This window comes from Mytilus californianus, unplaced genomic scaffold (assembly GCF_021869535.1).
Source record: "Mytilus californianus isolate M0D057914Y unplaced genomic scaffold, xbMytCali1.0.p SCAF_12, whole genome shotgun sequence".
Taxonomy (NCBI): Eukaryota; Metazoa; Mollusca; class Bivalvia; order Mytilida; family Mytilidae; genus Mytilus; species Mytilus californianus.
The window spans coordinates 34,685,426-34,757,514 of record NW_026262604.1 but is presented as its reverse complement, the minus strand read 5'-3'; the positions used below and the strand labels follow the sequence as shown (position 1 = coordinate 34,757,514).

At 34.6% G+C, this 72,089-nt stretch overlaps 1 protein-coding gene and 1 long non-coding RNA gene across 2 annotated transcripts; one reads left to right on the top strand and one right to left on the bottom strand.

Moving 5' to 3' along the window:
- Positions 1 to 15,383: 15,383 nt before the first annotated feature.
- LOC127721742 (uncharacterized) lies at positions 15,384 to 23,281 on the bottom strand. Its single transcript, XR_007991420.1, has 3 exons — positions 22,874 to 23,281; positions 18,582 to 18,673; positions 15,384 to 16,292 (listed from the first exon to the last, which is right to left on the bottom strand). It is a non-coding gene; the product is annotated as an uncharacterized LOC127721742 (long non-coding RNA).
- Positions 23,282 to 28,843: 5,562 nt separating this feature from the next.
- Positions 28,844 to 64,184, top strand: LOC127722412 (G2/M phase-specific E3 ubiquitin-protein ligase-like). Its single transcript, XM_052229283.1, has 4 exons — positions 28,844 to 28,956; positions 60,842 to 60,925; positions 62,092 to 62,396; positions 63,958 to 64,184. The coding sequence occupies exons 1-4, from the start codon at positions 28,844 to 28,846 to the stop codon at positions 64,182 to 64,184; spliced, it is 729 nt and encodes a 242-aa protein (XP_052085243.1).
- The last annotated feature ends 7,905 nt before the right edge of the window (positions 64,185 to 72,089 follow it).

Genomic DNA, 72,089 nt, shown 5'->3' with positions numbered 1-72,089 from the left:
GGGACGGAAATTTTGCCTTGCAACAGGCCACTTACGAACCCCTCAAAGAGTTGTTGCAAGGGTTCTTATGCAATGCATGATTCTTTGCCTTTACTTCACTAACCTATCTTTGACTTTGTTATGAATGCTTCTTGACTGAGATAGATATGTTACGCGGCCATTTACCCTTTTGATTGATTGATTGTTGGTTGCCTAACGTCCAATGGTAAATATTTCATGCATGTTCAATACAATAGGTAGGTTTTGTAATAATATCGGGATGATGGTTGGAGAAATTTTGACTGCCAAAGGAAATTGAGGGCATATTGAATAGGGACAGAAACTTTGCCTTGCAACAGGCCACATACGGACCCCTCAAAGAGTTGTTGCAAGGGTTCTTAACGTGCAAAGAGCGTGGCACTCTCTTTAAAGGAGGCATCGAAATTTAACGTCCCCATTCTGACCGGAAAATCTAGTAAAGGTAAGATGTTCAAATAATTGTAACCGAGATTTAAAAAATGTCAAAGACAGTAACTGTAGTTTTCAATAAGAAGTTAATTGTTGTATTTTAAGCTTGGACAGCAACAATTGGTTATTTGATGGTCGCAAATTTAGTTTACTGGCAAACATGTAAGATGAGCCAATTAAAAGGTATTTTCAGCTGTATCATTGGCTATGACAGTTCTTCCAGAGTAAAGAGTTTGTTACAATTATCACGATTTTTCGAAATAAAGTTAGACTTTTTTTCTTTTCTTTTTTACTTCCTTGTAGTTGTTATAAAAAGATTTCACAGAAGTTACACCAAGCTTGTTGGCAATATCTTTTTTTAGATTTTAATAAATAATTGCCATCTTTTAAATGTTTTACCGTGGCTATAGAATATTTATCGTTTGTATCATGTTCAATACGTTTGTCATCGGAGTGCGAGATGTTATGAGAAAATTACTCATTTCCGTCGTACCCCTGGGAAAAAGTATACAGCTATTTGACAGATTATGCTGCAAAAATGTTAAAAAAATATCAAAAAGAGTTAAAAAAAAAAAAACGCGATTTGGTCAAGAGGAAGACAGGGATTCTGTATTATGAGGATTCTTATGGAAGAATTGCATTGAATGACAAAAAATGTTACTGTATAGTAAACAGATCAATTTCACTTCCGTATGAATATATCCTTGTGATGTTTGGGGCTAGATATGTTGGATTCATCACTTTACAGCATGAGATAGACACTTTCTTATTATCGACAACAAATGAGATTGCTGAAAACAGACAAAAAGTGTGGAAGGACAAGTTATCTGTTTTACTGTGAACGTAAAAAAATGGGCCATTGTCAGAACATCAGAAGTACAGATAAACATCAGTCATAACGAATCAGCTTGCATCCCTGTGTGTTGAAGTATCTATTGTAGAATACAAGAGAATAGAGCAGTTGAATCAACTACTGACAAGCTAAAGATCACAAGGCAATAGTATAATATTAGGTAAATGTTTATATGTATTTTAAGTAGTAAAGCCTTTTTTTTACATGACTATCTATCTAATAATATTTTGACATTTTGTTTATTTTTCGGTGCAAAATACACTTTTATATCTTGTTTCAAAATTGTATTAAATTGTCTTCAATTGTTTAATAAATACTGTTTACTTCTTACAGATTCAACCAGGAGCCAAGATGGGGTCCTTAGAGAGCCTAAAAAGGCAAAATGTGAGGAAGTTTATACTGTAAATAGTGAAGATAATGTAAATAGTGGGACAGAATTTAAAAGTGACCAATGTAGTAATGGTAGCGGTGAGGAAGGATGGGCAAACCCGGTGCAAAAAGTAAAATTAAAACTAAAGCAGATGGTGTTAAGAGTAAAAAAAAGCAATCCCTAAGGATGCAAAAAAGCCGAGCAATTAAAAAATTTCAAAACCTTAAGGACAAGCTAATAAAAGATCAAGTGTACGAACCGGTAGATGTGCTATATGTGATATATGAGAGAAAAAACGAAGAAGACGGCTCCGGTTTCTTACTGAGACAGTTTAAACGTGGAAAGCCCCTCTTAAAGGGAGTTCCTATGAAAAACCTAAAAGACAGGAAATCAATTGTTGACATGGATATGAGTTAAAGCAATGAAAAAGGGGTTAGGTTTTTAACCCCCCAAAAGTATAAATATTCTTTCGCTCAGGGGACATGGGGGAGTCGGGCTGAAAACCAAGAAGATGAAAAAAATGGAGATATTACAGATGTAGATGTAACAGATATAGATAAGGATGACGAAAAAGAATGAAAGTCTGTCACTAGCGGCTGACCAAAACAGCAGAATTAGAAAACCTAAGAATATCAGAAGGGGAACAACGAACTTAAATGAATATTCCGGCAAAGATCAGGTAGGGCTCCATATGAGCTTATGCCATCACCTGGCGTCCTTCGTCGGTCGTCCTCGTCTACGTCGTCGTACACTATTTAAAAAATCTCCTCCTCTGAAACTACTGGGCCAAAAGTACCTTCAAACTTTATTTAAATGTTCTTTAGGGTATCTAGTTTATAAATTGTATCCGAGGTTTTGATCCATCGACAAAAATCGCCGCCATGGCTAAAAATAGAAAGTGAGGTCAAATGCAGTTTTGGCTTATATCTCCAAAACATAAGCTTTTAGAACAAACATCCAAAAAATAAGCTTTTAAAACAAACTGCTCAATTGGTCAAGATCTGTCAGCCCTGAAATTTTCAGACGAATCTAACAACCCATTGTTGGTTTGCTGCCACTTAATTGGTAGTTTTAAGGAAATTTGCATATCCAATACTCTGAAAGATCTCACCTTTCAATGTTTACTGTTTCTGTTTCTATAATCAACATTTCATTTAGTCTCTTTTTCTGCAAAATCATGTTGTTTTCAAAGGATGTTGATGGTACATTTTTAGGGCCAATAAACCCAAATGTATATTTATTTGTCGTTAGTTTTTCGATTTGCTTGTCAACTTGTGTGTCTCTATGTGGAAAATAAGTTTGTTCCGGATAAGTATACTTTCTTATCTTTGAAACCTGATCGTCCAGGATTTTGGTTTCTTGTAAGCCATAGCTTTCGGTTTCTCCCCTTACCAGCTTTTAATCCATAAATATTTGTGTTATTGTCCTCGTTCCAAATATTTCATGCATGATGTGTTCGAGTTCTTTGTTTTGCCATTCGAATAAGGACTTTCTTTTTTTCTAATTTTCCCTGCAGTTCGGTTCTCTATGTTAGGCGGAGCAGATTTTTACAATCTTTGTTTATTTAAACAAATATTTAGTTCAATATAATACTTGCCAATGTATAAATAGTACACTAAATTTTTTTGAATGGGTAGAATATTTTTATACACCATTCTATTTGTCTTTCAGTCCTGTTCTTTTAAGCACCATTCATCTGACCCGTACAACCAACTTCCATAGATGATAGGTACAAACTATAGAAAATTATGATTCGATGTATTTATTAGGAGTTAAGGTCCTTTGAACTTGGTTTTTGGCCATAATACACTACTGCAATAGTCCTCTGAAAAGACACAACATAATTTGATGTAAATTTTTAGATAAATACATATGATATGCATATTGATAGAAAATCAATCTAATTAAAATTTAATCTCTGATTTCGTTATACTACGTTATCCTGAGAATATCGAAGGATAAAAACCACTTGTAAATGACGACAACTTGCAACTCGGTTCAGAAACAAAGTAGATTAATACGCATTTTGTGTACACGGTTATCGAACTTACATTACAAAATAACATTCAATTGCGATGTTTCTTTAAGTAGGTAGATTAAACAGGTATGAATAATTTTAATTCGTTCCTTATAATCACCCGTTTTGATATGTACGACCTTGTACGTCATGATTAATCAAAGTTAATCTAGAAAATGGCAGTCAACGCCTGTAAAGGTATACAGTTTTGCCGAAGATATATGTGAAATATGTGGCTTTTCATTTGTTCAAACAATAGCATTAAAATCGTAAACAAAAAGTAAACACTGAAATTGTAATGTAATAGAACTATCGAAAAGGTAATAGAACTTGAAGAAGAATTATTACATATTAGACGTGATTTATCATTCAAACGTCAGAATGTCTTGAACATACTAATAAATATACCATCATCACGAAGGGCTACAATGACGAAAAGAATGTTGCGTTCACTACTTATTCTCGCTGAAAAACAACAACGAACCCAACTTTTATCTCATACCCATACGATTGGTACAAATGCAACCTTTTAAAGAATTGGCAAAGCAACCACTTCTAAATTGGATCTGCAAAAGCAGTCAGAAAAAAACAAAACATATATCTTATGCCAAAACCAAAACCAAAACAAACGGAGGGACTTTCGCAGTAAAAAAGGCCAAGAGATCACTGCAATTCACCTTCAGTATTGACATCAACACCAGGTTCATCGTAAAAGGTTTCCAGTGTGTGTGCTAGTGAGACAATTGTTTCCACCACATTTTTGTATTTGAGGTTGCTTATCGGTTATCCGATTTAATTTTCTCTTGTTATCAACTAATAAATTGCACGAATTCTCCTTTACAGCAGTATTCTACTAAACAATTACTTTTTTTCAAACAAATATTTATCATCAATCAAATGTTTATAGTTGTAGTTTCTTCTACTTTGTCTCCACAAATATATAAGTCTAGATATCGAATATTGATGAATAGTTCTTTTTTTTTAAATTGACAAAAAAGAGAACTGCAGAAGCTACCTTTGTTAGTGAGGCTACCATACGGAAATTTTCCCTGCTCCGTCCCCCCAAAAAATGCATTCGGAATAAAAGGAGGAAAAAAAGTATATCAAAACGCTATAATATAACGAAATATGCATATTTTTCAACTGCCGTCGTCATAGTCATACTTTCATATCCACAATTTCCAAAATGTGAAAAAAAATTTTAAACTCCGTTTTTTCAAGAAAATCAACGATGTTGCCTCACTATTACTTTGCGAATACACATATAGTGTTTACATATTTTAACCTGATCAATGACCATAACTGGACACTTCATTGATGAGTTTATCCAAAAACACCTGTCTATAGATGGACTGGTCTATGATAAGCGAACCAGTTAAACTCCGCCCAGTGAAGTGAAATAAATCAAGTAATATCGACAAAGAACATATCTTAAAATCCATCATATATTTCGTTTCAGTCAGGGCAATTCCATTTAGTGTGATTGGAGTTAGATATTCAATATCCTCACATCTTGTTGTAACATAAGTACATATATTTCAAAATCAATCGGGTCCAGGACCAATCTAGCATATCTTAATATAATCCTTCGTAAATTTACTCTGCACATAAATAACGGAATTAATTACGAAGAATTATACTGTGGATTCATTTTTATTCGTGGTAAAGCAATTCTCGTGGGAAACAACGAACCACGAATTGAAATTCAACGAAGAATAATACCGAGAAATGTAAATGAATTTGATGTTTACTTCCGGTTATCTTTTGCTATACTAGTATAGTGTTGATTCGGGACAAAAATGGTAACAAAACACGTGTTTTAAATAAAACAGGAAGTATTTTCATATAATAGTATTCCACTTTCATTAAAATATTTAACCCCCAAAGGTGACTGGGGAAACGAAATGTGTTCACTTGTGCTTCTTCCGACCGGCAGTAAAACGCTTGCCAAAGTGGGTCGTCCGTTTGGCTGTGCGGGGTTTATCAAGTTTGCAGCCACGTCCGGTCAGAATGGGGCCGTTAAATCCGATGCCTCGTGTTAAGAGAGTGCCATGCTCTTTGCACGCTAGGAACCCTTGCAACAACTCTTTGATGGGTCCGTAGGTGGCCTGTTGCAAGGCAAAATTTCTTTCTCTATCCACTATACCCTCATTGTCCAGTGTTAGTCCAAATTCCACCGACCATCATCCTGGATGGCCTCTATTATTACAAAACCATTGAACCGTCCTGATCATGCATGAAATATTTGCCACTGGACGTTTATCAACCAACAACCAATCAATTTAACAAATATTACATACAATTACATATAATAAATGATTGATTGAAATTATATAACCGCTCAAATACACACAACAAAACATTTGCACACATACTTTTAACGATCTTTAACAAGACTTAGGTCACACACATATAATGTCAGAAACAAAGCACTAAAATAATGTCAAATTTACAATAAACCTCCTTTAACGGACGCCAGACAAGAATAGGTCGGTGCGGGTGGACATGATCTGGTATGTTGAAACTCTCCACTGGGCATTAACGGGTTTCATGACTTATATCTTCTTGATGGTTTAGCTGTTGCACTACTTGTGCTGAGTACCAGTCATGGAAATTGGATTTTATTTGTTCTTTATATTCTCGGTTAACATAAGTCCAACGGCTGTAGTATGTCAATACAAGCTGCAGGCACAAACAAGAGAATGATATCATTTTTTTTTAAGTGGCTTAGCAGCTTTTCTCCTGTATGGGCTCTGTAAACATCAAAGATAGCTACCTTTCTGGTTTTTCTGAGAAAGAGGAAAATCTTTTAATTTATTACTTTTTTCGTAAGGCAATATGACTTTGTCTACAAAACGGATCATGGTGTCTTCGTTGCTCCAATGTGTCTCGGTACTTGTAACATCAAAGTTGTCTGGAAAATCGTGTCTAGTCAAAATGATCAAATCCTTTGAATAAACAGTGTAATCATTTTTGCGTTAAGGCGTTGACCTTGTGCTAATAATTTGTAATTGTTGATATATTGTTATTTTCTTTATGGGAAGCAGGTATTTTAATCTACAATTGGCATTCTAAGTAAATTAAAAATGTATAAAGGGTGACCCAACTCTAGAGAATAGATCTGATTTGCACATATACAAAAACTAGCATATCAGTGCAAAGTATATGATAAAGATAAAAAATAACATGTAAAATATTTATTATTAACATAATTAAGTAGACATAGAATTATGAAAAAAAAGAAGAAAACGATTTAAAATTCATTTGCATGTTTATTTAAAACAATTAATTCATCAGTCATTTTGGAAAGTCAATGTTTGGGACAATAAAATGCGGCCTTTGACAATTCCTCTTTTTTCTTTTAGTATAAACCTAAAAACTTCTGGTGGACCCAATAGGAACAGTCCTGCCTTTTGGAACGTGTGTTTGTATACCCAAAACAAAGCCATCCCCTGCTGTTTCGGTTTCTCCTGGTGCATCCCCTTCCTCTTCTTCCTTTTTTGATTGATTGATTGTTGGTTGCTTAACGTCCAGTGGCAAATATTTCATGCATATTCAGGACGAGAACAAGTTCACAATAAATACAATAGGTAGGTTCTGTAATAGATTAAGGGATTAAGGTCGGAGAAATTTAGACTGCCACGGGAAATGAGGGTATATTGATTGATTGATTGATTGTTGGTTGCTTAACGTCCAGTGGCAAATATTTCATGCATATTCAGGACGAGAACAAGTTCACAATAAATACAATAGGTAGGTTCTGTAATAGATTAAGGGATTATGGTCGGAGAAATTTAGACTGCCACGGAAAATGAGGGTATATTGGATAGGGACAGAAATTTAGCCTTGCAACAGGTCACCTACGGACCCCTCTAAGAGTTGTTGCAAGGGTTCTTAACGTGCAAAGAGCGTGGCACTCTGTTTACACGAGGCATCGGATTTAACGTCCCCATTCTGACCGGACGTGGCTGCAAATTTGTACATCCCGCACAGCCAAACGGACGCCCCACTTTAGCACGGGTTTTACTGCCGGTCGGAGGAAGATCAATGGTGACCATACTTCTATTCCCCAGTCACCCTTGGGGGGTGAGGGTATATTGGATAGGGACAGAAATTTAGCCTTGCAACAGGTCACCTACGGACCCTTCCATTTTTGATTTATAGGAATGCACACGTCCTGTATGCCATGTCGGTGTTATTTATAGCCTCATAGAACAGTGGGTCTGGATCTCCAACTCCATGGCCTAGAACAGAATAGATACAAATTGTATACTTATTTATTATATGTAAAAGTAATACATATGAATATTTCAAAAATTATTTTTCTTGCATCTGACTGATCTTGCAGTCCGAACAAACACATTTATATTCACCATTGGCCAATTGTGGACCCACATGAAACATAATGGGAATTATACATAGCAAGACATTCAATTATGACTGTATATATATGAAAAAATGCTTACTGTGCGTTTTAGAATGTACTGTACTATATTCATTTACATGAAAACAAGAATATCAAATTAATACTTTACTTCTGTTTATATGGAGTTAGCAACATCATGTCTGTCAGACCATCTTTCTGGTACATCTGACCATTTTATTACATTATATTCTTGGTTCCCCATATTTTCAAAATAAAGCAGGCTGAAAGCCTTTATCTGGGGTTGGATTTATTCATAGAAGTGTGAAATTTAATCATGTGTGCACTTTCTTCATACATATTTATTTCGATTGTCTCAAATTGACATGTCTTTGACTTGCCGGTGCGCTTATTCAGATTTGTTGGTAAACAACACGATGAGTATTCTTCATCTATCTTTGGCATATCTGTCATTTTTTAATGTTTTATCATATTTCGTTGCCGTTGGTCGCCATTTTAAAAAGCGAGATTTACAACGTGTTCAGTCAAGGATTCGTAGTTTTGAGATATACACCTACTGCCCCGTATATTAACTTAAGTTTGTAGATTGCTTGACCAGGTTCATGACAAGATCTCCACAAAAGTCATGGCAGAGTTAAAAGGAAAAGAAGTCGAACTGATTCAAGAAGGTGGGAGTGATATCCACAACAAACCAGTGATAGCCTCTAGTTTGCAGTGTGAGGGAACTGCATATTTCCTATCTGCGGTAAATGCAGGGGCCAACAAGAAGACAGCAGCCTATTGTACTTCCATTGCCAAAGATGCCATTGACAAAGCTACAGAGCAGTAACACAGTGTAGTTACAGACAATGAAAAGAAGAATGGTTGCAATGAAACAGAACCTTGTTGAAAGTGACCCTGATCCGACTGTCTATGGCTGTTCTGGCTAAAACTTCTTGGACATGACACCACACCAGCCCAAGTCATCAATTAAGTTGTTGCGATCAACAAATACTTCAGTAACCATCATATTCAAGTTGCATTGTTATCTGCGACTCCTTAGTCAGTAAAACCACAGTTGCCTGCAGAGACTAGCCAATTAACATGTAAAAGACATCTATTGCAGAAACAGACCATTTATGCTGATGATAATCTAGAGTTGTTTTTTATGACTGAGTTTCATTTTGACTTGATGTCCATCGCCATAACTGACATCTTTTAATATTTGGTCCTTACTGTGACGTTCTAACATAAGTATTGTGACATAGCAAAAAAAAGTGCTCGAATTGAAAAGATGTCTATTACATCGCAGTCATCTTCAATTGCAACTTGCTTTAAAATACTTGAAATTATTTCTTTGAATGTGTATTTTGTATTACAGAGAACTTTGGTAAAGAGGAAGGCTGGTCCACTTGTTGGAATGGGCTTAACCTTGAAGATAAAACGCTCTATCGAAGGCAAAGGAAATGAACAGTGAACCAGCAAAACCGCTGAGTCATTCAAAAACACTTGTTAAAAAAATTTGTAGTTAAGCAGATGACCCCAAAACATGTTCTGAATGCTTATTCCCCCATACCTTAAAGTGTTGTTCCCCAAGATCTCCAATTGTGGTGTGTAGATCTGCTATTTCCTCAGGTTCTCTTGTCATATTTTAGGATTTTTCTTGGATGTTGTATTACTTTATGAAGCCACGTGTCTGTTTCTGTGTAGACAAAGTCATGGTCTTAGTGTCGTTGGAGTGTATTCACCTTGATTGAGGTCTTTACAGCTGTTATATTATGTGTATTTGATATGTTTACTGATTTTTTTTATCAAAATTGCACAATTCCAAATTTGGAAATGTTAAGCATAGATCAGTCATCAGTTACAATAATGCTTGGCCTTTATCAATTCAAACAGAATTCACTAGGTTGTTTCACCGATGGAGACCATCGAAAATTCATCTTTAACATTCCTTCATTTTTCTCAGATATCTCAGTCCCATTTGTTAGTGCCAGATTTCCAAGAATTTTGAATTGCATTTAATCTAAAATATCATTGTGATGATCAGTTTCAACTTGTTTCTGATGCTTGTGTCCACGCATTGTTGCATATCATTGATTGATTGTTGGTTGCTTAACGTCCAGTGGCAAATATTTCATGCATATTCAGGACGAGAACAAATTAACAATAAATACATTAGGTAGGTTCTGTAAGAGGGGCGTCCGGGATTAAGGTCGGACAAATTTAGACTGCCACGGGAAATGAGGGTATATTGGATAGGGACAGAAATTTAGCCTTGCAACAGGTCACCTACGGACCCCTCAAAGAGTTGTTGCAAGGGTTCTTAACGTGCAAAGAGCGTGGCACTCTCTTTACACGAGGCATCGGATTTAACGTCCCCATTCTGCAATCGTACGTCCCGCACAGCCAAACGGACGCCCCACTTTAGCAATGGTTATACTGCCGGTCGGAGGAAGACCAATGGTGACCATACTTCTATTCCCCAGTCACCCTTGGGGGTTCTGTCATTCGAAAGCTCAAGAAACGATAACCAGACGTCTTTGTCAGGCCGACGAATATCTACATAAAAATAGCGGTTACAGACAAGTTACTGCCAGGGTAAGTTGATAAAAAGCTTACACTCCTAAAATACTTTTGCTCACATCCATTAATTATATGTTTTGTATAGTAATTTCTTTTTTTTTTTTGTTGGAAAAGGAAAAACGCTTTAAGATATCCAAAAATGTTATTGTTAATATTGTGTATGATCAAATCGTTATATCTCAAACTAATCGTATTGGTGATAGGTGACACCTTTTTGTGAATTGAAATGGTGTTGCAACTAGAATAGGTAATCCCGAAATCACTTGTTTAAGTTATATCTATGATTTTGGAATTTTTGTCTGATTGTTTGGACTTCTTGGTTTTATCTATTGTGATGATACAGGGGAAATATTTTGTCCCAGAACATCCATTTTTCTTTTTATATAAGAATTTATAAAACATCATTTACCAAAATGTTAGTAGTTTCTAGATTTCTTTTCCTCAAGTAATTATACCAATGCAAATTTAATATAAAAGTCGGAGTCAGCCTTTTCTTGATATTTTTTCCGTAATCAAAACACTTCCGACTTAAAGTATCAATTTTAAATTCTTGATTCATTTACATTCACGTAAGTACATTCTTAATACTAATTTCAAGACATCACCCACCAAGTTTGAATTTATTTGATTTCATTTTCAATATTCTCAAAAATGATAAATTTAAGTGTGTGGCACTTACTCTTGTTGATGAAGGAGGTAATCCATCTTATGTCAAAAAATATGGGTATTCCATTATCAATCCATCAACACAAATTTAAGACAACATACATCTAAGACGTTGGATACCTTATAAAAGAGACAATTAATTAAATCCTTGCCAAACTTATATATAAATGCATGTACTTTAGATCTTTACCCTACATGAAACAAACAAGGCTATACTATTTTAAATATGTGGTCGATTTTTTTTTAGTAAAGTATGGTGAATCTACAATTAACAAAGTCACCGAATTAACGTTACATTAAGGTCAACAAAAAATCGGAGATGTGTTTCCAAAAAGGTTATTCGAATCAATGATTCTTAAATTGAATCGGAAGTAAACAAGCTATAGAATACCTAATAAAAGGAGTTTGTAATGAAACTAATGACAGTAATGTTTACAATTAAGAAAGTTTCTGCACCTATAGCTCTCTCTCGGAGACTGCAACAGCTATTGTCAGTAAAAGTTCTGTTTCAAAAGTGGTCAAAGAAAATGGCTTCATGTGCAAAATTTGCAAGTTATTTGATGTATCACAATCTACAACAATGGCCTTTGTTCACAAAGGGATTATTCTAGGAACCCATCCTTCAAGGCAGCTGTAATCGCATGAAGAAAGCATTGGTAAAAAAACTTCAGTGGAAAGAAATTCTTTTTCAAAATCCAATGTTTATGTTATACGTCAATTGAGAGTTCAAGATGCACAAGCTAAAGAACAAAATCGTCCTGTTGTGAGAAAACGTTTTCAGTGTGTTGATAATCTAATGAAGCAAACGTTGGCAGCAAGTAAAAACACCAAAAAGTTGGTTAGATTTATTGCAAACTTTTGGTGTAAAAGACATGGACCATCATATATATATACATATATATATATGTTCATCTGAGCGTGAAGTACTTGTCACAGACTGTGTAATGCAGATTTTTCAATGCATCTCAGATTTGATTAATCGCATGCTGTCAGCAGGGCCATATTTCAGAAGAATGCTGAAGAATGAGTTAAGATCTACTCTCTGGGATTTAATAGAGAAATCACTACCGAAGAAAATGGGGATAATTACAGCTCAGAGACATGCAGCCTTAGAACTCATCTAGAAATCAATTTATAGTAAGTCAGAGAAAAATTATGAAGCATCCTTGGAAGAAGTTAAACGTAAATGGTCAAGGCAGATTAATTAATCATTATCAATTGGCATGAAATGACATGAATGGGTGTTGGAACTAAAGTTATGTGATGGATCCTTAATGAACATTACAAACAAGCAGGGACGTTAAGGGCGTTTCAAGAAATATCCCATTTTTATACACAGGAAAAATCATATTGAACTCAAAGTTAGTTTTCTTTGCTTAAAGGTTCAAATGCACGTCAAAAGCGTAAACAGAGGGAAAAGGGTCTATTCTGAATCACATTCCAAACTTTTATTTATAGAAAAATATAAATACACTAGCGTCACGTGACTTCAAACTGAAAGTAAGGACATTTCCTAAAAAAGTCAAAAGGGCAGGTGCAAGATGAAATCCGATCGCCCTGGTTTTTGGCTCCCTGTAATCAGGATAACTTATTTTACTGGAAAAGTGCTGTGCCTAGTTTTTAATAGAGGTGTTGTAAATAAAAAACAATAAAACGTGGAGAATTTTTTCGATTTATTGACTTTTTGGCACTTCGGGTTGTGAAATTTCTTTTACACGAACGCTATATAACTAGGCACAGCACTTTTTGAAAAATTTGAAATGTGGCCTTTCTACCAATACCAGAATCAAGTGGGTTGGTATAGCTCTTGCACCTGCCCTTTTCAATTAATTTAGCATGAAGTAGCATTATCGCCTTGAAATGTGAGAGAAAAACGTTTGAATGACCCAGCAGTAGTCGGATCGGCTGACGGAAAAACTCAGTGTATTTTTTGTACTCACCGTGAAGCGTTTCATATAATAACGTCATGTTTGAGCGAAAAAACAAATATTCTCCTATTGCTTGCTTAATTTATTGAAGCTTCCTATTCAGTATTGGGTTTTTTTCAGGGAATTTTCATTGTGACAGGCTGGACTTTCATAAAATAGAATATTTACATCTTCTTGCATTCCACCTCTTGTGTATATCACCGCAAGAGGCGGATTCATGTAGGCTCTGATCCCTTGTGCATCAACCAATTTATGGTTAATGTATACACTTCTTATATGTCCATAACTTCGATTAGTGTTGGGACACGCAGCCCCCCCTTTTTTTGTCAAAATCCGGAATCCGCATCTGGGTCATGGAGCAGTTCTGAACTTCTCATTTTTGCAAATGCAAGTTCATTATATAATTAATAGTATACTATAAAGTCTCTTCTAGTGCTTGTATATTGGGAACCATTAAAATTTTAATGAAAAAAGTAGCATTTTCATACAGAACTTTATACCAAAATTCATGATTTTTGTTTGCTCTTTGTCATTGACAATGTTTAAATCATAAATATAAACTCCTACCTGCATATAAATATTCACATTTTACTAGTTGATTATATCTCCTGTATCTCAAGTGTGACACATATCAATTTGTGAATCATGATTGGATGGTCTTTTTGAATTTTATTCTGGTGGGGTAGGGTAATTTTTTGCCTATGAATATGAATTTTCACCAGTTACCAGGCCAGTATTTTGTATGGCTTGCTTTTTTTTATAAAAATAGCTACGGCATTGAGTACCCCATACTTAAAAAAAAATGTACCTTGAGCTCTCATTATTTATGCTTACACTATATCATAAAGCGATAACCAGTTCGACAAATATCGGATGCATATATATACACGACTAATTTTAATCGCATCTGTGAAAAAAACCCACATCCAATTAGTTTCAGATACATGTACATGTACCTATGATTCAATCAACAACCTTGTCATATATATCATCTCAATTTCTCAACCTAATAGTTTACATTTATACCATGAAGTTGGAAATAGTGACCTATTTTTTTCTGCTGCTCATTTCATATTAAATCCCTGCCTACCAGTGTTCAACAATACAAATGGACAGCCAAGAAATAGCCAAAAGTGCTTACATGACATTCAGCACAATCAATCGTTTTTTCATTATCAAGTGCCATAATATTTTAAGGTTTATCTCAAACATGTCAAAATCAGAAAACTTATTTCCCATCACCTGCTGAGATTGGAGGCAACTGAATGGTATTTCTTTTCTGTCAGAATAAAAGAAATTCTATGTACCATATATAATATAAATACACAGAAATGACTAACTCAATCACAATTAATACATATATACACAATCCAAAAGTTTCAGGCAGTGTCAGGTGAATGAATCATGACATAGCGGACAGGACAAACTAGTCAGCATGGAAATTAAAATGATGTGTTAATGCTTATAAAACTACTGCCTACAAATATCATTGACAAGGGTACAATCAGTGGTTAATCTTTACCTGAACCAATCACACGAGTAAAAAAATGACTTAATTGTAAATCAAAACTTCATTGGCAATTATACCAGATCATCTTTTTTTATATCAAATTCTAGCTGTAATACAAAAATATGTGTGCAATTTCAAACTGAGAACAAAGCAATTTCTGTCTGTTTTGGGGATGCTGTCTCATTGCCAAACATGTATACCCAACATCTTTTGCTAAACATGCTAGATATAAGAATCTCTAAAACAGTAACTGTGAAAATATTCCGTCATAAGTTTCCAAATTTATATATCCTTCAAAAAGACTCAGAATTTTTTGAGTAAATTTATTCCCAAGATAATTTTAATTATTGAACAGTGTAAGGACAATTAAAAATGCGAGATTAATTATTGCAGTTTCAGAAAATCCTGGATACACATAATACCATCATTTAAATAAATTTATATTTCTTTTTTGCCAAACATATAGAATTGTATAACCAATTTTAATTTAGACAAGAAATGAAAAAAAATTCTGATTTCTAAGTATAGACAAATATATAAGTATAGATAATTTTTTTGTTCATTCTGTGGCTTTTACAGAGGTCTTGCTCAGTATTGAAGGCCAACATCAATATGACTAAGTCAATTTAAAATGAACAACAACTGCAATTAAAACACTTTTTTATGCTTCTGAACTTTTTGTATACCTTTATTCTGTGTTAACTGTTATGAAATGAAATGAAATTGAAATATAAATCATGATATAATATGATCTTCTTGTTCTCTGGTCATGCTGGTGGACAATATATAATATGACTATTTGTTCTCTGATGAAGAGTTGTTAATTTATTGGCAATCATATGTCATATTCTTAGTTTTATAATTACATGTAACTCCATTAGTTAAGTGCATCAGTGAATTGTATGCCTACATGTATATGATAGTATATCTCATGTATATCTAGGTAGGATTAATGTTTAAATCAATTACTAACTTTTCCCCGTAATTGCCATAAAAATAACAAAACACTCATATAAGTCTTATAAATGAATAACTCTTTCTTTACAGTTCAACTGAATATCATATGTCTGTTTGTAGATCTCTCACTTGGTCAGATACAAATGTATTGCAGATTTTTCAAATATTTCATGAAAGAAACTACAAATTACATCCATGAAATATAATTTTGCTAAATGAAATCCTTTTTTGAAACACCAATTGTAGGAAAATTCACAAATCTCCAAACTGTCCGTGTTTAGAATTCATTTTAACTGAGGTAAAAGCTCTTTAAGATGGTAAACATCAACTTCAGTGATACATGATGATGAAAAAGAAGCTAAATTGTCTAGTTAACTTTCCTCTGTCTCTCAGCATCAAAACACTTAATTCCAATTCATTTGGTCTTGAAACAGTCAATGCTTATGCTTAGTACATATATGTACATTATATAGAATTGCTGTCTTTTTTCTACTTTTCATGGACATATTTGGTGGCTTTCTAAACAAATTTTAATGAGATCTTCCGTAATGGCCATGATGAGTTATAAGGAACTTTCTACTGCAGGTCATCATCCCTGAAATATGAAAATGCAAATATAATACATATTAAATGAAATTTTCAACATGTGAAAAGTAATCAAAAGTTAGTGCAAACATATTTCTTCAAGAAGTTACAGTTCAAATGCTAACAAAATAATTTCCCTGTCCTTATTTAATAATGTCTTCATTCATCATTTGAACAAGGATTTAATTTTCCACACACATTTTAATCAGGTGCACTACATGTACTTTTATAAAACTTTAAAGTTAAATGAAAAATAAACTGTTATCACAGAGATATGTCTCGCCTTTTTGTAATTTTGATAATGCAAATGTTGAAATTAAAATAGCAATACTTTAACATGTAAGTTATGCAAATATTCAAAGTCGATGAACCATGACTGAAGGTACATGGCTAAAAAATCTCCATGGAATGAGATGTGCCAATGCTAATACAACTGCATACCAAATACCATTGACTTATTATAAGTCGTTCCCTTTAAACAAACCTAAACACAAACATTAACTTGTAAACTATGTAAAAGTTTCAAAGTCAATGAACCATGATCAGGGGTGGGGCTATATAATCTCCATGGAAATTCTTATTCTTATTCTTATTCCATGGAAACGATACTTGCAAATGCCAATAAATTTGCATATCAAATATCATTGACTTAACATTAGCAGTTCATCTTAAACTAATCTAATCACAAACTAATACATGTAAACTTAGCAAAAGTTTCAAAGAAAATAGACCATGACTGAGGGGGCGGGGCCAAATGGAAATGAGATGTGCTAATGCTTATACAACTGAACACCAATTAACATTGGCCTACCACTAATGGTTCCCCTTGAACTGACCTAATCACAAACTAATACATGTTAACTTAGCAAAATTTCCAAAGTCTATACCATGACTAAGGGGGCGGAGCCAAATAATCTCCATGGAAATGAGATATGCCAATGCTTATACAACCGCATACCAAATATCATTGACCTACCACTAGTGGTTCCCCATAAATTGACCTAATCACAAACTAATATATGTAAACTATGAAAAGTTTCAAAGTCAATAGACCTTGACTGAGGGGGCGGGGCCAAATAATCTCCATGGCAATGAGATGTGCCAATGCTAATACAACTGCATACCAAATATCATTGACCTACCACTTGTGTTTCACCATGAACTAGACCTAATCACAAACTAATACATTGTTGACTCCGCCGTCGCCGGAAACAGCATACCTATGTCTCGCTTTTTGACTCCATCAAGGCGAGACAAAAACCCAGATGTGCCTATAAGATGTATTATGTAATAAATATTTAAATTTATGTATAATGTTAATTTACTTTGTTTTGTATCTCCTTTTCCGACAGGAATACTTCAATATCAATATCAGTAATCCACAGCTAAAAAAATTTTGCTAGCAAGTTCAGTATATTATGGTATTTATATCTGTCATGTCTGTGTAAATAAATTTTATTGCTGGTACAGATACTTCATTAACATTGATTAAATTAAGAAATTATCATTATTATTGGGTTCATTTATTTTTGCAATTTTTGAAGAATGGACAAAAATGTGAGATTTATAATTGCGATTTCAGAAAAATCTGCATACTTGTACAGTTATAATGTATAGATTTCAGAATGTGAGTTCCTTTTATTGCGATATTCAAAGTTGCCTCATAAAAACATTGCAATTATTTCTGAGTTTACATCATACAATATTCTTACAATGTACATGATGTAAGAACAGAAATTTATTTGCACAAATTATAAAACAGGAAGAAAAGCCAGGCTCGCTAACATGTTTAACCCATCCACATTCTGTATGTACAATGTATGTTCCTGGAATTCAATGGTTGTTGTTTGTTGCTGTGTTACATATTTCTTTTTCATTCATTTTTGTTTACATAAATTAGACCATTAATTTTCTCCTTTGAAATGTTTTACATTTGTGATTTTGGGGCCTTTTATAGCCAAATATGCAGAATGGGCTTTACTCATTGTAGAAGGCCATTCAAAGACCCATAGTTGAGGGGCCTGATAAGTTATTTTCATTCTTCGTGATCAGCGCATTTTCGCTATCGTGATTTGTTTTTCTACAGATTTTTTTTTTTATATTTTCGTGATCCGTGATCATGGAAATTTATTTTCTGTGAATCGTGATTGACAAAAAAGTCAAATCGTGATGAGACCCCCCCCCCCCCCCCCCCCCCCATCAGGCCCCTCATAGTTGTTAATGTCTGTGTCATTTGGACTCTTGGGGAGAGTTGTCTCATTGTACAATAGTTAGCTGATATCAGGATAAAACAATTTACCTGTCTATAATAATAAAGCTCTCCAAATCAAACCATTACTTTATTTCATCAAAGCTGGAATGGCATACTGTATCTTGTAATTGACAGGGGAGCTAAAAAAAATAAGAGAAAGTAATTATTTAATTACATATAGGTACTTTTTTTAAAATAAGGAGCATAAACATATATGTATAATGATTCATATAATTTTTAAAATAAAGAAATTAGGTCTGCCACACAACCCTAATTTGATATCAGGATTTCCTCCATAGATATATAAATGCCTATTTTTTCTTGGATTTCTAGAATTGCTGCATCCTATGCTAAATAAAGAGCTGTGCTAAAAAAAAGCCAGCCCCCCCCCCCCCCCTTCCCCCCAAAAAAATCTAAAACAAACAAGTGAATCTGTGAGCTACTAATATACCCCCATACCCTTAAAGTAAAAGGTAAACAAAGGTTGCTGAGTGATGAATCTGAAAAAGCATCACACGGTATAGCTGACACATATAAACCCTGAAACCAAATTTCAGAAATCCTTGTAATGTTCCCGAGAAAGATGCAAAGAAAAATATTCATGGGACGGACGGACTGACTGACTTGAGGATGTACAGACAGAAGTAAAACAGTATACCCACCCCCACTTTTTTAAAGACTAAAAGTGGGATATAAAAATTAAAAAATAACAAACTTGCGCACAGTGGCACATTTCACGAATAATTCTTATGAATAAAATCACATAACTGGAATAAGTAAAATACGTTCCTGAGAAAGATGCAACGAAAAATATTCATGGGACGGAAGGACTGACTGGTTTGAGGATGTACAGACAGAAGTAAAACAGTATACCCATCCCCACTTTTTTAAAGACTAGAAGTGGGGGTATAAAAATGTGGCACAATTCATGAATAATTCTTATGAATAAAATCCCATAACTGGAATAAGTAAAATTTAAAATATATTAAAAATCTTAAGGGAGCTTACGTTACATTTCAGCAAGTTTCATGAAAATGTGTTTAAGAGTTTTTGAGACATTGTCCAAAAAACGCGATAATTTCGACCCGTTATTATGAATAAAGTCCCTATACTCCAAAACCAGGTATCAAAAATATCTAATAGAAATGGAAAGGAAACTTATGTCAATAAATTTAAACAATTCACCAAAGTTTCATGAAGATTGGTGAAAGCTGTTTTGAGTTATCATCTGAATGATTCATCAGCAAGGCATTGCTCCAAATAAAAATATATTTCTTTCAAATATGTGTGATAGTTGTTATTTAATTTATGATTATCAATTTTTGTTTAATTTGTGTTCATGGTGTCTGGTTCATTTTATCCGTTATGCTAGTTGGTCCATAACACTTGTACATGTCGTAATTTTTTTTTCTCAGCAGTTGGTGGTAGACTTACTTTCACAGCAATAAGAATATGAGACCCCCCTTAATCTATGGGTTCCTACAGAGCTGTGGCCTTTTCCTTTTATAAATTGATTATGTGATTTGCGTACTTTAGTGATTCCACAAACTGGTCTGTTGTCACAGAATAAACCACTTGATTACAAATGGGGCTTTTTTCTGCCTCTCTGACTAGTGGTCTCCCAAAGAAAATTTTATAAATGGGTCCCTTCTGTTTACCGGTGATATATCTTCGAGTAATGGATTTAATTCCTGCCAACAGGGATACAGTTCAGATATTTTATGTAATACTCTATTTTTAGAAAGATGATGCATGCAGTGTTCTATTCAATTTAAATACTGTATTACTTATATATATATGTAGGACTCTAAAGTGAGATGGGGACGCTAAAATGCGATGGTCACGCTAAAGTGAGATGGTTTGATACGCTAAAGTACGATAGTCTGTGCTATTTAATAGAACACGCTAAAGTCCGATGTGTCGGCGGGGACAAACATGATTCTGTCAGTATACTGGAAAAAAAAATACTTTTCATAAACATAGACTGAAACTGACGTTAGTAAGGGGAAGGTCTATACCATAGAAGAGAGCGAAAATGGCAAAATACACCAAGTGTCAAAGTATTTAATTCGTCCCATGTCATTTACTGGAAAAGCATATAGCTCTTCAACTGTATTGGTACTTATACATCTCGGATTTCAAATGTTTGGCTTTGAGCATTCCTGATGAAGGTAAATCCAGAAAAGCGCTTCAGATGCTTGAAATTATTAAACGTTTTGTTTTCAATTTTTTACTTGCGTGAAATAAAAGCTACTTTTAAACTTTCTAATTGAATAATTTTGTAAAACAATTTTTTAAAATATGGTTCGTCATGTCTGTAAAAGAGATGGATACTCGTCAACAAGACAGTAACATAACGACCAGAGATGTAGTATCATAATATGATTGCCAATGCGACAAGTCCCTATCCAATGCTAAATGTCATTAATGTAATTAACTATAGGTTACCGTATGGCTAACCCAGCAGATAGTATTCTATAACGACCAAAGAGTATCAAAACGACCAGTGTATAACAATTCAAACGAGAAAGATAACGGACTGATTAATATACAAAATAAACAATAAACAAAAAAACAGATAAGAAGATGTGGTGTAATTGTCAACGAACAAATATCCACCAAAGACCAAATATTGTTGATGTATGCACCTAATAACGTTATGACCTTCAATGTGGAGCCTTGGCTTACGTCACATAGACAGCTATACAGGATCACGAAATGACTTGTGTAAAACAGTTCAAAAGAGAATAACAACGACATGATTTAGAAACAATACAATAAACGAAAAACTAATATGAACACAGCAAAAAACAAAAACCATTGCCTGAATCCCATCCTGTTACACCATCGCACTTAAGCGTGTCATCTGATCGCACTTTAGCGTCTGACTCCATCGCACTTTAGCGTAGATCATCACACTTTAGCGTGACCATCATATATATAAAAAAAATATATCAAAGTGGGCAGTCTTGATGAGCAAACTACATATTAATTACTATAATATTATTATGTCATGAAAAGCTTCTTCAATTTTTTGCTGGGATTACTTCCTAATAATGACAGTCATAGGAACATGAGGCAAGCATTAGGCGTCCCAGTTAATCATTAACAAAGCCTTTCAAGAAATTATAATATTATTTTGACTATGTATTAAAAATTGTTCTATTTAGCCAGCAGTTTAAGTACATAAACTTGCAATTGGTTATATATATATTTCTGACTTGGTAATGATTTAAAAAATACTGGTTCACAGATAATAAGATAATTTATTCAAGGTGCACAGGCTTTTTACAGAGAAAGAAGCACTGTCCAGGATATTTCCAAATAATTACCCAGATACTCAGCCTTCTGCAGTAATTTTTAATGGACATAAAGATGTAATCATGTTGCTGTCACCTTTTAACTTCCTTAACAGCTTAAGTTGCATCCGATTTCAAACAAAAAATTATTATTTATAGTACATGTACATTTAAATTTGAAGTTCTTTATCACATACATGAACCATAAATATTCAATAGAATTGCAAAACTTTTTTGACAAGCATGAGAAATAAATTGTACGACAGGAAACATGGAAATAAATAAGGGGAAATATGTAGCACGCACATCGAACCAAACACGAGATACATGTACATGTATCGATAGGTCAAACGTCAAAACACGAAAACAAGTGAAATAAAATATAAACACTGGGTAAACATGGTAAATAGAAAACATAAAATTAACCCTTTACCGCCCTTTTAAATTCAAAGTTGTTTAATACCAACAGCACTAAGCAGAAAATAATATAGTATGGACTTCACACTGATTAAATGGTGGGAGTAGAAGTTAGAAAGAGGGGGGGGGGGGGGGTAGTCCAAATAGTTATGACGTCTTGCAAGGCTTCCTTTTGAGTAAGTTTGTGTGCCCTGTGTTACAAATTAAGAGCTCCATGCTTTGAAAGTAGGGGTCATGGCTCCAGCAATGTGGGTGCCGGTGAAAAGAGAACGGTGGAATCCCCCCCCCCCCCCATTTCCCCGAATGGCAGGTACCTGCTAAACGAAAATTAGAAACGGATTTCACGGTAAATTTTGAGAATGGGCTCTCGGTATAATGGAGGGATCTTGTTTCATTCGATATTCTGTTCATTTATTGACGGGATTCGATAAATTATTCAAATTTCAGATATTTGTTGCAGTCTAGTTTCGTTTTGACCACCATGACCACGTGTATATCATGCTTGCCAACACTGAACTCGTTTTTATCTATAAGTATACAGTTTATTGATTTCTGAAGCGAATGATTAACAAAACAAGCAACGTATGTTTCATAAATAATACATATTTGGAGGCTCACACTTACTTTTCTGGTTAGATTTTCACATAGAAGTGAAAATAATTTTCGCTGCAAGGTTCTTTCCATTCTGCAAACTACAAACATCTTTTTGACGGCGATCGTCTACTGATTGGTTAATCTGCAAAAGGAGGCGGGGTCCACAAGCCGACAATCTCTTCAACAAAAACAGCTATTGCAACTGTTTGCCATAATAATTAAAGCACAAACATACAATATTCGTGTTTCGATAAACAAATTACATCATATGGATACCCGTTTTTAGTTAACAGGCATGTATGTAATTTGATTTCATACAGTTTCATCGATAGACGCAGCTTACGGAATCTTCGCCATTAATGAATATATGAATACATAATGAGGTCCTTACGGGGTTATCTGCCCCTGACAAAATCTTATCGAAATTGCCTTAACATCGCTGCGCAATAGATTGTAGTCATTTTATCAGCCCCCAAGGGTGACTGGGGAATAGAAGTATGGTCACCATTGGTCTTCCTCCGACCGGCAGTAAAACCCTTGCAAAAGTGGGGCGTCCGTTTGGCTGTGCGAGATGTACAAATTTGCAGCCACGTCCGGTCAGAATGGGGACGTTAAATCCGATGCCTCGTGTAAGGAGAGTGCCACGCTCTTTGCACGTTAAGACCCCTTGCAACAACTCTTTAAGGGGTCCGTAGGTGACCTGTTGCAAGACTAAATTTCTGTCCCTATCCAATATACCCTCATTTCCCGTGGCAGTCTAAATTTCTGCGACCTTAATCCCGGACGTCCCTCTTACAGAACCTACTTATTGTTAATTTGTTCTCGTCCTGAATATGCATGAAATATTTACATGTGTTTACCATATTCTTAAAGCTGTTGAATCCAAGGATAGCAGGTAAATACCATCATACATATATAAAATGATAGATGGACAACGTCATCTATGCACGATATGTTCAACAGGAGTATTGTACATAGTTCTATGCTACCAAATCGAAAGTTTATATAAAAGAAAGAAGTCAAAGGTTTCCCATCATACTTAGTAGTTGGATACTAAAAAATTCCAAAGATTTTTAGAGTACATACAATCTAAGACTCTCTCATTTTGCAATTGTATTAAAACATTCGACTTTTCTACACTTTACACAAGTATTCCCCATTCCAAACTAAAAGACATATTGAAAGAGTTGGTATCACTTTGTTTCATTAAAAAGAATGGCGAACGTAGATACAAGTATCTTGTCTTTGGGAGGGATAAATCCTACTTTGTAAAGAATCACTCTGATTCAAACAAAAAATTCTCTGAAACTGACATTATCAAGATGCTTGATTTCTTAAGTGACAACATATTTGTTACGTTTGGAGGACGTGTTTTTCAACAGACTGTCGGAATTCCAATGGGAACCAATTGTGCCCCTCTTCTTGCCGACTTGTTTCCTTATTATTATGAGGCTGACTTCATATAGGAACTTCTTAGGAAGAAAGATAAGACGTTAGCAATATCCTTTAACTTTACGTTCCGCTATATAGATGATGTTCTCTCACTAAATAATACAAAATTTGGTGACTATGTTGAACGAATCTATCCAATCGAACTAGAGATAAAGGATACTACAGATAGAGTTAAGTCTGCCTCATATCTTGACTTACATTTAGAAATTGACAATGAGGGTCGGTTGAAAACAAAACTTTACGACAAAAGAGATGATTTCAGCTTCCCAATTGTGAACTTTCCATTTCTATGTAGCAATATTCCAGCAGCGCCTGCATACGGATTATATATCTCCCAATTAATACGATATTCCAGGGCTTGTATTTCCTATGATGATTTCAGTGATAGAGGATTGCTGCTCACAAGAAAGCTATTAAACCAAGAGTTCCAAATGGTGAAGTTGAAATCATCCCTTCGTAAATTTTACGGACGCCATCACGAGTTGGTTGACCGTTAAGGAATAACCGTTTCACAAATGATATCGGATATGTTCCTTATGTCGTAACTACAATACCCTTCCCTTTTCACGAATGTGACCTACCGAATTAGACTATTTACCTGATTTTCAATAACAAGTAACACGACGGGTGCCACATGTGGATCAGGATCTGCTTACCCTTCCGGAGCACTTGAGATCCCCCCCAGTTTTTGGTGGGGTTCGTGTTGCTTAGTCTTTAGTTTTCAATGTTGTGTCATCTGTACTATTATTTGTCTGTCTTTTTATTATTTTTGGCCATGGCGTTGTCAGTTTGTTTTCGATCTATGAGTTTGACTGTCCCTCTGGTATCTTTCGTCCCTCTTTTAGTTACATACATTTTTTGTACCTGAGGTCGTTGAATATAAATCATTCTACAAATAAGGAGATGTGGTATAATTGCCAATTTAACAACTATCATCCACGCTTACTAGTAACATACCACATTTGCAAAGTTGAATAAAAATACAGTTAATAACTGGTATTTAATCTTAAAAAGAAAATGCCCAACTATTTTAAACAGTATTTGACTATAAACATAGATAAACAAGGTACAAACTGGACATAATGATTGATTGATTGTTGGTTGCTTTACGTCCAGTGGCAAATATTTCATGCATATTCAGGACGAGAATAAATTAACAATAATTACAATCGGTAGGTCCTGTAATAGCGTGGTCCGGCGTTAAGGTCGGCGAAATTAAGACTGCCACGGGAAATGAGGGAATATTGGATAGGGAAAGAAATGTGGCCTTGCAACAGGTCACCTACATACACCTCAAAGACTTGTTGCAAGGGTTCTTAACGTGCAAAGAGCATAGCACTCTCTTTACACGAGGCATCGGATTTAACGCCCCCATTCTGACCGGACGTGGCTGCAAATTTGTACATCCCGCACAGCCAAACTGTCGCCCCACTTTAGTAAGGGTTTTACTGCCGGTCGGAGGTAGACCAATGGTGACCATACTTCTATTCCCCAGTCACCCTTGGGGGCCTGGACATAATGCACTAGTTCATAAACAAGTTAGAACAATCACCTTCATATAATGCTCAGAATATGACATTCATGAAACTTGTTCAATATCATTAGACAACTCTAAATCTTAAATACTGGAAGCCACCTCTGATAAGTACACTGTACTATGCAAGATAATGATATAACTGGATTAAAATACACACAACCTGTAATTAACTGCCTTTACAGCGCTTTCGCGCTTTGATTATACAAAGCAATAAAAGATAAAACAAAAAACCAATATGAAACACAGCTGAATTTCTGTGCTTCTAACTAGGGACAGGTACATATAAAATGCAGTTTGGTTAAACATCTTGCACACCGATCTCGCAAGGGCTGTATAGCCAGTCGGGGTCGCTAAAAACTTCCATCATCTATGCACTGAACAGTACTGGGGGTTATATTAGAAATAATATATTAATCTGCTTTTTGAAACGAAACCTTTGGACAGTGAGTGATGAGACTAGCACTAGGGGAGCTTGAATTTTTTCTCTGGTAGGGGTGTGCAACTGAGACATCAAAGACCCCGGCCTTATAAATGTTTAAAAGAATGATATGATAATTTTCTACCAAGAAATTTGTTTTACATACACACGTATAACAATTGCGGTTTTTATCCAACGCAATCATAGGTTTGAACGTTGTTTTCAATTTAGACTTGTTTATATTTTTTCGTTTGGGCTTGTATTATATTTGCCTTCGGGTTTATATGATCCGTTCATCCTTTTTCGACTCTTTCAAAATTCAAGAGTCTATCCTAAATTGAGGTAAATAATATGGCCTTCCAAATACCGTTTCGATCCCTAACATCACTGAAGAGACATTAATTGTCGAAATCCGGATATGGTGTACAAAATTTATGCACCTCATGTTTGTGGTATACCATCTTATCCGCAAGTTTATTGTTTTCTGTTTGGTATTACATTAATATTAAGATCCATTTTACATCTGATGATCAATTTATTTGGCAATCGCCAATGGCAGTCAGCAGGGTTTAAGAACATCCGTTGTTCGACCTGTTAGTCAAATGCGTTTTGTTAAAATATACTTTTTCACTTTTTTGGTAAATGTTGTTTGTGCTGTATTTAGACCCCTCTACCACGAAATTTGTTTTACATACACACATATAAAAATTGCGGTTTTTATCCAACGCAATCATAGGTTTGAACGTTGTTTTCAATTTAGACTTGTTTATATCTTTTCGTTTGGGTTTGTATTATATTTGCCTTCGGGTTTATATGATCCGTTCATCATTTTTCGACTCTTTCAAAATTCAAGAGTCTATCCTAAATTGAGGTAAATTATATGGCCTTTCAAATACCGTTTCGATCCCTAACATCACTGAAGAGACATTTATTGTCGAAATCCGGGTATGGTGTACAAAATTTATGCACCTCATGTTTTTGGTATACCATCTTATCCGCAAGTTTATTGTTTTCTGTTTGGTATTACATTTAATATTAAGATCCATTTTACATCTGATGATCAATTTATTTGGCAATCGCCAATGGCAATCAGCAGGGTTTAAGAACATCCGTTGTTCGACCTGTTAGTCAAATGCGTTTTGTTAAAATATACTTTTCACTTTTTTGGTCTTTTGGAAAATGTTGTTTGTGCTGTATTTAGACCCCTCTACCAAGAAATTTGTTTTACATGCACACGTATAAAAATTGCGGTTTTTATCCAACGCAATCATAGGTTTGAACGTTGTTTTCAATTTAGACTTGTTTATATATATTTATAGATTATCGTTGGTCAGGACGGATCGGTACTTTTATCGATCGGTAATTTTAACGAGATCGGTAATTTTAACGAGATCGGTAATTTTACCGATGATGTAAAGTTTGGTCATAAACCCTTATGTGTATGTGCCAATTTGTTACATACTTATCCAATGATCATTAAAGAGTGTTTTATGGCGTTTTTGTTGTGTTATTACTAACGATATTAGCGAAAATTGGGGTTTTTCGAGATCGGTAGTATTAACGATCGGAAGTCGGTAAATTCGGCAATGTTTCCCTTCCGGATATCGGTAATTTTGGCAACTTCTGGTAACAAATTCTTTTTAAATGGTTTCAATGACGAAGGTTCAGATTTCAAGTGTAATTACCGGATATCACGTTTATAAGAAGAAACAACCTATTGGAACTGTGTGTTATGTTTTCAAAGATAAAAGTAATGTTCATGACAAAAAAAGTTTAGTGGTAAAAAACTCTGACAGCCAAACAATTGGTCATGTTCCTGCAACACCAGTGACCTTGAAGTCGACACTGAATGAAGTCCTAGATATTTCATGTTCTGCAATTGAAATCAAATGGTGAGACTAGCTATGAACCCCAACTTCTTTTGCTATTACTCTCGATATACCCTTCCCTTATTTTAACCTCGATGTTTATCTCCCTATCACATTACATGCCTTAAAGGGTTAAATAATACACCAAGAAAACATAATGCCTGTTAGACATAAAGACATGGCTGTTGTTCCATACTACACAAAAAAACTAATTTACACCAGGTCCATAATGGCTTTTTAATACCTGTAATGCATAAGACAGTACTGTTGTTCCATATTACACAATAAAAAAATCAATTTATACCAGGTCCATAATGCCTGAGTAACATTAAGACAGGACTGTTGTTCCATACTACACCAAACTCATTGGCATAATTTTTCCCAAACGAAAGGTCAAATGGAATAGTCAAACGGAAAGTCAATTAAACAAATAGCACCACAGTTATCATCTTTTCAACAAAACTCTGGACTACCGTTATGGTATAGACCTTTGCGATATTGAACTTCGTGAGAAACACTGCTTTTGCCTTGCAAGAAACAGGACCTGCACACTCTTCCGGAGCAACTGAGTTCGGGTCGGTGATTTCAATATTAAATGTTATTGTTTGCTTTTGTGTGTCTGATCAGTTCCCGAGTTGTCTTTTGTCATTTGATTACCCTTTTATTTATATAACGCTTTGGTTTTCAACCCTGTCTTACTGACAGTCACACATGCTTCATTTACTATGTTAAACTTTCAGGCATTTGAATCAACAAACTTTCCTGAACTGGTGGTAGTTGATGACCATTTACAGGAGACTGAAGCTGGGCCAGGACAAGAACAGCAAGCAGATGCATTGTAATTACTGCAAGCCCCGTTAAGGAGCCTCTGCCATTAGCAGAAGTGAACCAAAACACAGTCACCCATGCCGCTAAAAAGGACAAATGTGGCATCTGTTCAGTTGTGTATAGTTCGGATGCAGATTTTTTGAGCCACTGGGTTCAATGTTCTCATAAAAACTGCAGTTGGTGGGTACATTGTAGATGTCTGTGTATTCATTAAGCTGGAGAAAAGAAATCGAGTTGAGATGACCAATGATAATCTGTTTATCGCTATTTTACCTATGACGACGTTGTCAATTTCATGTCAATTTCATTAGCAACGGCACATGTCCCCTTAGTTTCTAGCGATAATTTTCATATCACTCGAATCCGCTGAGAAAGGAAGTTATCAGTCAGTAAGATCAAAGGAAATTTTCGTAAAATAGCGATAAATATAATTCTATGGAAATTTATCCATTTCCGAACCCATTGTATAAAAAAATTTAATCAACGTGTGGTTGCCGGTGATCTCAGAAGATGATTGGACGAATTTAAGGGTCATAACCTTTATCAGCACACTAGATGAATCAAAATATGGCAACAGGTGTTAATGAAATTGACAACTTCATGGAATGTAGAAGGCAGTCGAAGGGGATTTTCGTTCAACAAAATATAAAAATTTATTTTTTAATCATTAGAGAAACAGATTCTTACATAGTTTCTCGTGGATTATCAGATTTATCCAATCAAGATAGTTAAATTATAAATTTTAAAGTCCTCGTCGAGGCTCGGACTTTAAAATTGATAATTTAACTATCTTGATTGGATAAATCCGATAATCCACTGGTATCAATGTAAGAATCTATATATATTCTATTTTACTTATTTTATATTAAACCAGTTGTAAAACTTGATAAGCAACATTTTAGCACCAAAAACTCATATGTGGTAGCAACACAAACCTTACTTTCCAATAAATGTTTTATATCTTATATAAGATTAATTTCCTCTATACTTTGAATAATTTATCCCCTTATATGTATTTCATTATTAAGGTATTTCAATTTCCACAATGTACATCTTGATGAAATTTACACATTCCTCCTTATTATTTGTATCTTGTTTCATGAATACAAACTTTTTAAGTTAATTAATTGCAAATGTCAATATAATGCTTATAAGCTAGGATCAGTAGGAATACCACATGGGAAGACTCCAGAATGAGTGTTTATCTGATGCATTTATGACTGTGGTTTAACCACATCAAAAATAAATACTGACATCTGATTAGTTTCAGTCACTTAAGATATAATCAATTCATTACAAGTAAGTGATAATTTCCAACCTAATGATATAATTAATCGGAATTTCTTGCCCTTTTCATATATAGTAGAGCATGAAATAGTGCCATTTACCAGCCTATTAATCTCTTTCACTCATTACATGGTAATTATTAGGGGTCCCTGGGTAACAGTATGATACAGGATTAAAAAGTACATGTTAGCTAGGACCTAGGTTGCCTCACAACACGAATACAATTTAAAATATAAACAAATGTACGTGTATTGAATAAATTTCCAGATAATTAATTATGATTTGAAAAATCCACGGAATTTCTTGAGTGGTTATAATGTCTTCCATAGGTAAGAATAGAAGTTTCAATAATATCCAGAAAGTAAACCCTTGTTTAGAAATTTCCGTAGTTGTTTCCAGGATTTTTCTTGGGAGTCTTCAGATTGATTGATTGATTGTTGGTTGCTTAACGTCTAGTGGCAAATATTTCATGCATATTCAGGACGAGAACAAATTAACAATAAACACAATAGGTAGGTTCTGTAATAGAGGCGTCCGGGATTAAGGTCGGAGAAATTTGGACTGCCACGGTAAATGAGGGTATATTTGATAGGAACCGAAATTTAGCCTTGCAACAGGTCACCTACGGACCCCTCTAAGAGTTGCTGCAAGGGTTCTTAACGTGCAAAGAGCGTGGCACTCTCTTTACACGAGGCATCAGATTTAACGTCCCCATTCTGACCGGACGTGGCTGCAAATTTGTACATCCCGCACAGCCAAACGGGCGCCCCACTTTAGCAAGGGTTTTACTGCCGGTCGGAGGAAGACCAATGGTGACCATACTTCTATTCCCATGTCACCCTTGGGGGCTGGTGTCTTAAGAAAAAATCCATGGAATTAAAAAAAATATATAAACATGTCTTCCATAGGGGGGATAGATTATTTCTGGAATAGCCCAATCAGTTCGGACACTACGTAATTTGTCAAACAGAAATCGTGTAATTGCACCTCTTCATACTATAAACGACACATTTATTTTTCAATACCTGTGTGACGTACAAAAAATAATTGTGATTTACTGTCCTGTGACTATACGAATACGAAAGTTATATTTTGATTCGGTTCACATATAACAATACAAACATAAGTGTCCAACATTCTTTCGTCAGGTATATTTATTGAAAGTTGTCCATCATTAGCGTGATGTGTACAGGACTCTCGGATGTTAACGAACTTGAAGCAGAAAGTTTCTCATCACCAGAGTAGGACGTGGCATGTCACGGAATAGAAGTTCCTTCATAATGTAAGTTCCAAATGGAAACAATATTCTGGAATATTATTTCCACTGGAATAAATATTACAGTAAATGTTCATAACGGAATAAATGGTATAGAATATTTGTTCCAACAGGAACATATATTATGACATTGTTTATAACAAAGTTTCCAGTGGAACTTCTTTTAGGCGGAACAAATATACGTTGACAGTGGCATTTTCGACTTTATGGACATTTCTTTCAAACCGTTTTACAGTTCTTCCTTATGGCGTATCAGAAGGATCAAAAGTATATTTTGTTGCAAATGATATATCTTCAATTGTAAATGCTATATATACATGTTTTATTAAAGTGCAACCTGAAATAACATAATAATACAAATATGAAACATATTTTATGTCAGCCAGCCTTCATAGACTTATGATGCACTGTATAAAGTTCTCATAGTTATCTTTTATAAGTATCAAATATCAATTTAAGTCTATAATAAATAAGTAGTTAATTTATAAAATTTATATTAATCTATTTTAAATACTGCAAATGCTATGTAATTTGTGCAAATTCTGTAATTAATATTGCAAATGGTATTATACCTTAATTTGTAGCAAATGTTGTATGCTTACACGCTCTTTGCACGTTAACAACCCTTGCAACAACTCTTTGAGGGGTCCGTAGGTGACTGTTGCAAGGCAAAATTTATCTCCCTATCCAATATACCCTCTTTTTCCAGTGGCAGTTCAAATTTCCCCGACCATCACCCTGGATAGCCTCTATCATTACAAGACCTACCTATTGTATTAATTGTCAACGTGTTCTCGTCCTGAACATGCATGATTATTTGCCACTGGACGTTAAGCAACCAACAATGAATCAATCTGTATGCTCACGTATCAAAAGGCACAAAAGTATATAATGGTGCATTTGCCATCTTAAATGTAGCATTTGTAGCTACAAGTTTAGCATTTGCACTTATTTATAAAGCATTCGCCATCATAAATGTAGCATTTGGACAAATAAATATAACATCAGAATCTTAAATTGTATTATTGTTACCCCCAAGGGTGACTGGGGAATAGAAGTATTGTCACCATTGGTCTTCCTCCGGCCGGCAATAAACCCCTTGCTAAAGTAGGGCGTCCGTTTGGCTGTGCGGTGTGTACAAATTTGCAGCCACGTCCGGTCAGAATGGGAACGTTAAATCCGATGCCTCGTGTAAAGAGTGTGCCCCGCTCTTAGCATGTTGAGAACACTTACGCACTGTATTTCTGGATAAACTAACCTGATCCGAATCTTGCAACCATTGCCTTATTTTATGTCTTCCTATTTTAAATGTTCCATTTATTTTTACTAAGCAATACAGGTTATCAGGGCCTGTAAACGATACCGGATGTTTAAGAGCATACCATATTTTGTGTAAATAGTCCTCACAGTTTAATGAACTCATTCTGACTAAAGAAATTTAAGTTGAGTTGGATATTTTAACAAATTTGTTCTTCAAATGTTAACTAATTGGGGATTTAGTGTGTGTGTGTGTTCTTTCGTTTTTTATCCATTATTTGGTTTACTTCCAATGCTGCATTAAGACATTTACTGCCATAAGCATGAAAACCGGTTAAAATGATTTCGATTTCTTGTGTTTATACACGGTAAAACAAAAGACTTGATATATATATATTCTAGATAAGTTTATTTTTGAAACAAAATTAATTTTCTTTAAACTTTAAGAACAAATCATCTTGAAAAGATTCTTTATATATCAAACAAAAACATGTATGAACTAAAATCTCATTTTAAGATAGCCAACCTTTTAAATCTAAACTAGTAATAATAACTAGTATTTCAGTTATAAATTTTTTTTTCGTTCCTTGTTGCAAAATGTGATTTTCCAACCCTTTGTGAAAATATAGAACAACAAATTATTTGACAATCTAAACTGAAATAATAAAATGAAGTGTTAACAAAACTAATCTTAATATTTATATTTTGTTGGTGTAAATTTTAGTAGTTAAACAACACATGTATATTAAGAATAAGGCAGCACCAATACTAACAATATTGCAGGCAAGTGTAAAATAGAGGGAAACCCATCAAAATATTATAATTATATGAAATAAAGACAAATGACTAAAATGATAATCTAAACTGTGGTAATAAAATGAAATAATTAGCAAAACTAAAGTAAACTGAGGTAGTTAAAAATTACATGTATAGATGTAAATTGAGGTAGTTAAAAATTACATGGATAGGTGTTAATTGTGGTAGTTAAAAATTACATGAATAAATGTTAATTGTGGTAGTTAAAAAATACATGTGTATTTAAAATGAGGCAACACCAATGTATGGGAGTGTTTAACAATATTACTCACAGATGTGAAAGATATGGAAACTTATCAAATATTATAATTAATTCACAATTTAAAGATAACTTTCCTCCTCAATTTTCCTGGTCTGTGTTCTGGTTCTGGAGGCCACAGGTGATGATGGGATAGATGGTAGTTCGATTTCCATAGGAGGTGCGGAAGGTTCAGGTGAGGAATCTCTGTCACTGAAGGAAAAAGGTGGAAGCGAAATGGACTTTATGGGTGTCGATGGTGGTGGTGGAGTCACTGGTATGTTGATGGATGTGAAGATACCATACTGATATTGGGGGTTTCTGTGAGGGGGGTGTATTGGTATATTGTAGAGGTATTCGTAGTACTGTTAAGGAGAGGTAGGTTTTGTTGGTTCTGTCTTAATTGGTGAACTAATTTGATAATAGCCACTACACATGCTATAGTGCATCAGGTAGATACAGCTGTCCAAATCCAAAATTCTATAAAAAAAAAAAATATATTATATATACATATATATTAAATGTCTGAATAATAGCCAATGATAAATTTTACATGAGAAAATTAATAAAAGATAATAAAGGTTTCAATTTACATATAAGAAAATTAATAAAAGATAACAGTTTCAATTCACATATAAGAACATTAATAAAATAATATATATGTGTGAATGTCTGCCTCTGTGTAGTAACAACTGTAAATTATACCTTATCCATTGGATTTCTTAAGACCAGGCTTTAGAATATTTATAAAGTGCCCAGAAAAGGCACTTTATATATATATGTATATATATATATAACTTTGTCATCATAAAAATCTAACTATTTAAGCGTGGATCAGTTTGTGAAAATACACTGATACAGTTACTGAATTAAAATTATATACATGTCTAAGAATATAACATAAACACGCTAATTAATACATTAAAAAATTCTATTAGATTTTAAATAGAAATACGTAATATTTCGCTAATCAAATTAGCTTCATCTCTCAACGTGAAATCGGATGCATGACAAAAACCTATTTTTGTAGCTTGAACTACACAAAATTTGAGGAAAAGTTAAACATATTTATTGATGTTCTATTAAAAATATGTTTGTAGCTACAACTACATAAAGTTGGAATAAAAGTTTTAACACATTTATTGATGTTCGATAAATTGTATGAATTTCTATAAATTAATTTGTATGATTTCAAGATTATGGTTTTGATTTGTTTTTAAATCTTTTCGTCTCTCTCATTGAGTCCACGAGGTTCAAGAGTTCGTAACTGGTGTATCCAAAAGCTCTTTCTCTTTTGTCTTCCTTGTGTATCCCAATTTTTATTTTTCTCAATGATTTGAAACGTGACGTTTTCAAAAACATGTCCTGCTCTTAAAAGTTGTGTTGTGATTGGACAGTTTCTTTCTTATATATTAAATGACCGATGGTTATTTAGTCGGATGTTAAATGGTGTTTCTGTTTCACCAACATATTGGAATTTGCAAGTTCCACACGTTATGACATAAATACAATTTTGCGTTTTGCAATTTGATGTTATAAATATGTTATATTTTTTTCTTTGTGACTGTGCTGACGAATTGGGTTTCGATGTTGGCGACATTGCAGCACTTACAATTGCCCCTTCCGCATGGTTTATAACCACCGATTGTTGATATCTCCTGTTTAGATACTTTAGATGTAACTAGAATATCTTGGTTTTTTGGTCTGCGGTAAGCCTTGACGGGATGTGATGGAAAAATCTCTTTTAAGGAAGGATCATTTTCAATAAGACGCCAGTGTTTGTGGACAATAGATGAAAGATTTGTCAGGTCAGGACGAAAGCTTACAACAAACGGGATTTTATTTGTCTGGGTCGTCTTTTCTTTGTATTCAAGTAGGTGTGTTCGGTCTTTTTCTTTTGCTTTACCGAAAGCTTCTGAAATATTTTTGTTCTTATAACCTCTTGATTTAAGTTGCTGTCTGAGTTGTCCCACACGATTTTTTTTATTCCGATGAACAAATCCGTTTTCACCTGATGGCTTCCGTACAGCCAAGCCATCAGGTTAAACATTTACATTGTTTACATCGCGATGTTTACAATGTTTACACGATATTGCGTCAACGTCGTTTACATTGTTTGAATCCTTAAATATTGTTTACATCGTTGACATCGCGATGAACACAATCTTGAAAACATATCATGTTTACATCGCGATGTCTACAATGTTAACACGATATTGTGTCAACATCGTTTACATTGATTAAACCCTTAAATATTGTTTACATCGTTGATATCGTAAACATCGCGATGTACACAATCTTGAAAACATCGTGTTTACATCGCGATGTTTACAATGTTAACACGATATTGTGTCAACATCTTTTACATTGTTTAAACTCGTATATATTGTTTACATCGTTGACATCCTTAACATCGAACCCCCCAAGGGTGACTGGAGAAAAGAAGTATGATCACCATTGGTCTTCCTCCGACCGGCAGTAAAACCCTTGCTAAAGTGGGGCGTCCGTTTGGCTGTACGGGATGTATAAATTTGCAGCCACGTCCGGTCAGAATGGGGACGTTAATTCCGATGCCTCGTGTAAAGAGAGTGCCACGCTCTTTGCACGTTAAGAAACCTTGCAACAACTCTTTGAGGGGTCCGTAGGTGACCTGTTGCAAGGCTAAATTTCTGTCCCTATCCAATATACCCTCATTTCCTGTGGCAGTCTAAATTTCTCCGACCTTATTCCCGGACGCCCCTATTACAGAACCTACCTATTGTATTTATTGTTAATTTGTTCTCGTCCTGAATATGCATGAAATATTTGCCACTGGACGTTAAGCAACCAACAATCAATCAATCCTTAACATCGCGATGTATGTACAATGTTGAAAAGATTTCGTGTTTACATCGCGATGTTCACAATGTTAAAACGGTGTCGTGTCAACATCATTTACATTGTTTGAACTCTTATATAGTGTTTACATCGTTAACATCGTGATGTATACTATGTTAAAAAGATGTTGTGTTTACATTGTTTACATTGCCATATTAACAATGTAAACACTATTTTGTGTCAAGGTATACCGGCGTCACAAATCAGCGTACAGGTCCGACGTACGCCGGGCGTGGTAAAAAATCATGTACGCTGCAAATACGCTAGTAATTTTGGATGTCTTCAACCTGTCAATCATGTCTGTATCGTGTGCAGAACGAGCTTTAAGCGTGTATTGGGCGTACGAGAAGCGTTCCCAAGCGTTTATCGGGCGTTCAAGTAATGTATGTTGGTGTATGTCTGGCGTTTGTTTAACGTAGATGGAATGCACGCTACGAAGGACAAAAAGTCTCTTGAACTTATTTGAGACGCGTCCCGGTCGTATCTGGGACGATAATCCGTGCTTTCGGCGTGTCTGGAACGTTTAATTATGGGGTGTTTGTTACAAAAACACCCGCATACGTTTTAGTTAAGAGTCGAACGATCTTGAAGCGTATACAGCGAGCCCTAAACGTGTCTCAAACTTATCTGTAACGTTTTCATCGCGCTTGTAGCGTGTGAATTACGTGCGCGTAACGTACAGGTATACGCTCGACAAACGCTTGAGCTGGATGAAAATTTCTATGCTGCATAAATATTTCCTGGAGTTACAGCGTTCATCAAGCGTATACCTTCGCATTTCGACGTACTTCAAACTTATGCAACGCGCGTTTAACGATCGCTTAGCGTTTCTCTTGCGTGCAACTAACGTATACGGAAATTGTCAATTTTCTCTGTATGTCTGGTGCACGCTGGTCTATACGCCAATAGGTGACGCCAGCATTAGAGTTATAAAATCACAATTTTTTAAAGATTTGTTGTTGTTAAAAAAAAAATCCCCAAGGGTGACTGGGGAATAGAAGTATGGTCACCATTGGTCTTCCTCCGACCGGCGGTAAAACCCTCGTCAAAGTGGGGCGTCCGTTTGGCTGTACGGGATGTACAAATTTGCAGTCACATCCGGTCAGAATGGGGACGTTAAATCCGATGCCTCGTGTAAAGAGAGTGCCACGCTCTTTGCACGTTAAGAACCCTTGCAACAACTCTTTAAGGGGTCCGTAGGTGACCTGTTGCAAGGCTAAATTTCTGTCCCTATCCAATATAACCACATTTCTCGTGGCAGTCTAAATTTCTCCGACCTCAAACCCAGACGCCTCTATTACAGAACCTACCTATTGTATTTATTGTTAATTTGTTCTCGTCCTGAATATGCATGAAATATTTGCCACTGGACGTTAAGCAACCAACAATCAATCAATCAATTGTTAAAAAAAATCCATAAAAATGCAAACTATATAAATGTAATCTAAAGACTTAGTTCAGTAATATTAATGATTAAAATTGTTTATTTTTTCGTGAATATTGTCAACATCACAATGTATACGATGTGAACGAGGTAAATACAAAGGTATAGACTTGGTTCATATTATTTATACGATGTTGACGATGTAAACGATGTAAACAAAGTTATAGATTTGATAAACAACATAAACACGATGTTTTCGTGTCAACATCGCGATGTATACAGAAAGGAATAGACTGTAAATACAACATAAACACGATGTTGAAACGAAATTGTCAACATCACGATTTATACGATGTGAACGATGGGAACACAAGGGTATATACTTCGTTAACAACAGTTGTACGATGTTGACGATGTAAAAACGAGATCGTCAACATCATGATGTATACAATGTTATAACGATGTAAACAGAAAGTCGATATACAACATAAACACGATGTTGACACGATATTGTTAACATTGCGATGTATACGATGTGATCGATGTACACAGAAAGGTATGGACTCTGTATACAATAAAAACACGATGTTGACACGATATTGTAAACATCACGATGTTAACGATGTAAACACAAAGGTAAAGGCTTGGTTCTCAACATCTATACGATGTTGACGATGTAAAAATGATATTGTCAACATCACGATGTACACAATGTTAAAAGATGTAAACAGAAAGGTATAGACTCTATATTCAACTTAAACACGATGTTGAGACGATATTGTGAACATCACGATGTATACGATGTAAACGTTGTAAACACAAAGGTAAAGACTTGGTTCACAACATATATACGATATTGACGATGTATAAAAGATATTGTCAACATCACAATGTATGCAATGTTAACGATGTAAACAGAAAGGTATGGACTCTATATTCAACATAAACATGATGTTGACACGAAATTGTGAACATCACGATGTGAACACAAAGGTACAGAACATATAGATAGGATACAATGTAAACACAATAACGACGCTATAAAGTTGACATTGCGATGTTGACAATATCGACAAAACATCGTGCACTGGACATACCTTCGAGATAACAGAGTCCAAACAAATAATGCAGATCACTTATTCACTCGTGTATTCTATTGTAAACACTTGGAAGAACAAGAAGTGAAAGAAATGATAAAACTTCACGTGTACTATCGTGTGAAGCTGTTGTGTTTTCTGCAGTCCGACACACTATCAGATTTAGTACCTTAATGTTCTGTTGGTTTTTTAATATGTTTCATATGATTGTGTTGCATGCGAATTGAATTGTTTTTCACGTGTGTTATCGTGCATTTATTTGCAGTCCGACGCACTTTCAGATTTACAACCTAAATGTTCTGTTAGTTTTTGCATATATTTTATCTTCTTGTGTTGCAAGCGAATATAAGTGTCAATCGACATTGATGACATAAAATCATCATCATTATCATTAAAATTATGAATTTGAAAATCCCTGAAATATTTTGGGTATTCTATAATTATAAAAACCCTGTCCAGATTGCTGCCTATTGTAAGGGTCATTGTCATCATCAGTAAAGTCTTTTGTCCCATTTTCTTGATCATTAAAAACGCCAAAACTTCGAAATGAATAAAAGTTTGGAAAAGTATATATCCTGGCACAAGATAAACTCTACGAGTTCTGTAAAACATGTTAACAGTATACTTGACGAGCATTTATCTCACGTGACAGCTATTTACCATATGTCTGATATGAAATAATAGATTAGAGGGAACAACATTTTCAGATAAGTATTTGATCCGAGCTGATTTTATAGCACATCTAACAGATTACTAGTATCTCCCTAAATTGAAAAGTATTGCATAAAGTTTATTTGATAATAAATTTCTCTTGCTGTTCCGATTGATTTTAATTACTGTTGTTGCAAAATAGCCTTTTCAGTGACTTATTTGTTCAAGACTTTCAATTTGCTTATCTTTTAGTCAATCATGATGACCACAAAATATGTTTGATAATTTGATTCATACCACGCTAGTGGCTGCTTCCTTGTTTGTAATTCTAGGAACTATATACTAGTAGTTGAACGGGTTGTATATCGGAAAGACGTTAACAAGAATAATTTTTGTACACGACTTATTAGTTCAACTGTGCGTTCCACATAACTGAGTACGCTAATTTTCTTCTAGCTGTCAGACTATGCGGTATGAGCTTTGCTCATTGCTGAAGAAAGTTCGGTGACCTACACGTATACTATAGCTGTAAATGTATTGTCATTTAGTCTCTGGTTGAGGGTTATCTAAATAACATTCATACCGTATCTTCATTTAATATACATAAAGGTGCAATATTGCTTGTCATATATAAAGACCTCCTTCCTCTCGCATAGGACGTAATTTAGATACTTTTAAAAATGTATATAATTTGTGAATTTCTACACTCAACTTTAAAATCGTCGTAAGCCGTATTATTCTTATCCTTAATTCCTTAAGGTTCATGTGGACCCTCTGGCTAAAATGGGTGAAAACGCAGCCATTTTAGCCAAAGGATCCACATGAACCTTAAAACAAGTGTTGATTTCCATGGATTCCAAAGAAAATAACCTGTTGGTTCGTTTGGCACTTAATATATTGAAGCTTCAATACAAGATTAATGTGTATAAATAAATACCCTGTAGGAGTGCTTAGGTTTCTGCTTTCTAGCTGACAGCTGTGACAAATCTGAATCTGCCCTGTAGAAGAATATTCTTCCGTTTGAAGTAAGCTCCACTGTGCGTTCATCAACACATATCACATTAAAATTGTCAAGGACAACACTTTCATTGCATAATAAAGTTTCTTCTCTTTGTTGATATGAGTTATCAACTGGCAATATTTACCACATTTGGCTGTCAATCTTAATTTTCTCCAGATCAAAGACACATACCCCTAACTAATTTTGATTGAACATGTTTTTCTAAATTTGTCAAAGACTGCATTTGCAGTCAGTTCATTGTCTTTCTTTAGCCACGGATCAATGGTTTTAATATGTAGATTGGAAATACCTTTCGGTCTCCCGTCTCGGTCGATCACTTATGCTCTTATTTTTTTACACCTGTTCATAAACCGCAACACAGATTGTCTTAATGTTATAATATCATACTTGTCCTCTAACAAATGTGCAATTTTACATCATACTTTAAAATAATTAGTCGTGCTACTGTCGACAGACGATTATAACTTGTGCGTTGCGCCATCTTGATTGATAAGAATCGAACTAAATGGTCTAAACGGCCTGTGAAAGCATAAGTGGTTCAACACGGGTATGGGTGGACTTCGCTCAAATTTGGTTAGAAAAAATAAATTTAAAAAAAAGCTGTATGGAGGTTTGGAAATCAAGAGACCTCACATTTACGGGAACAGTTTCAATTAAATCTTTTTTTCTGTCTATGATTGGAAACGAAATTGAAATGAGAGGTATTCCATATATAAACGAAAAACAAATAAATAATATTAATGGGACGGGAAAACAAACCAAATCGCAAAAACAGTGCGTTGTTTGCCGAAAGAAAAGAGGGGGAATAGGAATGATAAAGCTTTGGGCGCTGTGATTAGCAATATAAACTATTCTTACTCTTTTTCTTATTACTATGTCCTTAATTTGAGTGACAGTTTATATAATTTTTAAATTATCTGTCCCAAAATTTAAACTTTATCAAGGTCATTATTAAATAATTCCATCATCATACATTCCACTGTAAATATATTTTTTGGATAGAGCAGGTGAGAGTTTTAGATAAAATATTTTTGTGGTTTTCTGTCTTAGATAAATTCACTACGATATAACCGTGTTCTCTGACAAATTTGTGTTGTATGTTTGTCTTGTTTTACAAAAGTCACTCTGTCGGGCTGTTCAATGTAGCCGTTATAAGATTTCTCGACTGTTTTATATATTTATTATATATTTTTATTCAAGGAAGTTATAAACAAAATGTTCATGAAGATAATATATTACTCCTCGGTTTTGGAAGACAATGTTGAATCGGTTTCCCCGGAATGCCTTCAATTGAAATGTAACGTTGATACTTGACAGGTATGAATTTGCTCTAGTGATAGTATAATTGTTCATGCCAGATTCAAATGCTTGCGTATTTCTCCTACAAGTTTTATAATATCGGACTCCCCACCTACTTCTTTATTCATCACATTCTGTTGTTTGGAGTTTGCCTACCCGATTTATCAGAAATAGGACTAGAATTGTTTTGTTTCTTTTTCAAAGCTGTTTTTATGGTTTTCCTACTTATTACTAATGTGGATATAAAAATATTTTGCAGACTCGAACACTTTGTTCTTCTACAGTGAATGCTACCTGCTTTCATTTCTTGCTGGGTGATTCCATTGAATTCCGTTCCAGTTTGATACCCGTAAAATTATTATTGCTGTTTCTACTTGTCATTCAGAATGATTGATTGATTGATTGTTGTTTGCTTTACGCCGCATTAGCACAAAAAGGCTATATCGCGGCGAGAGCTAATTCAAATATTTTTACAATTTAAAGCATATTTTTAAAATCAGACAAAAGGTCCTTCAATAAACTAAAATTCTAGACTAAAGCAAATTGATTATTTACAAATAAAAATCAACAGTAAGATAACGTGATAAAAATTAAAATCGTTTTATATATAATAACATATTTATATTTTATAATATATATTCCAAATTCTTTTCAGTGCTGCCGACAACTATTAAAATATCTAATGCTTTTAAACATCTCGATTTTAACATTTTGATATGGGGTAGAAAGGTTAACTATTTATCGAAAATTAACCGAAGAAATTTGGTTTCATCAACCATTTTAAATGGGTTTCCGTACAAAGTGAGTTCTGGGTCAAAATGTAATTTCCTTTTGTTACAAAAATGCATCCCGACTGTTTTTGAAATGGAAAATTTAAAACCATTTTCCGAGGCCTATTTTTCAATTCTTCCAAGACATAATTGTAATTGTCTTTCTATGTTATTCATTTTTTTGCCTCTGTAACATATTAAAAAATCATCAACGTACAGTGAACCTTCAATATTACTTTTTAAAACTTCAACAAGGCTGTTAATGTTAAGACCAAACAGACTCTCAACTGGTGAGATTTTAAAGGCGCCATGACGTTAAGCAACCAACAATCAATCAATCAATTTTAAAGGCGCCAAGACAAAGACGCAAACCCTGGTATGAACAGCATCGAGAATCTGTATGTAGGACTTCCTTGCAGAGCCATACACTATAGAGATCTGTATAAATTAAGTAAAATGTTGCGATCAGCACCCCAGTTAGTGCTGCCGACAACTTTTAAAATATCTAATGCTTTTAAACATCTCGATTTTAACATTTTGATATGGGGTAGAAAGGTTAACTATTTATCGAAAATTAACCCAAGAAATTTGGTTTCATCTACCATTTTAATTAGGATTCCGTACAAAGAGAGTTCTGGGTCAAGATGCAATTTCCTTTTGTTACAAAAATGCATCCCGACCGTTTTTGAAATGGAAAATTTAAAACCATTTTCCGAGGCCCATTTTTCAATTCTTCCAAGACATAATTGTAATTGTCTTTCTATGTTGTTCATATTTTGCCTCTGTAACATATTAAAAAAATCATCAACATACAATGAACCTTCAATATTACTTTTTAAAACTTCAACAAGGCTGTTGATTTTAAGACTAAATAATGTAACTGATAAAATGCTCCCCTGAGGGACACCCGTCTCTTGATCATACAGATCAGACATGGTTGAATTTACTCTAACATTAAATTGTCTGTTGGACGGAAAATTCGAAATAAAATTTGGCATATTACCTTTCAACCCCATATCAAACAGATCTTTTAAAATACCATACTTCCATGCAGTATCATAGGCTATTTCAAGATCGAAAAATACCGACACCACATGTTCATTTTTGGCAAAACCATTACGGACAAATGATTCGAATCTAACAAGATGATCAAGAGTACTGCGACCTTGTCGGTCATTCAGAATGCTATACAAAAATACTGTCATAGAAAAGTTTAGTTTAGATGTGCATATTATGTTTTCTAAGGTCAACAATGGTCACAGAATATGTTTTTCTCCGTCAAATGTACAGATAGCATGGACAACTTGATGTGGAATAACAGCTCTCATACCAGCGACTTAAATTGGCATGGTATTCCTACATAGACTTATTAGACGTAACCTTTGATGAGTGACTTTTATGTTGAAAAGATGGACGAAAGATACCAGAGGGACAGTCAAACTCATAAATCGAAAATAAACTGACAACGCCATGGCTAAAAATGAAAAAGACAAACAGACGAACAATAGTACACATGACACAACATAGAAAACTAAAGAATAATCAACACGAACCCCACCAAAAACTAGGGGTGATCTCAGGTGCTCCGGAAGGGTAAGCAGATCCTGCTTTTTATGTGGCACCCTTCGTGTTGCTCATGTTATAACAAATCCAGTAAATAGTCTAAATCGGTAGGTCACATTCATGAAAGGGAAGGGTATTGTAGTTACGACGTAAGGAACATATCCGATATCATCTGTGAAACGGTTATTTCATAACGTGAAAGTAAGGAACTGAACCACCAGTTGTTACTAAGGATTCTACGACACTTTCCTTTAGAAAAACGCAAAGTCAAGCTTGCGAGATGTTTTCATGTTTGCAGAAAACCCCTGTTCAAAACCAGTGAAAGGAAGTATCGATTCCATGAATTTCATCTTTATCATTGGAGAAATTTTTTTTAATCAAAATTGTGTTTGATGTATAACATAAAACATAATAAAAAAGAGGTTAGCAAGCATCACCAATTTGTTGAGGTTTGACATTTATCTCAGTTTATAAAACCAAAAACACATCAGAAAACCATCGATGAAGCTAGATATCTCTCCAGAGGCGTGCTAGGGGTAGACAACTTGAGACACTATTGAAACATGTGGGCTTCAGGAGATGAAGCTGAAGTTCGTAGACGAGGTAATTTTGCAGGAAGACGTCTCAGAACTTGATCCATTGTATGCGCAGGAGGGTGTCAGTGGAACTTGACGGTATGTATAACTCTGATCCAGATTCCACACTAGGTGATCAGGAAGAGCTACGAGAGTCGCACATTGACAGTGTTGAGATAGTGAATTTATCCTAAATCGCCATTCTATCAACCATGGATGGAGTCTCGTCTGTCAAGAGAGAACACAATTTTGATACCTCCACACACAAATATTAGCCACGAATTGTTTTGTGCATTGTGGTCGGGTTTCTTTCTCTTTGACACAATTCCCGTATCTTTTATTTTACTTTGAGATATCGTTGATAATGTATACTAATAAAAAATATAGCTTGGTACAATGATCCTAAAGATTCGAAGCTTCTGTTGATGTTCCCCGTTATACTCCATTGACCACCAAGGAATGAAGTAAACTGAATTAACTTATATACAGACAATTGGTTAATTTAATTATCAATCTGGAATAAAAAATAAAAACATTATTCTTTTCTCAAATTGTTTTAAAATTAAAAGCATTGGATTTACTGTATAAATTATTGACAAATCGATGTTGATCTACATGAGTGACATGTAGCAGTTGTCAGATGCTATTACCGTTTCTTAGAGCGTCTTGTTTGGAAAACACGACTTGTTCATATTGAATAAAATGCTTTGCTGAGCGCAGCCTGATACGACCGCAGTGGTCGATCATGGAGAGGTTAAATCAGATGCCTCGTGTAACGAGAGTGCTACGTTCTTTGCACGTTCAGAACCCTTGCAACAACTCTTTGAGGGGTCCGTAGGTGGCCTGTTGCAAGGCAAAATTGCTGTTCTATCCAATATACCCTCATTTTCCAGTGGTAGTCCAAATTTATCCGATCATCATCCCGAATGGCCTCTATTATGACAAAACCTACCTTTTGTATTTATTGTTAACTTGTTCTCGTTCTGAACATGCATGAAATATTTTCCACTGGAAGTTAACCATCCAACAATCAATCTTGCTATTGTGCAATACTGTGTAATTGAAGATTTCTTGCTACAGTATTTTTCGCTTTAATAAGAAATATAATTCAATATGGAAAAATGGAAAATTTTAAGGAAAAAAACTCCTTTCAGTAATTACCCACAAACTCAATCCCAGCTTTCCCTTTGAGGTATGATACCTTGCTGTACAATTTCAGAGAGATTCATACACTTGACCTCAAGTAATTGTCTGGAAGCTAGAAAAATGCTTGTTTTAGCACCCTAATTCCTTAACATTTAGGGCAATTACCTCCCAAAATTCAATCCCAGCCTTCCCTTTGTGTTGTGATACATTGTAATATACATTAAACACAAGTTATTGTCTGGAATATAGAAAATTGCTTGTGTTTGGCCCCTAATTCCTGAACCTTCGGGGCAATTACCCACTAAATCAAACACAACCTTCCTTTTGTGGTTTCAAACCTTGTGTTAAATTTTCATAGAGATCCATTCACTTAAACGAAAGTTATTGTCCGGAAACCGTGTCTTCAGACGACGCGGACGACGACAACGTGAAACCAATATATGACCGCAATAATTTTGTGCGGTCGCATAAAAAGTGCTACAGCTGAAGGAGGCAGATGATGAAGTGCTCGACATTTTTGATTGATTGATTGATTGTTGGTTGCTTAACGTCCAGTGGCAAATATTTCATGCATATTCAGGACGAGAACAAGTTCACAATAAATACAATAGGTAGGTTCTGTAATAGATTAAGGGATTAAGGTCGGAGAAATTTAGACTGCCACGGGAAATGAGGGCACATTAGATAGGGACAGAAATTTAGCCTTGCAACAGGTCACCTACGGACCCCTCAAAGAGTTGTTGCAAGGGTTCTTAACGTGCAAAGAGCGTGGCACTCTCTTTACACGAGGCATCGGATTTAACGTCCCCATTCTGACCGGACGTGGCTGCAAATTTGTACATCCCGCACAGCCAAACGGACGCCCCACTTTAGCACGGGTTTTACTGCCGGTCGGAGGAAGACCAATGGTGACCATACTTCTATTCCCCAGTCACCCTTGGGGGTCGACATTTTTGATTAATTAGTCATTGATTTAAAAGGCATTCAAAGAGATCAAAAACTGAAGTGCCTTTCTTCTTCTAAAATTCCTTTCAAGGAAAACATGCCATTTACAAATTGTAACAATGTTTTCACAGCACCAGAAAATTGTAACCAGTACTATGCTGTATCACATTCAAAAGAAAATAAAGAAACAAATCTGTATAAGCTAAAAGACTATGAAATGTTGCACAGGTAATATGGCAAACTGCACGCGGCATCAGTTGTATTTTCGACATTTGAGTACACCTTAGACTAAGCGTTTGAATATTTTGAACTGCAGGATTTCCCTTTCTTAACAAGTAACTATTATGAGAGAGGAACACTATTTTCCTCGGAAATAACCATTTAGTTAACCCAACACCGTCAATTTTCTCTGCTGAGTGGCACTTAGAGTTATCTGTAATTAGTACAAAATGTTTTTCACAGAGGTATGATGAGATATACAACCCTCTTTAATTTACAAGATATGGTCACTTTATAGCCTTAATTTAGTTTAAAGTTTCCTGTTTTCAAAGTTATATTCTTTCAATAAAAAAGCTCAATATTAAAATAAATTTTCAATTAAAGAACCTAATTTCTAAAAGATAAAGTGTAATAGTTAAACTACAGTTCCCACTATTTTAGTAATGCAGCACTCCGTTGCAATAAGCTCAAGAAAAATCTAACATTATTAGACATGCCAAACTTAGTGTTCCAGTCGTTGGCTGAATAAGAAATGAATTGAGACTTGTAGGGCAGGTTTCGACACAAACCCACACATTATTAACATTCTTTCACAATTCTGAATGGCGAATAGCAATCAATGAAACATAAGAACTGAAGGTTGTGCACAGTCGTTCGTCTGAATTAAAAATGTGTATTCGCACAACCACACAAACCTAGTGTATTATGTTCGAGAAATTCATCATCTATTGTCAGTTGCGTTAACCATTCACGTACTATTCTTTCAGCAGCACAAACGACAAAATTATTTTGTAATTAAGATTTTCCACGTAGCATTTGGCTGCAAAAACTTGACCACAAGTACAGTATAAGTCAACTTTATAAAATAAAATAGTTCCTTACCTTATCATCTTACTATTTTATGACTAATTAGGACTTAAAATATTTTTTTGGCAAAGTTTTAAGATATCAGGTACAATTAAAGAATAAGGACAAGATCACCAAATAGGTAACTTTAAACTGTGAAGGAGAATTTATGTATATATGTTGATTTTTTTCTAAACCCCAACCCTTTTTACACAAGTCTTATAAAATAACCTTTTCATTAAAGATTCTGATGTAAGTATAGCACCTTTACCTAACAATTATAAGAAAGTTTAATTTTAGACCACTTAAATTCTAAATTCTTTTTTTTTTGTAAATATACCCAGTTCTTACTGAACGTTTTCTTACACCTCAGCACATTATGAATTATTATTTTTAAAACTTTAATCCTATGAATTAATTATGATATTAATTATTTAGTAATAATTATAACTAAATTCAGTCAAATGTTTCCTTATGTTTTAAGGTGTATATAGTTGCTAAAGTTATACCCTATGGGTAGTGCTCCACAATTAATGGAGGAATATACAAGAAACTGAACTGAACTGGAAAGAAAATTATAAATTTGACTACGTGAAGCCATCCGCTTCTCTCGACATTTAATACAATTTCTCTCATAGATGTCGAAACCTGATTAATAGAATTACTACTTTTTAATTTGGATTAATAAAACGTTCTTCTCTTCAGATAGTCATGAAAGTTAATTGTATGTAAATTCTAAATAAATGACAACCAACAATACTGCTGCTAAATGGAGAACATTTGCAGTGATAGGTTGTATGAAAGAGAATCCTATGTGCAGAAATTTTTTAATGAAAAACTGAAAGATAAATATAGATTTACATTTTCACCGGGAGACAGACACATGTTTGAGATGGAAATGACAATTTTTCCATCAGGATTCGGAAAGAGTATAATTTTTCACTGCTTCCTCTAGTTCATGAGGGAATTTCTAAAATAAAAGGAGTACAGCATTGGTGCTTTTTCCATTAAAGAGTTTAATATTTCACCAGTGCGTACAAACTCGGGAACATGGGATACCAAGTTGTTGTACAACTAAAAAAGAAGAAATGACATTTTATACAATTAAAGGTATATTATCATTAAAGTGAGTTAAACTTGTCACAACTCCTTTAATATTCTATTGCATAACAAATAAAATGAATTAATGTCAACACAAAAACACACGATTCATTGACCAGGATATTTACAAGTCATTATATACATTCCGAACAAGTCTCTACATTTTGTTTTCTTATTTGTTTATTGATTACATATTCTTGCCTATTATAATAAAGACCTATATGATATGATATCTAGTATTTATTTATCTTTAGGGGTCATCAATTTCGCAACAATTATTCAAGAATTGGAGAACTGAGAAGTCTGGTGCCAAAAGCAGTTGTATTGGCATTAACTGCAACATCAACAGAAGCATCCAGAAAGAAGATTGCTGCAATTCTAGGGATGTCAGATTTGAAACTTGTGATATGATACAGTAACCGAAGCAATATTACATTTATTGCCAAAAAGGTATCATTTTCTTTACATGCAAATTTTCATTGGATGGTATCAAGTCACAATCAATTATATTTTGCAGAAATATCAAATCTTGCTCTCAAATATATTTTTATTTTTTATCCGAACTTGGAAATGACTGTTCATCTTTCGACCAGGATGATAATGCTATTTCAGCAAATGACGGCATTAAACCTTACAGGCAAGTCTACACTGAACAGACAGGCAAGTAGACAAAATCAAGAACAAATGATGGCCTAATAAGTCAGAGAACATGATCAGCTTTCTGTTTTGAGTTTAAACATCTTAACACATTTAAGCCAACAAATGATTACAGATATTGTTAACAACATACATGACATTTTTGAAATTTCAGACCGGATGGAAAACTTAGTATATGAGAGAATAACAGCTGATTTGATAGCAAATATTATAGACGCCCAATTGGAGTGACACTTTACATGCATTAACAATAATAAGATGTGGTAATGTTGGCAATGATAAAACCAGTGACTAAATGGCCTTCAAGAAAAAGCACAAACCTTATAGTCAGCTGTTAAGGCCCCTGTATTACAAAATCTTAAGTTAATCAAGTGAGAAAACCAAAGACATGATCTATGCAAAAACCATTATCAAATATGACAGACTGCAGCCACTATTAGACCATTTTCATATTATGGACTTTTACCCCCAAGGGTGACTGGGGAATAGAAGTATGGTCACTTGGTCTTCTTCCGACCGACAGTAAAACGATTGCCAAAGTGGGGCGTCCGTTTTGGATGTGCGGGATGTATCATGTTTGCAGCCACGTCCGGTCAGAATGGGGACGTTAAATCCGATGCCTCGTGTAAAGAGAGAGCCACGCTCTTTGCACGTTAAGAACCCTTGCAACAACTTTTAGAGGGGTCCGTAGGTGGCTTGTTGCAAGGCAAAATTTCTGTCCCTATCCACTATACCCTTATTTTCCAGTGGCAGTCAAAATTTCCCCGACCATCATCCCAGACGGCCTCTATTACTAGACCTACTTATTGTATGTATTGATAACTTGTTTTCGTCATGAAAATGCATGAAATATTTGCCACTGGACGTTAAGCAACCAACAATCAATCAGTATTATGGACTTTTCACTCCGGCTTCTATAATTTTCTATAGTTTAGCTTCTGTGTGGTAGGACATCGTGGTTCTCAGTCAATCACTGGCAAAGTAAAATCAATTGTATAATTAAATTATATAATTATGCAATTTTAGGGTAAAGTTAACTGTTTTCCCATGATTTAGTTATGCATAAAAAGTATTAAATAGTTAACTTTCCCTAAATGTTGCACTATTTAAATCTTGAATTTACTTATTTACGTTGCTCTCACTTGACAAAGTACTAGGATGTCCACCGCAGAGAAGGTAAACTGTCTAATTAATATTAATTATACTACGTTTTTGTCATTCTTGCCTATAACCTTGACAATTATAAAAGATAGATACTTTAAAGTGTAAACATGCTAAGTAATACATGATCTACAAGTAAGTCTACATGTCTATGAGTGTGGCACTCTCTTCACACGAGGCGACTCAAATTTGTAACTGAAACATCACATGTTGCAAAGAGATTGAATGAGTTCTTTAGTTCACCAGAGTTTAGTATACTGAGTTGTAGCTTTTAAAAGCAGAGTTTATATAATTCAGTGAAATTCGAATTAGAGAGTGAGTGCTCATCAGCCTCTACATACAGACTCTCAACTGGTGAGATTTTAAAGGCGCCATGACGTTAAGCAACCAACAATCAATCAATCAATTTTAAAGGCGCCAAGACAAAGACGCAAACCCTGGTATGAACAGCATCGAGAATCTGTATGTAGGACTTCCTTGCAGAGCCATACACTATAGAGATCTGTATAAATTAAGTAAAATGTTGCGATCAGCACCCCAGTTAGTGCTGCCGACAACTTTTAAAATATCTAATGCTTTTAAACATCTCGATTTTAACATTTTGATATGGGGTAGAAAGGTTAACTATTTATCGAAAATTAACCCAAGAAATTTGGTTTCATCAACCATTTTAAATGGGTTTCCGTACAAAGTGAGTTCTGGGTCAAAATGTAATTTCCTTTTGTTACAAAAATGCATCCCGACTGTTTTTGAAATGGAAAATTTAAAACCATTTTCCGAGGCCTATTTTTCAATTCTTCCAAGACATAATTGTAATTGTCTTTCTATGTTATTCATTTTTTTGCCTCTGTAACATATTAAAAAATCATCAACGTACAGTGAACCTTCAATATTACTTTTTAAAACTTCAACAAGGCTGTTAATGTTAAGACCAAATAATGTAAGAGATAAAATACTGCCCTGAGGGACACCCATCTCTTGATCATACAGATCAGACATGGTTGAATTTACTCTAACATTAAATTGTCTGTTAGACAGAAAATTCGAAATAAAATTTTACATATTGCCTTTCAACCCTAAATCAAACAGATCTTTTAAAATACCATACTTCCATGCAGTATCATAGGCCTTTCAAGATCGAAAAAGACCGACACCACATGTTCATTTCTGGCAACACCATTACGGACAAATGATTCGAATCGAACTGGTAGAATTTCACCCACACCTTCAAAATCATCCGGAATCACTAGACCTTCCAAAGTCCATTAACACCTTTATACAGATCCAGTTTATGCAGTAACTTCATCACCAATGATTAGAAATGACAATAACAATGAATAAGAAGCATCCACAACGAATGTTGTTCACCTCCAAAGAAACCATTAACGACCGTAATAGAAAGTTCCACTAAAATACCGGTATCATGTTCGTCTTTTCTTGATGACTATGAAGATCAGTAAAGGGAAAATCATTTCCTTGATGTAAAAAGACAAGGACCAAAATATTGTATTGATAAAGATGCTGTGATATGTTGGTTTCGTGGTAATTGGTGAAACCGGAAATACCGAGCAGCTGATAGCGGGAACTGACGATTTGAATTAGTTACCTGTGAACAGTCTGCGTCTGGACGTACATTTGGAACAACGTACAAACCGGTTTGATAACCTAAGACATATAGACTACCTCTGGAAAAGGTGAGTAAATTGGATACAGACATACGTTTTGCCTTGCAACAGGCCATCTAAGAACCCCCTAAAATTGTGGTTGCAAAGGTCAATATAGTGATGAGTTATCGTCCCCATTTTTGTGACGTTGCGCACGAGTTGGTACGAATGACATTTTGCTCTAGTTTAGCATTAAAATAAATACGTATACTAGTCAGTTTGATAAAAATGCCAGTGACTGCCAGTAGTGATTTCTGGTTAAATTCATTACATTAGACTTGAAAATAAAGAAAAAAAGGAACCGAAATTGAAAATACTAAGAATTATAACACTTAATTATCCCATTTTTACGCAAAAACGTAATGTCCAACGTTACATTTTATGTGCAAAAGATCGGAGTTCTGTTTCTTTCCTACGATATTTTTCTCTGATAATTGTAAAACTTAACGAGAGTATTGCTATTTGTTTTATTTAAGGAACGTTGTCTATCTGCAAGTTTAAATCGTCACAAGCAACATGTATATAAAATAAAATGGAAAAAATTATAGATGGCAATTTTAACAAAAGATATGCATAATGCCACAAAAATACAGAAATGAGAAAAATATAAATCCCAAACGTATAATTATCTAGAAAAAGCATAGGGAAATGATAAAATATAGAAAAGAAACGGAAAGAAATGCAACAAAAGAAGTATGTATAAAAATGCAAAATCGGGAATATAAATTCAAATTCTAATTTATATTAAAACTGAATCTGTGTTAATTTGGAAATTAAGGTAGGATTCATTATTGCGAAAATTATGACATGAGTTATCATTGATATGGTCATTTTATAAATTAACTGTTTACAAAACTTTTGAATTTTTGAAATACTAAGGCTTTTCTACCTAAGGAATAGATTACCTTCGCTGTAATTGGCTAAACTTTTAGGAATTTTGGTCCTCAATGCTCTTCAACTTCGTACTTAATTTGTCCTTTAAAACTTTTTTGGATTCGAGCGTCACTGATGAGTCGTTTGTAGACAAACCGCGCGTCTGGCATTAATAAAAAAAATTATCCTGGAAAAGAAGGAACTGTAAAACGATTCAAACTTTTGAGTGAACTTTTAGACTCGTTAAGTACAACCTACTCAGATATATCAGTGACTACAGCAGACTTTGATAGATTATTTGAGACTCAAAGATTACAAAATTAATCTGAAGGACTATGCAATATTACTGATTGCTGTTTTAATTGCTTTCTAAAATTAGAAGAACAGTGTAGGCAGTTACAGACATATGAAAGTTTGTTAGAAAATAGAAATGAGATGTATAGTGCTGTTGAAAAAAAAAACACACTTTACTGAACACAAGAAGTCTTATTAAAACCTACTAAGAGAAATTTTCTGTGAAAAGCATGGAGTCATGGATACTGAACTTTTAGTCTAATGTAATGAATTTAACCAGAAATCACTACTGGCATTTTTATCGAACTGACTAGTATACGTATTTATTTTTGAGTGTCTTAACTATTGTTATTCCAAGTGTAAGATATGAGATATTATGAAAACATTTCAGAACATGGTTACTTTATTTGTGAACGTTTCAATGGCTCAGTTTAGGAGAGATTATATGTCAACTTTTAAAGTAGATAAAGGTAAACATTACGAAAGAAAGTAATGGAGAAAAGTAAACCAAAAACTAAACAAGTAGACTCAACTTTCTTGCAACTAGGGAAGAAGCGAGGAAACAGGAACAGCAACATGTGAGCAATGAACCAATGGATTTTCATGTTCCCCCCAAACAAAAGCTGTGCTGCCAAAGTCATACCAAGATGATGATCATGTTTGATTTAGGAACAGTAGAACTTTACTGAGGAAGGGGGTCAATTGTTGAGATTATTGGGTATTTTGTTACATGTGTACATGAAATATTTTTGTGATTTATTTACATGCTGTTGATATTATTGTTATTTATTTTTATTTAATTACTTTTTAACAGTAATAAAAATTCTAACTTGTTCTGAGTAGGGAGGAGTGTGACGGTTATGGTTAAATCAACATCTTAAAGGTTGACATATTTTCTCTTATACCTGTTCGGTAAGATGGATTGTTTTTTTACATCTCTGTTTACGAGTTGTTTCGATTTGAGTACTAGATAACACGGTATGTTATTTGTCAATTTCATTCATAACATATATAAAAGGAAATTTTGTAAAGTTTATAGAAAGATTGCACCTTAAAGTACACTGAATTTGGTATAGCTATATTTCGAAGTGTGCAAATTATACACTGCCGAACAAAGGTATTTAAATTTTACTATAGACCATGAGATTCGTATGAATTTCAATTTAGTTTATTTATAACTTTTGGATAACCTTGTGTATACGATGATGCATTTCAAATTTAGAGTTCCTAATGGAGCTACTTAATGTAAACTTACCATATAATTTTTCAATTAAATTTTTGCCTTTTCTTTTTTATAAAGTTCAGTCTTTAAAATGTAAAATGGAACATTTTGTTTTATGTTAAAAACTTGCTACATCAGTGTGTTCTGTGTTAAATATGAAGGTCATATTTCATTTACCATGCAATTACTACCAATAGTGTATAGCCATATCCGGAATCTGTTAACATTTGTTTTGATGCTCCGTATTTTTGAAAAACCTTTAATTTATACATGTTTTATTATATTTAAAGTATCTGATCTTAACGTAAAATCACAAAATTACTGAACTTTGAGGAAAATTCAAAACGAATGGCAAATTCAAAATATCAAAAACATCAAACGAACGGCTAACAAATGTCATATTCCTGACTTGGTACAGGCATTTTCTTATATAGAAAATTGTGGAGTGAACCTGGTTTTAAAGCCGGCTAAAGGTTGTTGAATGATCAAACTGATAGTTCTATGTGTTACTTCGACAGTGGATCTTTTGAGAAAATATGGACTGATGCTCTGGTATGTATTTTTTTTATGTTGTATCAGATTGTATTACTCCTACCATTAGGGAAGGAAAGATTCTCCATATTTTTTTTAATGTTTCGTCATAACTGTAATTCACATGGTTACAGAAGGGGTCATAATCCTTAAGCATGTTAAAGAGATTTTACAATAACAACATTACATACATTGTTTTAATAATAAGTTCAAATTCTGTTACTTTCTCGATTAATAAGTCACAGCTGGTAATCTACACACGCAGAACAATTGGTTCTGCAATGAAAACCGAGAGAGGATTTTCCGGTTATGTTTGAGTGGAGTAATTGTCACCGCTTCAAAAAGTATGTACATTTCTAAATCGCAATTTTCTAATTCAACTGATCAAAATATTGAAAATCGGAGAATGCTATGCTGTGGTGAATACTTTAACGAAGAGACACATGTATCATTTACTGTTGTGCATGGAGTAAAACTCCTACAAAATCAATCGTCCCACGAGTAATTGCCGAAAAAAGTTACATTTAAATTTTATGATGGTTCTATTAACAGACCTACAAGTACAGATTTAGTTTTTATTTCTGTCAACGGGATTGAATGTCGTTTTGGGCGGCGTGTACGCTGTCCGAAGGTGATAGACGTCTTAATAAATCTAAAAACTGTCAATTTTCATTATTTCATGCGTGAGGCGATCGGTTCTGATTGAGGACATCGTGAATGCGTGAGGGGAAGTGCAAACATTTTTTTAATCTTTGGCCTTGTGACTTTTCTCGACTCAATAACTGTGATCAATGCTAATTAAATAGCAAAAATTATTCTATATACTTTAATAGATATAAACTGATAACTGATTCAATAAAATCAAACTAACTTAATTGTTTGTTCAATTTCAGGAGATGCCATTACACTCTTAATAATGCACACGAGAATAAAACATAAGTCAATCAAAAATCTAAACCACTGATATTTACGTTGTAGCCATTTCCATTTCCATTGTCAATTTATATTTAGTATGAACTTCAATAAAACTATGAAAGTCACGCCTTTCTTTGAAGTGATTGTTGCATTTTTCAATATAAAGATATGATTGCACTTCCCCTCACGCATTCACGATGTCCTCAATCAGAACCGATCCCCTCACGTATGAAATGATGAAAATTGGCAGTTTTTAGATTTATGAAGACGTCTATCACCTTCAGACAGCGTACACGTCGCCCAAAACGACATTCAATCCCGTTGACAGAAAAAAAACTAAATCTGAACTTGTAGGTCTGTTAAAAGAACCATCTCAAAATTTAAATGTCACTTTTTTCGGCAATTACTCGTGGGACGATTGATTTTGTAGGAGTTTTACTCCATGCACAACAGTAAATGATACATGTGTCTCTTCGTTAAAGTATTCACCACAGCATAGCATTCTCCGATTTTCAATATTTTGATCAGTTGAATTAGAAAATTGATTGATTGATTGATTGATTGTTGGTTGCTTAACGTCCAGTGGCAAATATTTCATGCATATTCAGGACGAGAACAAATTAACAATGAATACAAAAGGTAGGTTATGTAATAGAGGCGTCTGGGATTGAGGTCGGAGAAATTTAGACTGCCACGGGAAATGATGGTATATTGGATAGGGACAGAAATTTAGCCTTGCAACAGGTCACCTACGGACCCCTCAAAGAGTTGTTGCAAGGGTTCTTAACGTGCAAAGAGCGTGGCTCTCTGTTTACACGAGACATCGGATTTAACGTCCCCATTCTGACCGGACGTGACTGCGAACTTATACATCCCGCACAGCCAAACGGACGCCCCACTTTAGCGAGGGTTTTACCGCCGGTCGGAGGAAGACCAATGGTGACCATATTTCTATTCCCCAGTCACCCTTGGGGGCAATTAGAAAATTGCGATTTAGAAATGTACATACTTTTTGAAGCGGTGACAATTACTCCACTCAAGCATAACCGGAAAATCCTCTCACGGTTTTCATTGCAGAACCGATTGTTCTGCGTGTGTAGATTACCAGCTGTGTAAGTTTAAAATGTCATATATACTATACAAAATTCCAATTATAAGCCCGTCAGTAGCAGGCCGAAGTGACATTAACTTTACACCTAGATAATATATCCCTTGCGTATTTGTGTTTTGTTCATCGTGTGAATATACCTGACGTGGCAACTACATTTTGTACGTCACACAGGTAAAATAATAAATTTGTAGTTTATAGTATGAAGAGGTGCAATTATACGGTTTCTGCAAAGTATATAAACATCAAGTGAGGAGATAAATACCGAGATCTGCGAATTAATTTGGAGCACATGGACAGCATTGGCTTAAGTTGACCAGTAAATTTAAAGAATAGAAAATGCCGCATGTCCATCTACTTCCGGTCAAAGAAGCAATGGTCCAAATGATACGTTTTACTCTATAAAATTGCCTGGTCACTAATGAAACATTAATGAAAACGTGTATGACATCCTATCATACAATACAATAGAAAACTATCATTATCATTGTTACTCGTCACTGCTTACTAATGATGCCACCAGGTGAGCTTAAAAGGATTCTTCATGAAAACATGTATGGCATCCTACCATACATTAACCATACAACAGTAAACTATCATCATTGTTACATGTCACTGCTTACTAGTGATCCCACATTTGTAATGTCAGTTCTGCATATTGGGCAGGGCTGTCCTGTAGTCTTGACCCTTGTGGCACAAGGAAAACAAAATTTATGAGCACAAGGAACTAAAAATGCATTTATGTCCATATCATAGCATATGCAACATTTATTCCTCGAATTTATTAAAGCATACCTGAAAGTGGAAAAAAATACAGTGTCAATTTACAACTTTTTTTTCTGTAAGTATCTATCATTTGTTTTAATGACATTTTATTCAGCACACAGAAATTTGGATGAGTTGTTTATATTTTCTGATTGTTGATTTTTTTTTTTTTCCGTTAAATTGTAACATTTTTATATGTAAGGTCAAGCGTGTTATCTGATTGTATCAGGTTTACATACATCTGTATTTTCACACATAGCCATTTAATACAGTTAGAGATCATCAGAGATTATATTAATTAGGAGTTATATTTAGATTTCTTTGTTTGACTAGTGAGCCCTAATGATTTGCATATGGTGCCCTAGTAAGTTTATGTAAGGAGCACGGAACACTAGGAGCCCGGAGCACCGGAGCACCCGGATTACCGGAGCACCCGGACTTCCGGAGCACGGACTACACGGAGCCCGGTTGCCCTAGTAGTCTCTATTTGTATACGGGCTTGTAGGAGTCATATAAAAGAGAGAAAGAGCGTGAGATAAGAAAGAGAGAATTTATAGTGAGGAGAGGACAGTTACGTTTGTAGAGTAGAGAGGAGAACCGTATTGTTGAGCCTGAAGTTAGATGTACATTTTGTTATACTTGTATAATGTGATTTTGATAATACAGTATTGAACTTTTATTCGACTTCGTGTTTATGTTCACTTACAAGACTTCGTTCAGACTGCACCAGGATCCTTTTATTTATTTATGTGACCAGGATTCCCTTAATCACGCTACCAGTAGATTTCAAGGGTAACCCTATTAAAGAGTATACTTGGCATTTGTCGTCCGTGTACGAGTGAAACTTAGACACCCAACAACACAACACAACCACAAGAATACACACTTTAGTTCAAGTACCATACTGCACTTTTTCGTCACAAAATGTTGGATGTGAAAACCAACCTGGGTGTGTTTCACTGGAAACTTTTTTGTGCTTTTTTGTGAATTATGTGTTTACATTAAGAAGTTTGGTGCTCATTGATATTGACTTTGGCGCAGTTTCTATATAATTAGAACACACCCCTAGAGATATTTTCTATTGATTTTTCAACAACCTTATACATTCTTCAATGCAAAGATATAATAATGGTCACTCAAGTATATAAAAATAAGATGACAGAATAATAGATTTGTTTTTGTCAGCAAATGTGGAAAACGAGTGGGGGGATGGGGAGAGGGGGATAAGTTCTTATTTAACCTAGTCATAATCTCAAAGTAAACTATCTAAATCTTAAATTAATAGCATGCATGGAACCTGGCACTCTCCATACACTTTGCCCACTGCACATAATTTTTTAAAGTCATATGAAACGAGTGACTGGTGAATTGTATTCCGTAATAAAAGATATTTTCATTGTTAACTTAATGTAACAACACAAACACTATTCTTAAAGAATGGTGAAAAGTCTTTTGTGTGTAATTGAATACGATTGCTTTACGAATCAATTACAAATGATTGAGTATAGTTTATAATTGGTTGGCCACAAGTTTAGGAATAAATATAAATACTTTCTTGAGGGGGATAGGACCTTTATCGGGACTCCGGGATCGGGTGTTTTTAAGCTCGGGATTTCGGGATTTACTACATAGGGATCCGGGAAATCTTTTTTTCAAATTTCGGGATCCGGGATTTAACTTTATTTAAATTCGGGACCTCGGGATTTCGTGTTTTTAAGTCCGGGATTTCGGGATCAGGACCCCTCCTACCCCCCTCTTTCTTGATGTATATGAATATACATTTCCGATTGTTTTGGGATATATTCCAGTACTTTGCAAATGTATTTGATTTTGATTCAAGATTTAGGTTTGATTGATTGGTTAAGGTTTAATGCCCTATCAGCAGCTTGTGAAAGTTTTATGAATCTGGTAAAGTTTTGAGATTCGTAAGCAATCGTAAGAAAAATTTGTGTATGTGAAGCGTTATAACTATACATGGTAGAATCATCTAACCTTGCAATTGCATGCATCCTAGATAGTAGATTATCATCCAGGCAAAGTCATGTGTTTCGCAGTTGAACCCTCAGACAATATTGAGAACAGACAAACTTAGTGATAGTTGATTATTTTTATTTTTGTCAAAGATATGATACGAAAATCCAGCATACTTTACATGTATTTTTTCAATTGAATATCCGTATTGGTGACAAGTACCCAACCTGGAGGTTTCAACATATGTTGTGTCATAAATGTCTTTAACTTCATATTAACATTACAGACATAAAAAATATCATTTAAGTAAAAAGGAAAACAGAATGTACAATAGGTTAATCAAACCAAGATTTATTTATTACTTAGGTCATATGTCCAGCTGTTTGAAACTGAAATAGTAACAGTTGATGACTCTGATGATGAAGGTGACAAAACCATACCAATGGATGTGTACGTATTTGAAGATTTCATGTTTATTTATGTATACTTAAATTGCACTAAAATTGGGATTGATTTTGGGAGTTTTGGTCCCAACAGTTTAGGAATTAGGGGCTAAAAAGGGCCCAATTAAGCATTCTTTTGATTTTCGCACTATAACTTTAGTTTAAGTAAATAGAAATCAATGAAATTTGAACACAAGGTTTATGACCACAAAAGGAAGGTTGGGATTGATTTTGGGAGTTGAGGTCCCAACAGTTTAGGAATTAGGGACCAAAAAGGGGCCCAAATAAGCATTAATCTTGGTTTTCGCACAATAACTTTAGTATAAGTAAATAGAAATCTATGAAATTTAAACACAAGGTTTATGACCACAAAAGGAAGGTTGGGATTGACTTTGGGAGTTTTGGTCTCAACAGTTTAGGAATAAGGGGCCCAAAGGGTCCAAAATTAAACTTTGTTTGATTTCATCAAAAATTAAATAATTGGGGTTCTTTGATATGCCGAATCTAACTGTGTATGTAGATTCTTAATTTTTGGTCCCGTTTTCAAATTGGTCTGCATTAAGGTCCAACGGGTCCAAAATTAAACTAAGTTTGATTTTAACAAAAAATGAATCTTTGGGGTTATTTGATATGCTGAATCTAAAAATGTACTTAGATTTTCTATTATGGGCCCAGTTTTCAAGTTGGTCCAAATTGTGGTCCAAAATTTAACTTTGTTTGACATCAACAAAAATTGAATCCCTGGGGTTCTTTGATATGCTGAACCTAAACATGTATTAGATTTTTGATTATAGGCCAAATTTTCAAGTTGGTCCAAATTGGGGTCAAAAATAAATCTTTGTTTGATTTCAACAAAAATTGTATATATGGGGTTCTTTGATATATGCTTAATCTAACCATGTATTTAGATTTTTGATGTTTGGGCCCGGTTATCAAACTGGTCCACATTGAGGTCTAAAGGGTGCAAAATTGAACTTTATTTGATTTCCTCAAAAATTGAATTCTTGGGGTCCTTTGATATGCCGAATCTAACCATGTATTTTGATTTTAGATATTGGACCATAATCGGTAATGTCCAATTTAAAATTTAAAGTTTTTAAGTTTAAGTTCTTAGACCACATTCATTATGTGTCAGAAACCTGTGTTGTGTCAACTATTTTTTGTTCATTTTAGTGATATCAGTTTGCCAGAGTTATTAATAAAGTTACAGTCACAGGTTGCCCTGGAGAAGATAACGAAATTCAATATCAACAGAAACCTTGTTTTAGATGGTGCTCGGAGAGCCATCAAAAGGAAATCCTTCTGTGCTAAAAGCAAGATAAGTGTGAAGTTTACGGACGATGTAGGAATCGCAGAAGGTGCCATAGATGAAGGTAGACCAAAAAGAGAGTTCTTGAGAATGCTGATGAAAAAGATCCAATACCTGCACATTTTTGAAGGTCCTGAAAACAGAAGAATTTTGGCCTATAGTACATCAGGTACGATTCCAGTGATATTGTTGGCCTTTTTCTAAACTACCTCTACCCTTTTTTATTGGGAAAATATGTGTCATTTTCATCAAATTGGGAAATTTAAATTAACCATGTATTTGACTGAAACTTCAATGTCAAACCCTGCTTTAAAATAAGACCTAATTTTGTCAGTGATGATACATAAATAGACCCTCAAATCTGCAAGTATAGTCATTTTAGGCATGAAAAATGTTTAAATGAGTGTTTTTCAGTTTGTATTCATGCACTTCATTCATTTCTACTGAGACAGCACTGTTTGGGAAAAAAATTGTCTTTTTGGGAATAATTTTAAGCCATTATTTTTTCAAATTGGGATTCTTCTCCAGGGGAAAAAGCCTTTATTCTCCACTAATTTAAGGCAAATAATATCACTGATGATTATATTGTCTCATCTTGGTGAAAGATTAAAAAAGGAATTTCATGTATTCTCTATACAGTTACCTTTTTATGTCTCCCACTTTATAGGGATGGAGAGGTATTTTGTCATGTTCAATTATCAATCATCTGGGTCAAGGTTTGCAATTGTTTCTCCATAGGCCGTAATGGTAACGTTTTCTTCTGTTGCTCAGTCCATATCGTTAACTTGGATATATATATGATGGCTCGTTTTGAAGCTGAGACATTTTCTTATTTGTGGTTAAATTTTCAGGGTACGAAGTGAGATTACTTTTTCTGTAAATTAGCAAACCCAGAGTATTCTTTCGTGATGCGGCTCCTTGTGGTCAACAAACCCTGTTTTAACACAATAAGTTCTTTGAACTTTTAATAGCTCCATAGATTTTACACATTTATTCTATGTCCCTCTACTTTCGTTATCACCACAAATGGTTAAGCTCAATCATTTGTAAAAAATAGAAACATGTCCAATATCAATACACAGAGATTTCTTTTACACATTACTTGGGGTTCCTCATCTAGAGCTGGTGCATTAGGGATCTTGACCCATCTCTCACAATAACCCTCACACCATTTACAATAGGGGACACTTTGGGGATCTAGACACTTGTTACAGTTTTAAAGGGAAGGTCCATGTTTATGCCTCATTTATGGGCATTAAGTTTTCTGGTCTGTTCGTTCGTTTGTTCTTCCGTCTGTCCGTTCATTCGTCTGTCTGTCCGGCTTCAGGTTAAAGTTTTTGGTTGAGTTAGTTTTTGATGAAGTTGAGGAAACTTAGTATACTTGTACCTTATGTTATTATCTTTCAAATGTTAATGCCAAATTAGAGTTTTTACCCCATTTTCACGGTCCACTAAACAGAAAATTATAATGCAGATGGTGCATGCATGTATTAGGGACACATTCTTGTTTTCCTTCATTTTGCTTCTGATTTCTGGAAGGTCTGTGAAACACAAAACAAACATGATATATATTATATCACTGCATCAGGGATTGATAATATATAGTTATGAATAGTACAATTTATTCTTTGACATCTATCATGTCTATTAAGGCCTCTAAATGTTAAATTTAATGTATCTTAAATCTTTTATCACATTTAAGCAAAATATTTAGTTTTGTTTTATTGTAGCCCTAGAAGACAATCTGTACAGAGATGTTGGATTATTCTTTTCCCTATCCATTGTACACGGAGGACCATCACCAAAATTCCTTTCTCCAGCTATGTACAATGCGTTAGTGGGACAAGCTGGAGAAAGGAATATTGAAGATAAAGCAGATGGTGACTTGAGAGGAGAAGTTCAAAAGGTAGTATTTAGAAAGTATTGGATTGATAATAAGAATTGTTATAGAAAATAGGGGTAGAATGCAGTTGTTGGCTTCTAACTCAAAAACCAAAGCATTTAGAGCAAATATGAAGAGATTAAATTGTTAATCAGGTCAAGATCTATCTGCCCTGAAATTTTCAGATGGATTGGACAACCGGTTGTTGGGTTGCTGCCCCTGAATTGGTCATTTAAGGAAATTTTGCCGTTTTTTGTTATAATCTTGAATATTATTATAGATAGAGATAAACTGTAAACAGCAATAATGTACAGCTAAGTAAGACCTAGAAATAAGGCAACATGACCAACATGGTCAATTGACCCCTAAGGACTTACTGTCCTTTATAGTCAATTTTTAACAATTTTCATAAAATTTGTACATTTTTACTAACATTTTCCACTGAAACTACTGGGCCAAGTTCATTATTGATAGAGATAATTGTAAGCAGCAAGAATGTTCAGTAAAGTAAGATGTACAAACACATCACCATCACCAAAACACAATTTTGTCATGAATCCATCTGCGTCCTTTGTTTAATATTCACATAGACCAAGGTGAGCGACACAGGCTCTTTAGAGCCTCTAGTTTTTATTAAACTTTGATGTCTGATTTATATCTATTAAGATAACCTCCCTATAGTTTTTTTTTATTAAATTTTTGATATATAACATTGAGTAATTATTGAAATTTATTTGTTTATAGTCTGACAACAGATTTACTAAGTATTGAGCAACAGCACAGCAAGAAATCTTTAATTGAATATAAATTCAATTTTTATAACAGATTTCAAGTTCTTTGACTACATTTATTCAGAAACCTATATGTCAAATATTCTATACAATCCAAAGGAGTAGGTTCAATAAGACCCCTTTTTGGCCCCAAAATATAGCAGTTTTACAAAATTTTGAAAATGTAATCTTTTAGCTATTTATTGTAAAGTAGAATGCTTCTGCTACATAAATATGGACTGTTTTTGACAATACAATGCACATATATCGGGTACTAGCATCATGAAGTCATGCTAAATTACTGAAATCTTCACAATTTTAGCATTTTGGTTAGATTTTAGATGGTTTCCATCTTAAATGAAAGTGGCCGCATTCGTGTTCATTCATAATATTGAAATGTAAGTTCTATTTGATGATAATACATAACATATATAAAGGTTGAGGATGAACACGGATGCGGCCACTTTCATTTTTGACAGCCCCCAAGGGTGACTGGGGAATAAAAGTATGGTCACCATTGGTCTTCCTCCGACCGGCAGTAAAACCCGTGCTAAAGTGGGGCGTCCGTTTGGCTGTGCGGGATGTACAAATTTGCAGCCACGTCCGGTCAGAATGGGGACGTTAAATCCGATGCCTCGCCAAAAAATGTAAACGTCACACAGAAAGAAATATATAATAATTTTGTCGTTCAAAGTATTTTCCAAATTAGAATTTCACATGGGGAATGGTGGGTTGAAAATCAAAAGTTTTTTAGAACTTATTTCAGAAAAAGACCAAAATTTAAAATTATCCAGAAGTTCTTTAGAATTTTTAAGAATCCACGTATGGCAAAGCTATAACCTTAATTTGATTTTTGGTGTTTTAACGCCACTTTTAAGCACCGCTTTTGGGCCTTTTCGTGGCGGCCAGTTTTTATTGGTGGAGGAAGCCGGAGTGCCCGGAAAAAACCACCGACCTTCGATAGGAAACTGACAATCCTAGTCAATTAAGATTGGAGTCGAGTGCACCCGCACGAGCGGGGTGCTATAACCTTGAATGTCTTAACTTTACAAAAGAAAATCTTTTTGGTGCATATATATATGTAAGGTAACAAAACGATAGCTGGATTGAAATAGTTTTGCCAAGTATTAAAACAGAAAACGAAATTAAAAGATTTTTCTAATAATTATACATGTAAATCACAGTAATAGACAATTCAAACTCATTTTAAAGAGTTGTCATCAATTTTTAAAAGGCTTGTTACCAACAAAATATGCATGTTTTTCGTTGTTCTTTTGCCGTAGCCTTCATTGGGGTTTTTTTTGCACTCTTAAACTACTTGTTTTGAAAATACTGTTTCCTTCTAACTGCATGATTATTTTCCCTCCAATGAAGACAATTAGTTTTCTTTTTCGCATTTCTTTTCATTGTTCTTATTTCCCTGCATAACCGTCTTCCAAATTTACTCTTTGCCTCAATTTTGGATTATTATTCTTTCAATATCTGCATATTCAGAACTTATACATATATCATAATCCCAAGGTTGAATAGGAATATGGCCACTTGGTCTTCTTCCGTTTGGCAGTAAAACTCTTTCCAAAGTGGGGCGGCTGTTTAGTTGTGCGGGATGTATCAAGTTTGCAGCCATGACGTTAGAATGGGGACGTTCAATCCGATGCCTCGTATAAAGGGAGTGCCACGCTCTTTGCACGTTAAGTACTCATGCAACAACACTTTGAGGGGTCCGAAGGTGGCCTGTTGCAAGGTAAAATTTATTTCCCTATCCAATATACCCTCATTTTCCATTGGCAGTTCAAATTTCCCGTCCATCATCCATGACGGCCTCCATTATAACAAGAAAAGGTCAAAAACAATTTCTGATAATTATGAAACGCGCGTCTGGCGTATTAAATTACAATCCCTGTACCTTTGATAACTATTTATACCACTGGGTCGATGCCACTGCTGGTGGACGTTTCATCCCTGAAGGTATCAGCAGCCCAGAAGTCAGCACTTCGGTGTTGACATGAATATCAATTGTATGGTCATTTTTTTTTTATAAATTCCCTGTTTTACTACATATACTTATTCTACTTGTACCATATCGGCTCAACAATATTAATACATGTGTTCATGTTATATGGCAGTTGAACAAATCATTAAGATGCATATTTTATTGTAGATCAAGAATTACTTTTTTAGAATATTGTTCAAATTGAAATTCACATCTTCTCAAAATATAATTTAAAACATTTCAATTTTAAGTCTGTACTTCCTGCTGTGCAATATACACAATCCTAACTTGATATACGGCGTTCAAATCCGTCGACAGCAGGTCAAGGTGACATAAATTAAATGTAACCCTAGGAAAATTATCCTTTCCGTATTCGTTATTAGTTTATCGTGTAAAAGAATGTACGACAGCATGTCACAGGACATTAAACCACAACTATTTTGTGTACAGGTTATGGAACAAAAATTTGTCGAGGTGCAGATAAATAGTCTCTACATAAAAACAATGTATTCCCATGTTGATACATATTGATATAATCAATGTTTAATTGGTGGAGACTATCCCACGTGTCATTGAACAAATCTTCTTATTTTGGAGATATAAATGTCCTACTTATTAGTTCTGATTGCTTAAAAACAAAACAAAAAGTATATACATGTAATTGTACTACAGGATCTGCAAATTCTACTTAAATTACTGTTTTTTTTAGGTAATAGATTCATAGAAGGAGTGAAAAAACGTGTTGAGTTGACTGTTCTAAAAATATTAAAGATAACCCTGAAGCAATGAAGATGGCACTTTTTAAAAGTGATGACACCAAACTTGAACAATTGCTACAAATCAATCAAGAAACATGGTTCCTTTCTGGATCTAACAGGCATAAAAGAGAAAAGAAAAAAGAACTCATTGGCGTGACTAATTGCAAGATTTAGAAGGTAGAGTTTACTGACGAATTTTTCATGTGCTGATTGAACTTAGAAATTTGTGTCACAATCATTTCAAAAAACAACTAAATAGAATGACTTAACATTTGGTCAGTTACTTAACAGTGATGAGTTGATGTCTTTGAACTTCAGTGATTTTGATTGCCCAGTTACAATGTGTGTGTGTGTGTGTGTGTGTGGGGGGGGGGGGGGGGGGGGTGTAAGTTTTCTCACAATGGTTCTTTAATCCTATGTCTGAAAAAAAACTAGTCTATTTGTATGTATATTGAAGAAGCTCTTGATTTGAGAGACCACCATACTGTTTCATCAGATAATAATCCTTTATAGTAGTTTGTGCATATACACATACATCTTATATAGGTGATTGTGTGTTTTAAGTAAAATTATGAAAATTTAGAGTACTCGTGATGTATATGTGTATGGTATCAATATGAGTTTAGAATGTAATGGTATTCATATAATATACTTAGAATGTTATGGTATTCATAGAATTTACTTATGACTTGTTGTAACAGGCATCTATATTTCATTTATGTTTTTTTTTTAATATTATTATTGTCTGTATTTGGATCACGCCTCTATTGTGCTCTTTCCAATAAATATTGAATTGAATTGAATTAATTTATATCATGTTTAATGAGCTTTCAGGCTATAATATATAAGGCCAATTTCTTTAACATACTTTAGTTGAGTCATGACCGTTATATGTTCAATTTCAATTGTTCTAACATTAAAATTTGGCAATCCCCTTTTCAACTTGATAACCTAGCAATTATCATTATTATGTTAATAGAAATAGGTGAATGATATTAGTTTCGTCAATTCTAAAAATGCATCAACTTTGTCATCATATTTGAATAACTGTTAAGGAAAAGAAATTAAAAAGTCATTGAAAGTTGATTGCTCTGTCTTCAATTTACAAAAGAGGGACGAAAGATACCAGAGGGACAGTCAAACTCATAGATCGAAAAAAAACTGACAACGTCATGGCCAAAAATAAAAAGACTAACAGACAAATAATAGTACAGATGACACAACATAGAAAACTAGACTAAGCAACACGAATCCCACCAAAAACTGGGGGTGATCTCAGGTGCTCCGGAAGGGTAAACAGATCCTGCTCCACATGCGGCACCCGTCGAGTTGCTTATGTTATTACAAATCCGGTAAATAGTCTAATTCGGTAAGTCACATTCGTGAAAAGGGAAGGGTATTGTAGTTACGACATAAAGAACATATCCGATATCATCTGTGAAACGGTTATTCCATAACGGTCAACCAACTCGTGATGGCGTCCATAAAATTTACGAAGGGATGACTTCAACTTCACCATTTGGAACTCTTGGTTTAATAGCTTCCTTGTGAGCAGCAATCCTCTATCAAGGAAATCATGATAGGAAACACAAGCCCGGGAATATCGTATCAATTAAGAGATATATACTCCGTATGCAGGCGCTGCTGGAATGTTGCTACATAGAAATGGAAAGTTCACAATTGGGAAGCTGAAATCATCTCTTTTGTCGTAAAGTTTTGTTTTCAACCGACCCTCATTGTCAATTTCTAGATGAAAGTCAAGATATGAGGCAGACTTAACTGTATCTGTAGTATCCTTTATCTCTAGTTCGATGGGATAGATTCGTTCAACATAGTCACCAAATTTTGTATTATTTAGTAAGAGAACATCATCTATATAGCGGAACGTAGAGTTAAAGGATATTGCTAACTTCTTATCTCTCTTCCTAAGAAGCTCCTGAATGATTGATTGATTGATTGTTGGTTGCTTAACGTCCAGTGGCAAATATTTCATGCATATTCAGGACGAGAACAAGTTCACAATAAATACAATAGGTAGGATCTGTAATAGATTAAGGGATTAAGGTCGGAGAAATTTAGACTGCCACGGGAAATGAGGGTATATTGGATAGGAACAGAAATTTAGCCTTGCAACAGGTCACCTACGGACCCCTCAAAGAGTTGTTGCAAGGGTTCTTAACGTGCAAAGAGCGTGGCACTCTCTTTACACGAGGCATCGGATTTAACGTCCCCATTCTGACCGGACGTGGCTGCAAATTTGTACATCCCGCACAGCCAAACGGACGCCCCACTTTAGCACGGGTTTTACTGCCGGTCGGAGGAAGACCAATGGTGACCATACTTCTATACCCCAGTCACCCTTGGGGTGCTCCTGAATGAAGTCAGCCTCATAATAATAAAGAAACGAGTCGGCAAGAAGAGGGGCACAATTGGTTCCCATTGTAATTCCGACAGTCTGTTGAAAAACACGTCCTCCAAACGTAACAAATATGTTGTCAATCAAGAAATCAAGCATCTTGATAATGTCAGTTTCAGAGAATTTTTTGTTTGAATCAGAGTGATTCTTTACAAAGTAGGATTTATCCCTCCCCAAGACAAGATACTTGTATCTACGTTCGCCATTCTTTTTAATGAAACAAAGTAATACCAACTCTTTCAATTTGTCTTTTAGTTTGGAATGGGGACTACTTGTGTAAAGTGTAGAAAAGTCAAATGTTTTAATACTATTGCAAGATGAGAGAGTCTTAGATTGTATGTACTCTAAAAGATCTTTGGAATTTTTTAGTATCCACATCTGATTCACGCCACCTCTAGAATAGGCAGTTTCACAATAACTTTGGAGCCCGGCTTTGATTGCTGATAAAATAGATGTTAATAATTTAGAAAGAGGTTTCGTGGAGCACTCGGAAGACCCAGCAATATACCGTTGTTTGTAAGGACACTTATGTAGTTTAGGTATCCAATACAGTGATGGAAGATCCAGTTCTTCGTCTTTGGTTGAAATTTCAAAGGAACATAGAACAGACCTATGATTATCTAGGATTTCCTCTTTGGTAAGTGTCGTGAGGGTATATGTTGAGTTTCCAAGTGAATTGTCAATACCTAATTCATTTACCAAGCAGTTTATGTAATGATATTTACACACAAAAACGATCTTGTTTGGGGCTTTATCTGCGGGGACAACCACATATTTGTCATGGCGGTAGGACAAGTGTTTTGCAACATTTGGGTCTTTAAAAATTGATGTAGCGTAAGTATTGATATGCCCAACTATTGTTATTTTATTTTGTATTTGTATTTTATAATGGGTTGTTAAAACAAAATGAAAATCCCCCATTTTACTTAAAGCTTGATATTGCTGATTTTGCTTATGGCCATATTTTTATAATTTAATTTTTAGAGCAAGGACTTGTTGATGGAGTCTTTGCTGAAAGATCTAGATGATGAAGACCAACAATTACATCAGATTCAAGAGACGTCAACCTTGAGGCTGTCTCTTTGTCAGTCGATGTGGATGATGATAGAGATGATGTAACACCTCCACAATGTTCTTCAACTCCTGTCCACTCAAGATTAGAGCAACCAGAAATTCTGAAACCCCTTTCAAGGTATCCGTTTCAAGGCAGTGAACATCAAGCCTGCAGTAAATATGACCGTTTGGCTGTTACTGTTGAGAATCTGCAAAATTCTTGAAAAGAACAACAACATCTACCAGCTACACTCACCAGGTATACATGCATTTAAATTAGATTTTGATTGGTAGATAACATTTGTGCAATATTTTTTTATATTTCTTTTCATTGATACTAAATGTGACAATGAGTATAAATTGCATTTTGTTATTTTTCTCTGATATAGGGGAGATGTTAACCAAACCAGAGAGAAAAAAAGATAAAGTTTTTTTTTTTTTTTTTTTTTTTTGGAATCAATTTTTTTTTCCAATAACAAGTGATACATGTATATACATCTGTGTGCAATAGTGGATTAAGATTTGGGACTGGACATAGCTTGACTTAACATATATTTTTCAGATTGAACAATATCAAAGTGGGACGAAAGATACCAGAGGGACAGTCAAACTCAGATTGAAAATAAACTGACAACGCCATGGCTAAAAATAAAAAGACAAACAGACAAATAATAGTACAGAAGACACAACATAGAAAACTAAAGACTTAGCAACACGAACCCCACCAAAAACTGGGGGTGATCTCATGTGCTCCGGAAGGGTATGCAGATCCTGCTCCACATGTGGCACTTCGTGTTAATATTCACAGAGCACTAATACAGAGTAAAAATGGTCAAAGCTACAACATCTCACAGACCAATAATCAAACCAGTTTTTTTTACAGGACAATGAAACACAGAGAATGTTAGTGGTATGTGAAAAGTCTTACTATCCATTATTTAACCCCCCCCAAGGGTGACTGGGGAATAGAAGTATGGTCACCATTGGTCT

Bases quoted from the DNA above. Each gene is read 5' to 3' on its own strand.
- LOC127722412 (XM_052229283.1), top strand. From the start codon at position 28,844: ATGTTAAACTTTCAGGCATTTGAATCAACAAACTTTCCTGAACTGGTG. The intron at 28,957-60,841 runs GTAATTACTGCA...TTTATTACTTAG, and splicing joins GAACAGCAAGCAGATGCATT to GTCATATGTCCAGCTGTTTG. The intron at 60,926-62,091 runs GTACGTATTTGA...TGTTCATTTTAG, and splicing joins AAAACCATACCAATGGATGT to TGATATCAGTTTGCCAGAGT.